The sequence below is a fragment of the Ptychodera flava genome, chromosome 12, assembly GCF_041260155.1.
Source record: "Ptychodera flava strain L36383 chromosome 12, AS_Pfla_20210202, whole genome shotgun sequence".
Lineage (NCBI taxonomy): Eukaryota > Metazoa > Hemichordata > Enteropneusta > Ptychoderidae > Ptychodera > Ptychodera flava.
Genome location: NC_091939.1, coordinates 537,016 through 597,963, shown reverse-complemented (window position 1 = coordinate 597,963; position 60,948 = coordinate 537,016). Strand labels below are relative to the sequence as shown.

Genomic DNA, 60,948 nt, shown 5'->3' with positions numbered 1-60,948 from the left:
AGGTGGTACAAATATGATAAAACACCATCGTGATGGTGAGCTGCTTTTTCAAGGCTCAGTCATGACATCATTGCATTAATGCATATTTAATAACAACAGAATTCATATCCACCAGAAACTTCTGTGGTGTTTGGCCAATAGCATGCACATTCCGGTATATCCCAATGTCACAACTGCGCCAGTGTAGATGTATGCCGATAAATTAAGCACGCAAAGTTGCCTTGATGTAAAGAAAACTTTTTAGAGTCAATGACACACCACATTAAACTACAGGGTAGGCAGAAAGGTATAGTGTATGACTTTGTTCACAGGGATTTCGGAGTTTGAAAAATACGAGCTAAAAGTGTGGAAAAACAAACAAACAAAAGTCTGCATCTACTGCTGGTCCAATTGCACTTTGTACTTTATATCGATGCATGTATCCTTGGAGTGCGCTCATTAAGATACATTGAAACACATTTTCTTATTCCTTTTTCAAACATTTTTTTAAATTAAGGTGACACTATTCAAATTGAGTTTTCATGTTTTTGGTCGTAAGTTCATTTTGTTCAATAGGTTTTGAAATGTGAATGGTTTTGACAAATTTCCTTTATCAAAATATCTTCAATTTGTGAAAAAAATCTTGTGCAGCTGTTTTGAAACTTTCTGGCGGGTTCATTGCAAAGAACTCAGTCAAATTTCTCCTTATCAAAATTGGCCTATGCAGATTTTTGGGCAAATTTCTCAATTTTGTTGAAAGTATTTTCTTCTCTGAAATAACCCAGTCAATTGCTGCTGAGTTTGGTTTTGGTGAGGACTACCTTATTTAATTTTTTTCAAATGATATTGTAATTTTTATGCATCAAACTTTGATGTAGCTTTTCTCAGTATTTAGCTGCCTACAGCTATCTTGCAAAGTTATATCTGTTCTGTGATGCTGTCAATTTTCATTACAAAATACATAAATCATGTAGCCTATCATGGAATGTATTCTGATAAGTAACAGGTCAGCAGAACATCTACGTTGGAACAGTTTATCAAATAGCTTTCAAACTAGGAATTTTAGACAGATCAGTTATGACAAACCGGTAGCGTAGTGTCATCGGTATTTGAGACAGATCAGAGATCAAATGGTATATCCTGTGTCATGGTCTCTACATTAACTTGAACAGTCCACTCATTGTGACAGTTTTCGGACAGGGTAGTGAATTTCACCCAGAGCCATTTCTTAAATGACGAGCACCACAAAATCTTATTACCATACCTTTTGAAACTTTATTGTGCTTATCCTCAAACTGTTAACACGACGGAAGTGGCATTTAGGGGGTCAAAGTTGCCAAATTGTTGACCCCATGTTCAGTGCGTATAAATCGGACTGCTATCGCAGAAATCGGAGGTCATATTTGGAATGTGATTATAGGGGCTAAATATTGATATTTTGAAACTTCAAACCACCGATTTCCAATTTCGATGTGTTTAGAGAACTGTTTGTAAAGATTTTGTGATAAATTGTCATTCAATCCATGGATGACACAACTATATTTTGATGTGTATGGTGCTTACATATCGGACATTGGCTGTCTCCGTGTGTTGCTTTCGACACCTTGTATTGTACGGTATGGCTAAACTTTACCAAGTCTGTAGCCCAAAATAGCTTCTACCGAAAAATAAGCTATCCATAATGTGACAGCAGCGTCATCTGACTTAATATGCTGTCACATGACTTGTAAAACGCTATCAATACAGAGCGAAGTGAGTACAAAAAACAGCATGTTATTAAATGTCTTAAAACTGAGGTCGTCCGAAAACTGTCACACTGAGTGTCTTGTTTCTCTTATCATTCTGAATCTGATCTTCATCTTTTGTAGTTGTACTGTTGAACTCGTCAAATAAACATTTGAGATTCATTACATTTCATTCATTACTTTATTTGTAGTCATTAGTCACTCAGGTATTAGCTTTGGTAATGATTGACATCAAAACTCTAGGGGATGTTTCCCTTGATTCCTATTATTTACATCAATGAAACAAGGTTGCTGGCCTGCATAGATTTCAGCATGTGTTTCATGACAACATGTCTTTTTGAATTCTCTCACTCTAATCTGAGTCAACAATCTGATAAAGTCATAAATAACATGTTTCACGTTTGAAATACAGTGGTATGAAAACTCTAATCATTTTATGAAATGCCCAGTGTAGTTTACAAGGATGCTGTATATTGCATTCACTAGCAGCATAGAGATTTGGTACATGACATCATGACATGATGACATGATGATTTTCAACCCTGCCTCTTTCCATTCCCAATAACTAAAAGTGAACAATATATAAATAATCCTTAAATTAAAACCATAAACAATTGTAATCATTTGATTTTTATCTGTGTGAATCCTGTCAGTTCAAATCATTTGATTTTGATCTGTTTAACCCTTTGAGCACCAAAGTCAATTTTTGTTGCCTTTATAAAATGTACTCCAGTCAGATTTTTTCAGATTTTGCCAAAATTTTGATGTAAAACTAGCCAATGAAATGTGATGTCCGTTTGGTCCAAAATTTTCAAAAAAATTACAGAATCATTCATAGAACTGGTAAAATGTGGCACTAAAATTTTGCTGGGAAAAATTACAGCACTCAAAGGGATTAATCCTGTCAAGTTGAACTAATTTGATTTAGATGTTTAAATTGTGTAAATTCCAATCATTTGATTTTGAACTCTATGATTCCTGTCAATTGTAGTCAAAGTCTAGTAATGCCAAAGTTGTGAGCATATATCATATCAAATGCACAGATTCATGTTTAAATGCTAACACAAACCTTCCCCTTTATAGTATGACCTTGGTGAAGGCTTCAATACCTTCATGTGGTATTATCATCCAGAAATATACCAGCTGACATAGCAGTGTCTGTAAATATCAAAATTGATTTAACAGGGTACTCTGAGCAGAGCTGGGATGTTGCTTAGTACTTCTGCAGTTCAGCTGTCAGTATTGTAATCTGCACTTCAGGATTCGAGTCTCACTGCAGTGGTTGACATCATTCAACCCTTTGAGGGCCAAAGTAAATTTTTGCTGCCTTTATAAACTTTAACCCAAACAATTTTTTTTCAGATAAAAATTTTCCCAAAATTTAGATCAAAAACTGTAGCCAATGAAATGTCATTTTGTTTCAAAATTGCCAAAAACATTACTAAAAATTCATAAAACGTTTGTAAAATTTTGCACAAAAATTTTGGTGGGAAAATTTACAGCACTCAAAGGGTTAACGGAATGTCATTTTTGAGCATAAACAGAGTAAACTTCATGTATTAACACTGTAAATTGAAGTGAAAGGTTTGGTTAAAACGCAAAAAGATTTCCTATTCAAGGATAAACTAAATATCAACAAAACTGATGAGAGATGAAAAGGTGAACCTCAGAGTTTTACCAATGATAATTCACACCTCTCAAGCGTTAAGAATTTTAAATCCCTGAAATAATTTTGTGATTCCTGTTTAATCTTATCAGGAACATAACTCTTTCAGCTTTCGTAACTGTGATATAACACACACATTAACCTTACAATGTCAGGTGCTTACAAAGCCAGTAGCTGTAACTTTTTGTGATCTTTTCACTATTTTTGTGTTTAATGTCTACTAGTACCACTGTCAGTTTCTGGTTCTACTTTGCAAAGCATGTTGAGATACAGTATTCAGTTTTTCAACTCACTCGGCACATGTGTGGACTGCATTGTTATTGTTGACAACTGAATTCTAGTCTGGACAAGTATTTAAATGTTGAAAAAATTGTACATTTTACATGTTTACACACTGTGCAGACAGCATGCAGTGGAAAGCAGAACATAAAATTGACATGAAAAACAAAAACCGTCAAAAAAGTATCAGCTACTGGCCCTTTAAGAGGTACCATTTACATCTGAGAATGGATGTTGAAAGAAGAATTGTGCTATTGAGTGTTTTGTTTGACATTGACTTCAAGTTGGTTGGCTAAAACATTTTCCCCAAATGTACCTTATGATGAACATTTTGAACAAATATTCCTCCGTGCGCTCTCTGATGGAGGGATTTTGTGTGTTCTCTAATAGAGGCACACACAGTAATCAATACCTGAGGAGAAAACTTCCGACATTCCATTTATGGAATACACACTAAGCAAGTTGAGATGGCTGTTTAATTTTCTTCGTCACAAGTGTTAAATTCTGCTTCCTGTGCAAGAACACTGTATATGAGATTTGTACCAGTCTTCTTGTAGTTGAGAACAGGTGTTGCTCCCAGTTGAAACTTGTGGTCACGTTCTGCACTTTCCATAAAACACTTGATGATAAAACGATTTGTACTTGTGACATTCGGATGATTGGCATAGTCTTCCAACTGAAAAATGAAATGTGAAATATGAATATAACTCTATGAAATTTTTTATCTCAAATTGTCAGTATTTTTTGTCTAATCATACCAGTTTAATGATACTGCCTTTCACCATGTCGTGACAATATTAATTTGTAGTAGAACAGCCAAGACATTCAAATTAATTATGAATGTCCTGCCATATTGAAAACATGTTGGAACAAAAACAAAATATGGCACAGAGGATATTGAGTTCCTTGTATTCAAGTGGATTATACCATGTTTGTGACAAATATATTTAGTTCTGCGTAATCCTTTGACTTTCATTTATAATTTATCCTGTTAAAACCTACACATGCCCTCCCATCCAATAGCTTACTGTACTGTAGTTTTATTTAAATGTATCCATATTTTAGTTTAAATTACCGTCAAGAAAAATGTACCAAAAGTGGCAGTTCATGGTCCTTCAAGGAGTATACAAACTACTCTTGAATGTGTTTCACTTCAACATGGTTATAATGTTGTCAGACAAATTGTATTCAGAAGACTTTAGTGATTGACTATTTGCACAAAATGAAAGTTTATGTAGCTCATACCTTATCGAGAAAATTGCTTTTGTAACCAAGATATATAAATACAACTATCAAATTAACAATTTCTATTGTCTATACATGAAGTGAGCTATCGAAACATGTAAAATGATGTTGTACCTTCATCCACTGACAAGCCCTTATTTCCTGGGGACATGCCTTGATTTCAGATGTCTTTGGTTTCATGTAACAAATAAAGTAAATATCTGACTGGCCAAATTTGAAATTGTGTTGCTGTCTAAAACACAGCAATGATATAAATTCAGTCTCTATTCCAGTTTCTTCAAAAACTTCTCTCTTTGCCGTCTCTGGTATGTCTTCACCTGAAAAGAACCAAATTGTATTGTTTGACTGTGCCTTTTTTCCCTTGTAATGGTCAATGATCAATCTAAATCTCATTTTAAAGGTTTGAGTTTTGCTCTGAAGTACAAAAGGACTGGGGAAGCTGCTAGTCTGTCCTGTTACACTATACTTCCATAATTTGAGCTGTCATCCATTTATTTCTGTCCACAGTTCAAAGGTCATAAAATATAGCACACCACCCAACTCTATAGTTATCATGCAAGGTATAGGGTATTGATCTGTTGTCTGTGAGCTGATAAGCTTAGTGATAATGTATATCATCCAATCATACATCTTAAAAGCATTCGTTGGCGCCAGATTGTCTCATCAGAAAATTTACCAACCAGATTATAATTTCAATGGAAACAAAAGGCTATCACACCTCCATAATCCTCTTACAGACTAGAACAAAGGCGATCCAGGGATCGCCAGAAATGGCTCTTAACACACACTTGGAGCAAACATTTGGTCTGCGATATAGGGTACATGGGGGAATGGGATTCAAATTTGAAAGTACATTTTTCACAAGTGTTCCTCTCAAGATGTTTGGAGCAAAGCACATTTTTGAAAAGCAAAATTTTATGTTGTTACATTGCACAGAATTTTGGCTACAATACAGTTCTGTGGACCCAATGTCTTGAATATGTTGGTCTGTTGATGATACATACACCATAGTACTGTATGTATTAAATGCACAAAGGAAAACCCTAGCCTCTAGGGTTGGATGATTATTCAGTACTGTATATTCCATTTATGCATTCCCCTGGTCCAAGTCTAGCCTTTATCAAGGTACAGATTTGTAAAGACATAGACAAGGAGTAAAGACTGACCTGTATTAGCCAGTCCCCCTGGTAGTTTCCATGCTGGCTTGCCGTCGACAGACACTCCATACTTCTCTTGTATAACCAGTACTTCATTTTTATCATTGATAACAAATCCTGCAACACCTAAAAACAATCTTTTGAATAAATTATACAGCCAGATATTTAAAGTGAAAATAAATTGGAGTTTCAATTTCCTCAAAAAGCGTGTACTGTATAATTGAAAAGTAACTGTAAGATTATAAAATATGACATACTGCTTTTGATGGAAAATTTTATTTTCACTTCTCCAGTCAGGAATATTTTACAAAAGAAGTCTCTCTGTCAGCATTGACTTACCGATATAATGATTCGCAAATGCAGGTAATAGATTTGGAACATCTGTTGGAAGCCATCGTGTCATCAACACATACGAGGGTTGGGAATGGTGAAAGACAAATCCATGCTGAAATGCAATGAAACAATATGTTTTGATGTTTCATTTACTTTTGAAAACACAACTTTTAATTCACTGAGAGATTACTATGTAACAAGCCATAGTTCACCAAGTACAGACATAATATGTTCTTCCAAACAGTGGCAAGTAATAAGAACAGTTGACAAGCAGAAAGTTGGCCAAATCATAATTCACATATGTAGTCAGTCCAGGTTATTGAAATGTCAGCAAGAGAATACCGCGTACGCGTAAGTAGACATTGCCATACTCTACATCTGATTTTAATCAGATTGCCTAAAATACATGCTTTACTTTAACACGGCATTCTTTCATTTTGCTTTCGAAGAAAATTATTTTCACACAAAAAATGCTTCAATATTTTGAATGAAGTTGTATACTATTGGGGTGTATATTTTATATTAGGTTCTCATTGACTTATTACCCAAAAACTAGGAAACAAATATACATGCATGTTTCTCATAAAGTATATCAACAATGTGGTAAAAATTGCCAATATATGCAAATTAATGTCTGTATTTAGCCCTCTTTCTCCAAATCAAGAAAATCTCTCACAGAGGCATATATACTTGCACTTTCTATGATATCAGCAACCAGGACTTAGAAACTATGCATGTATACAGTATGTGCAGAGAACACACAACATACAGCCTGGAAGATACCACTTCTCTGTACAACTTCAACAACATTTAAAATATAAACAAAGTTGATTGAGACAGCAGCACACTGCCAAATTTTATTTCTTAATTATTCATCAATATCATCCCTATAATATGAAACTGGAATGAAAATATCTGATTGTCAAGCGATGAAAATTTATTTTAGCTTTATGTTCCTACTCAGACAATTTAAACTGTTTATGGAAGAAGGTACCAAACCAGCGAACAAACTTCAAAACAACTTAGTTCCAATTCACTGTGTTGAAATAGGTTTTAATGACAAACAAAGTTTAGTGGATACCTCTCAACATGATTAATTTAGTTTTATGAATTTTGCATGAGTTGTTGAAAAGAGTAAATAAATGACAAACAAACCTTGGCAGCAATAGGCACAAATGATGATTGACGAAGAGAAATCTTAAGTCCTATTCCTCTAAGACCCTGTTGTTGCCAGGCAACAAGAGATGCTGAAAAAAGATTAAAAGTAAGACATAATGACATATTGGGTTACAGCTTACTAAAATATTAATTAATGTTCATGGCAGTAGAAACATGATGTTTACAATGCTCATCTGTCTTTCCTCTTATCATTTCATTCTTTTCTGATGTCAGTAACTTAAAAACCTGGAACTAAAAACAATAAAAAAATTTGGAAAGAAATTAAGGCATGAAAAAGTTAGGTATTACAACACCTCAGAAAATTGTCAACCTACTGTAACCTTGGACTCTATAATACTAGAAATTATCACCGACATATGAATTATTTCTACTCCAACATTTCTCTCTCAAAACTTCTTGAGCATTTGAAGTCAGCAATCAACTCATCATATGTTTAGAATCAAACATCAGTCTCAATCCAACTTTCTTCCATTTTTTTCCACAACATTCTGTGACTACATTTATTACAGTGCATCTATGGTGCTAAACTTGATAATATGTATAATAAGGAAATTTAATCTCTGCTGATGATGGAATTGTCAAAGGCATTTCATTGACTAAATCACTGTCAACTGTCCTTTTTTACTGCTTTGGTTTTATTTGTTTTATTGTATCTTTATGTACTTATTCAATTCATCAAAATTCATTAAGGGATGCATTGATTTAGAGCTGCAAAATTCAAAACTATTTACAAAAGAAGGTATAGTTCAAAGAAATCTCACATTTCAACATCTTTTCAAAATTATCATCATCTTTGCACTCTTCTTCTTCAGTTATCACTGTCACTCCTCCGTATCTATCCTTGTTACCATGGAAACACTGTCTTTCATCACTTGCCATCTTCTATGAAAGTAAAATTGTGCAATTAAAAAGACCATCTTCTGATAGGTATGGAATCTCACTCATGTTCACCTCGGCTATGTGTATTTGCATAACATAAACAACAGTTATGCAAATACACACAGCTTGGTCTGAACGTGAATGACAATGCCATACCCATCAGAAGATGGGTCCCTGCCGTATCATGTGATGAAAACGCCAAGCTTGGTGCTTTTTTCCACATGATTTGAAATACATTAAGTTGATGAAGCCCAAAAATGCAACTTCCTCCACTATTTTTATCCGTTTTTGTAAAAAATTGTGGGAGTTATAAATGGTGAAAACGGCATTTCCAGAATAAGTGACCAAAAAGCGAGCGCATATGTAATAATTAGCCTTGGTGAACTTCCCCTTTAAAGCTCCATAAGCTGTATCTTTTGGCTATTTTTTCAGAACGTTTACTTTGTGGTTTTTCTACACTTTCTGCATTAAATCTCTAAACTGTAATTTAATGCCAAGTATTTAGCATATCAAAACAACCTATACGAGTATAATCTACATTGTTATTGTTAAAAATTGTATTCAAGTCTAGACTAGAATTCATTTGTACACAATAAACAATGATCACTACACACATACAAGCTGTGTTGACATAAAGAATACTCAAAATTTAAGCATGACAAACAGCGAGATTAGGGTCAGACCTGGTAGTTGATATATAGAAGCAGAGAATACTGAAAAACTTGCTTAAGTTACAGCTTATGTCCCTTTAAAGGTACTTCCTATGATTGGAAATTCTGTGAAAGTTGTTTTAGATCTTTTTGATCATTTGATTGTTCCCATTATGACCTATTGATGTGAAATTTGGCAGAGAAATCAATGATAAGACAAATTTTTCAACAGATGTTAGCCTTTTCTTTTATAGCCTTTTCTTTCATAGATATCTGCTGGGAGTTTTCAAACATTGCTCCTCAGGTATTGTTGGTGAACTTGGTAGGTATAAATATTGTCATAGTCCAACATATGTTACAATATGATTTAGCAATTGCTGAAGATATTCTTTTATATTTAACATATGTATATCTGCAAGATGTCATTTAAAGTTGCTTGAATTCATTCATAGTAAATACCGATAGTGAGAGATAATATTTGGCCAACTATTTGCAACATAAATCTCACTGTTAAAAACAGTCAAGAACAACTCATTAAGTTTCTTGATACAGTGACTTCGGTACACTGATAATACATGTAATTGGAAAGAAATGAATAAAGCTAAGAAAACAGGCAATTTAAAACAAGGTTTGTTTTTGAAAATTACTTCTTGGATCTCAAGAACTTACACTACAGAAAATTGGTCACTAAACTTAGTATTTCTGACTTCTGATCACTACTTGCAAGTAGAGTTGGGCTGAAGTTTGTCTTTTGACATTTAGAACAGCTGATCAGGTCTGCACTATCATCTGAACAGCTTTCTGGCCAGAAGGGCTTCAAGAGTCCCATGCTGGTTTACAACCATCACTGGCATCAGGTAACGAGTCGGTGACTTCGGAATGTGATGTTGTGCCCAAACTACGGGTGTGTATTGTTTGTTGGACATGAAACCACAGGTGGCCCAATCACTATTAATAAGCTTATTATTGAGTTTTTCTCAGTTTTCTCTGTCACTGTCAGTCCCTCTCCTTTTCTTCATGCTCTGACTGATCGTAGTAAATAAAATAAATGACTTTATAGCCTAACCTAGCCTCTTGACTCTTTATTTATTTTACATCCCATTACAAGGGCGTTTATCTCTCATATACACATCTTGTAACTAATTATGCTACTCCGTGGACTTATCAGGGATTTTACGGGTTAGTCAACATCGCGAAAGATAGGAAAGGTTATCTTTGCAATGTTGAACAACCCTGGATAAGTCCACAGATTAGCATAATTAGTTGTGTTGACTAATTTATTACAAGATGTGTATATGAGAGATTAAAGCATCCTTGTAATGGGGTGTAAAATAAATAAAGGAGTCAAGAGGCTATAGGTTAGGCTATTTAAGGTGGGTTTACACGTGTATTTTCTTAACCCTGAGGCTACCTGATTAGTCGCTCTGTAAATATTCCTTATCAGCGATCTAAGCGATCTCACGGTTACACGTCATACACAAGGTATAAATTAGTTTGGGTCAAGCGAAAGAAATAACGCCACCAACAACACAGTAGTCTTCATAACAACGTATAGCCCGTACATCGAACCGACAAAAATCAAGCAAGCCCTGTCAGAAAACTGGAGTGAACTTGAATAAGACGAAACATTAAAAAAACTGTTCCAAAACAAACCAATAATCGCATATAGAAGGAACAGAAATATAGGCGACACACTTATAAGCGCCAGACTTCACAAAAACTACAATAGCTCAAACTCAGGTTCACATGAACCTAAACAAACACAACAAGACCAAACAGTAGACATTCTAGCTTCCCTACCAAATGTAAGAGGAACAACATATTATAAAATAAAAACAATCAACCATTCAACAGGTCTCACCAATCAAAAATTAATTTAAAGCCACTGATGAAGAAAACTCTGTTTTCGAAACATAGCGCCAAAGGATCACAGTGTCAGTAGTCTCTGCGCTCCAGTGCAGATTAACACAAGACACGCAGATTACGGGTAAGTCTCGCCATGGCTAAGCAACATTTTAGATAAAACAGTTAAAGCCGCACTTTTCAATCCCTGGTTCTCGCATTAGTGGAGTTCTCCTCCCAGTCAAACACATGGCCAGTACAATGTTTGATTTCTATTACATTAATTACACAAAGTGATTTCAATCTTTTGTCACCTTTTGCTAATCCTGCAAATAGAGCTTATATAACCGTTTGATTGACGGTCGGTTCAAATTGCCAATGCTCATTTATTCCCCAGCACCACACTCGAATTTCCTTAAAAAACGTCTTCCAGTCACGTTAGAATTTGAATATAACCACAGGGTTCGATCGGCAGCAGCTTCGTGCTGACCGCTTGGCAGTCTGTCAGCGTTTTTGCGGTCCGAAAAACTAAAAAGTGGCATTTTCTGGAGCATGTGCCCTCATGTTGCCGGTTGGTGTCCACTTACACAATGAATGCCGCCATGGGTTGGCGCCCTTTTAAAGGGAGGCTCCGCCTTTAAACATGATATACACTTATATTATACACAATATCATACACAAAACGCAAACAACCCAAATATAAATGATGTGTGGAGTTGCTTTCCCACCGTTAAATGGCATCGTTTTTCTAGCTCTGCCACTACGACGGTTGTTGTCGGACACAGACTTGAACTAAGCTCGCAACCTTTTGATTTTGTTGTGGCATTGTTCCGCTGTCCTCTCGAGTCCCTTCTCCCTGGCCTTGGCAGCGACGAACTCATACACTTGCCAATCCCTCTACGTGCCGTCCATCATACGGATGACATTATTGTCTCTCCAGATTGACATTAGTAGCCTGATCTCTTCCTGCGGCCAATTGTTGCCGCGATCGCGAGAGCTTACTTGAACACCGTCCATTGTGGTAATGACTGCAAGCCCGAAGACAGGATATAGTTCGGCGTTTAGTTCGGTGTTCTGGTCACACGTGTAAATAGGCCATTGTTTAGTACGGAGCACCGAACCTGGACCAGCCCTCCGACACCGAATTAATTTATTTCTTTGTTAGTTCGGTGTTGTCTGTTCACACGTCCAACTGACACAGGCAGGGATCACTTTGGGGCGCGATAACGCGATATTACGCTCAAAAATCAGAAAAATCGCATTCAGAAAAATCAATTGGGCAAAAAAGTCGCGCCGATAATTCTAATGGCGCGTACGTGATACCTTTACGCAATCTAAATTCATCGGTAACATTTGGCCGGTTTTCAGTACAGAACCACACATTGTGTCGCCGTAGAGAGCGCTATAATTACGCTAGAAAAAAGCTGTTGCAGAGTTACCCGTTTCAACAGCGTTTGTGATTGGTTGCCAACAGGTAGTTTTGCGTTCATTGACAAATCATTGGAGTCGATACAGCAAGTGTTCATTGCTGATGTACAGTGTGTTGTCGTAGCTCAAAATGGCGCTTTCGAAGGAATATTCGTGTCCAGTACGAGTGGTAGTGCGAAGAAAAAACGAAAATGCACTATTCTGGACTACTGTACTTCCGTTACTCCCGCAGTGGAAAGTATGGATTCGACCGCCTCCGATTACAACTACACTCAGAATGACAGTTTTCGGACAGGGTAGTGAATTTCGCCCAAAGCCGTTTCATAAATGACGAGCACAACGAAATCTTATTACCATACCCTTCGAAATTTATTGTGTTTATCCTCAACTGTTAACACCGACAGAAGTGGCATTTAGGGGGGTCAAAGTTGCCAAATTTTTGCCCCATGTTGAGCGTGTGTAATAGGACTACTATCGCAGTAATCGGACGTCGTATTTTGTATGTGATAAGGGGCTAAATATTGATATTTTGAAACTTCGAACCCCGATTTTCAATTTCCATGTGTTTAGAAAACTATATGGAAATATTTCGTGATAATTAGTTACGATTAATCCACGGATGACGCAACTATATTTCAACGTGTATAGCGCTTCTAGATATTGGACACGGGCTGTCCCTGTGTGTTGCGTTCTACACCTCGTATTGTACGGTGTGGCTAACTTCACCAAGTTTGTAGCGCCCGAAATAGCTTTTACCCCCAAAAAAATCCAAAACGGGACGGCAGCGTCACCTGACTTAATATGCTGTAGCATGACTTGTAAAACGCTATCAAAACGGAGCGAAGGGCGTATAACGAACAGCATGTCATTAAATGTCTGAAAACTGAGGTCGTCTGAAAACTGTCTCACTGAGTGTATTGTTATGCAAATTAACCAATATGCAGAAAATCAGGGAAAGTTAGGTCCGGTTCCCACAGACTTTGAAATTCTCCCACTGTTTTTTTTCATGTGCGATTTTATCTCATGCCGTTCTTGAGCCAGGGTAATCCCTGCACAGGTTTAAATTTATTCCGGTGTCAACTCCGGACTTAACTCACACGTGTAAACCCGGTAGAGTTGACTTTTCAGATCCTAAGATTCAGATCCTCAGATCCTCAGATTCAGATCCTCAGATCTCAGACCTCAGATCCTATAATTTCAGACGCAGATTCATAACTAAAATTTCACAATTTTCAAAGTTTGATGTAATATACTGATAAATAAATAAAATATAATTTAGATTTGAAAAGGCTTTAAATTATTTTATTTCTATCTTGAATCTTTATCTTAAAAACTTCGATCTCAGAATCAGAACGTCATCTGTCGAAGACAGGGTGCGCAATGATTCAACTTGTTATGTCATCACGTGAACGTTCCCTCATAGAGATAAACACACCCACGCGCGATCACCGGTTATCGTAACGTTGCTTGGATAGTCGTTCGAGGCGGGCGGCCGCAGGTCTTTTTCAAGTTTTTTTCCAAGTAAACAGCGACCTGCAGCCGCCCGCCTCAAACGACTATCCAAGCAACGTTACGATAACCTGTGTGCGCGATCGAACGATCAAGACCGCGATGATCATGTAAATGCTGGCTATTGACAGTCCGTATTTAACCATCGTTCGTAATATGTATGGAGAGGGAATATAACTGGAGGCCAGTGACCCCGGGCTAAATCAGAATTCAGGGGTCGGAAGAAGCAAGTTAGCTAATCTGTAATTGTAGATCCGTGTTCGTTGAAACTTGTTGAGCGTAAACGTTTATGTAGACTTTTTTTGTTTTAAAAGCTGCCTTGTACATGTCATATTCAAATTATTATTTAAATATTGCAATCATACTGTTAATACGGGTATTGTAAAAGGCTTAAATTCGAATCTGCATCTGAAGTTATAGGATCTGAAGTCTGAGATCTGAGGATCTGAATCTGAGGACGATCTGAAAAGTCAACTCTACCGTGTAAACCCCCCTACAGTCATTTATTTTATTTACTTCAATCAGTCAGAGCATGAAGAAAAGGAGAGGGACTGACAGTGACAGAGAAAACTGAGAAAAACTCAATAATAAGCTTGTTACAGTACAGTTTATGGTGTCCAATCCATGCCAAAATTACTACTTTGATTTTACAACACAACATGCCATTCCGAATTCTATTTTACAATTCAACATGCTATTTCACAACACAACATGCCATTCCGAATTCTATTTTACAATTCAACATGCTATATATTTCACAACACAACATGCCATTCCGAATTCTCTTTTACAATTCAACATTCGGAATGGCATGTTGTGTTGTGAAATAGCATGTTGAATTGTAAAATAGAATTCAGAATGGCATGTTGTGTTGTAAAATCAAAGTAGTAATTTTGGCATGGATTGGACACCATATACAGTTACCAATGATTTTGACGATGAGATACAGCTGGATATTGATACACTACCTAATTAGGTTTGTCAGTTTGCTCTCGAATTTACCCTTTTAGTGGTCAACTTTTACAACTTTGCGCCAACATCAGACAGACTAAAACAGCAGGTGACGCAGCAAGATGTCTGTAAACTAATTTACTATGTAGTATGTTTATATCTTTACAGCAGCTATCAGTTTCAATGGTGACACACACAGAGACTGGTTGCCAAGTTTTACAAGCAGTTCAAATTCACGGAGAGGTACTAGGTGGTAAAAGAACGACATTACTGCAAATTTAGACTCAGAGGACAGTGTTCTTTGTAGTTGAATATCAATAAAGTTCATGACTTAAAAAATAATAGAGTGATGTGTAAAATGAACAAACTTTACTTTGGTTATAAACAAATGAATGACACCACATTTCTCAATGAGCTGACCTACTTCAGTACGAAGTGAACTTGGGGGTTTCAGGCTATTTCGCTATTTGTTTTCTATATTGACAAGATTGTAGCGACAAGCGATAAAAACATTGCAACATTGTAAGAGTGTTTATCATTTCTAGTTGATCCGACGTTTTTATTAAACACAAAAAAATCTAAAACTAACAACCCAAGGTCTTTGTGTCAGCAACTTTCTAGCCTAAAAAAACTCAGACAACAGTTTTCTATATTGACAAGATTGTAGCGATATCAATATCCAGCTGTATCTCATCGTCAAAATCATTGGTAACTGTACTGTAATAGTGATTGAGCCGCCTGTGATGAAACCTGTTTGTCTCACACTGGGAATTGCCGACGTAAAATAAAATGCACTGTCATGGTCTCTCCACCCGCTGTGAGTAGGGGGATTGTGTAACAACTGTAAACCTGTTCTTCAGTTTTTGTTTTTATATTATACTTTCTCAACAAGTTGCCAAAGATTATGATTCTCCCTAGGGCGCCGCTTAACTTTCGCTGGTCCAGAACTCATTGAACGGCGTGGCCTCGTCACCAATCGTCCCACAGGAATAGCTCAACGTTTGCTATCGAAAAATGTTCAGTTATGGCGCAAAAAGAGGTCGAAATACAGCCTTGGAGCTAAAGCATTCACAAGTGAATAAGGGTAAGTGCAAACTGAACATTGACTGGATAACCCAAGACTTCCGGACCTCCTATCTTGCTATGTGCACTCAGATGTATTTGAATCTTGTTTTCATCGTAATACACTGTCTGCAGTTTCTCAACGGACGTGCACAACAATAGTTTCCTGCTGTTCTTCTACGGTCAACTTTGGATGACGCCTTTGACACTTCGTAAAATGTATTTTGTTAAACACTTCAGGAAGCGCCATCGTAGATAATTACCTTCTTTCCTCCCATAAATCATGTCAAATCAACTACTAATGGTAACATGGTATGTTCTCATCGTAGGTGACCAATCACTGCTGACTAAGAGAAGTAGAAATTTGATAGTCAAATTAGTATCATCGGAAGTGTAACGTTCACAACTTACCAACGAATTCCTCGTTCACACTTCAAATAGAGGTGTCAATAATTCGGCAATCGCCTTGTCATTTACTGTGTACGAGCGCCACAGCTGTACTATGTATGCACCCCTGCAGCACCTGCGTTGGTGGCACAGTGCTCGGAAGCCCTGTAAAGTCCTTTGACCCGCGCGTTGACTTAACTTGTTGACCTTTGAACCGGAAATGTAACTTTGAGTGATGCATTGTGGGCTACTACAACATTGGAAAGTTCCTTCGCCATTTCCGCTTTGTTCTCACCTCTCATCGCTCAAGTGACGTTATTGCTTATTTTTCGAGCGCTGTTGTTCATTTCTCAATGGATCCATCGACTTCGACGTTTAATCGCTCAAGCGGTAAGTTATCGAGTTCACAAAGCAAACCAGAAACTGAGCAGAAATGAAGATCCATTAGAGAAAACACGCCGCCGGGCGGCGCGGTACATGATGAGAACGTTCAGTGCGATGAGACCTAGTGAATATTAGCTGCAAAATTGTAGCTCTACGGTGAGGCAGTCGGTGAGTTTTGGTTTTTGCGACCTCGCTCACCAATAGAGCTACAATGCCGAAGGCCCTGAAGCATACAAAATAAGCACGCTGCACATGGCACGGCATTTTGATGTAAAATCCCATATATTTACTGCATTTGGTCGTACTGATTTATCACTACTGAAGATTAAACACTATACTACACTAACCTTGTCGTGTATGGGGTTTGGTATTTGTTCAAATACGTCGATCGCGTTCCAAAAACATTTCTTGGAGCCGCCATTACCAACTTCCGGTAATGGCGGCTCCCATAAACACGCTCAATGTTTATGGAACGCAATCGATGTGTTTGCGCTAATACCAAACCCCATAAACGACAAGGTTAGTGTAGTATAGTGTTTAGTATTCAGTAGTGATAAATCGGTACGACCAAATGCAGTAAATATGTGGGATTTTACATCAAAATGCCGCGCAATGTGTGGCGCGCTTATTTTGTATGCTACAGGGCCTTCGGCATTGTAGCTCTACTGGTGAGCAAGGTCGCAAAAACCAAAACTCACCAACCGCCTCACTGTAGAGCTACAATTTTGCAGCTAAGTGAATATAAGACCTAGTAGTAGACCTCTACTGGCCTGCGATCGTAACATTGTACCCGGCCCGTCTCCATTTATGTAATATAATAATAGGTAATAATGAGAAGTTAGATTTCATGATGTAGGGTATCAACACCATTATCTCTTCTGTGCCATTGTTTTATCACATAGAGCTAGTAGAGGGACTGTTGTTTTATGTACGGGTATGGCTAGCTGTGGGTCCATAGCTGTGGTGTTTTCAGACGGGATTCCTGCCTATTAAGGACTGGTTTTGACTTTTATGATTTTAGCCCCGCCACCACAGCTATGGGAAAATGCGTAGAATAGCGTCCACGTTACGCCCGACAGCACCCTTGTCGCAACTTTGTTCGGCGATATTTCGAAAAGTTTCCATCCAAATTACAAATTGCCAACACTCATCGACAACTTGGTTATTAGGGACTCAGCACGACCAGAAATTCGCTTAAAATTCACTGAAATATCGCCGTTTTTCTAGCTTCAACCGACATGACTACCCGAAGACCGCCATTTTGCTGGCGTAAAACTGTTGTTCGAGGCTCTCTGCAGAACGTCACTACAACGACGTAGGGGTGACCTCTCAACTTATAAAAATCAAACTGAGTATTTATCGTGTGATATCGATGACCATCGTTTGTCCTATGGACATTGCCAGTCTCACATAACTGAAATCAAACTTTAACTTGGGGAAAAAATAGTTCAGTCCTGGGATCTGTGATTGTTCATGCGGCGCAGATGCCGGCTGTAATCTCTCAGTTTGTTTTTATAAGTTGAGAGGTCACCGCTACGTCACTGTAGTTGATGTCTATTTTTGTACATCCATGGTTGAAACATTCTCTGCTATGCGTGTTGCTAAAGTTGACCTCCAGTACCTAAAGTTTCAGACCTTATTTACTTTTTTAATTCTTGTTTTTCTGGTTTAAATATTTCTTGTTGTTTTTCTGGTTGTACTGTGCAGAAATCATTGTCATAACATCAATGTAGAATTTTCCTGCACTGAACAGATAGAAACAACCCTTATTGTTGATATTTGGTATGTACCGATTCTGATCAAATTTGAGCGACACCGTATAATTGCGGTATTTTTTTAAAATATCGTCATGAAAACAATATAAACAGTTATATAGGTAGGCCATATGGTGAATGCTTACTAGTATTACGTAGATTGTACTTATCATATATTCTTTCTGATTATAATTTTAGCATTTTTTGAATGAGTCCGAGGTTCTGATTTAGTTATTTGTACATTTCTCTCAAACATCAGATGACGCAGTTCTATCAAGCACTAAAGAGCCTGATCCCTCCTCTAATGTACAATCTAAGTGCAATGAGAAATGAGTAATAAAATGAGCAGACTGCAGGTGACTTAAGATTAAATGTTAAATCTTTACTGCAAATAAAACCATAAGTGTGTCATAAATAATACAAACAAAACAAAATCATCTTTGCCACGTCTAAGACACACAACAAAAGTGCTGTTTCAGTCTCAGCTAAATGTTCAATGAATTAGTCAAATGTCACCCCAGATGCCACCAGAGAACACCATTTCCACTCCAAAATTTCATTTTTCGCTTTGCGAGAGGGGGGACACCCCCTCTCGCGTGCTCCCCCACTCATCCGCTACACTCTCTCCCTCGCAGTCTACCCGTCTACTTTCTTAAAATACCTGGCACTGAATAAGTAGCTGTATTTGTAAAATTTACAAAAATACAGCAGTAATAAAGACCTTTCAAATGTCGGTTTACCCAGCTACATTATCAGCAGTTCTCTCATAATGGTTGAAAAAGGTGAACCAAACAAAATGAAATTCGAAGTAAAAACAAAATATAAATGTAACAGCTCAGGCTGTAACCAGTATCCAACCATACAGTATGACAGTTGCACTAGGATATCTGACAGGGAAGAATTTGAAAGAACAGGGGGAGAACATACAAGATGCTTAGTGGAAGAATGCCAGAGGGGGTTTCACCTCTTGCGTGGAAGATTTTGAGAAATTTATGTGTGTAATAGTGCAGTCTGGTACAATCTGAGAGGTGTGTTCACTTTGTTTTTAGCATGTGAAACTGTTAGAGAATGACATACGACACCCCAAGGGGTAGAGCATGAGAGAGGGGGTGTCCCCACTCTCACATCAAAAATTTTGGGAAATTGATGTTTGCTTGAGTCACAATATTCAACAATCAAGCATTGACATTACATTTTGTAAATATATCTGGTTAAAACAGTTCTAAGTTTGCATTGAACTTGCAGATCAGAGAATACAGAGGATTGGCAAATCTGTGATTTCATTGTGTCATTTGCAAAATCTTACATTTCTTTAAATGGTATGAATGGACCAACAGTCAACGTCTGTATTTTTCTTAATCCATTTATTGTGTTTTTGCAACTTTGATATTATACAGCCGGAGAAATACTGGCTGACATTTTTTTTTATGTCAAGAGCTCAATGAAGTCTTTCCCCAGGATACCCCCAGTTTTCAGTAAATGGAATCGAGGACTTGTAGATGTACTTGAACAAATAGCGTTGTTGAAAATATTTCCATAGTGTGAAAAGTGTTGTTATTGTTGACAATTAAATTTCATTTTTGATAGTGATATACATGCAATTGCCATCCCATAGTCAACCCTCTTATTGTCAGTTTCATCTGTCACGGTCAGGTCCAGTCACAGAGTGCGTGTCAGCAGTGTGTTTGTGCCACAGTAGCGTGTCTATGTATGTATATTATGTATGTATGTATGTGCAACAGCTGTATTTGTGTTCCACCAGTGTATTTGTGTGTGTGCATCACAGGCTTGCAGTGTATATGTATGTACCACCGCAGAGTATATAGCACAGCTGAGTTTGTGTTATAGCAGTGTGTGTGTGTGTGTGTCACAGTTGTGACACACACACACACAGTGATCTTCCTAATGCTGACTTTGATGACTTATTGTCAGTGTATTCACAGTGATCTTCCTAATGCTGACTTTGATGACTTGCCGTGAAAAAGGTCATAGTACATTGCAGGAATGCTAATTATTTTGATCTCTGTCCCATGTTGCCATTGTAATTGAACATGTAGAATTTCTATTTCTAAATAAATAAACTCTTTGGAACAAATATTTTTCTATTGTAATGAAGATAAAAGATCTATGGATGGAGGCATGGCTGTGGAGTGAGTGTTGGCGTGTCGTGTCATGATTCACATTTTTATCTAATAGTAATGGTACATGTTATTTTCTGTTTTACTGGTAGGGGGTGCACCAATAACGTTTCCATCGCTCACAGCACAACAACTTCAAAATTTACAGAGTATTCATTCAAGACAAGCCCATCCACAGAGCAAATATGCTGAACTCTTAGCTGTTATTGAGGACATGGGCAGAGATATGAGACCAACTTATGCCGGCAGTAAAAGTTCAACAGAGAGACTCAAAAGAGGTATGTGTACAAAATGTACATGTGTTGGCTTGGATGTCATCCATAGTTCTATAGATATTCCATCATTCATTATGATTTGTATCCTCAGAGATTCCTCAGTGAAGTCTGGCATGTCTGTTATGTGTACACAAATTTATTTTTTATATTACTTTGTCAAGAGCTCTCATAAAATTACTCTTCTGATTAACTTAGTTGCTTATAGAAAGTGTAAACCAATAAATAGATTAATTAAAAAAAGTGGACTAGTTTTAAAAATTCCAAGAACACACTTTATAGTGCACATTTTCACAGTTCATATTTTGAAGGATTTGAAAAAAGGTAAGAGTCAGAGGAGATTGCATGTGTCAGAAATTTTCAAACCATTTTGTCCTTCATACATGTAGCTTTCAATAGAGAATGACACTTTAGTTGGATATAACTTGCTTCCAGATGCATTTGTAGTATCTGCAGACCATTTTTGTGGATATTGTGAAAATTATACTGAAATAGCTAAACACACATTGGATATTATTAAAATAATTATTTGGATGCTTTGCATTGCTACATATATGTAGAACAGATAATGTTAGACTGGCAACCTTCAATGGTACAAATCAAAGAGAATTTTGGGTATTGTGAGGTATTTTGTGAAGTCTTGTGCATCAAACCATGGAGGTAAAATGAGTAGAAGTAACAATGACTATTGTTTTCACTGAGAACCTTTATCCCTTTTCCTGCCAGACAGTATCACTTCTCCATCAGCCAAGTCAGTAAACTGCCAGACAGTATCACTTCCCCATCAGCCAAGTCAGTAAACTGCCAGACAGTATCACTTCCCCATCAGCCAAGTCAGTAAACTGCCAGACAGTATCACTTCCCCATCAGCCAAGTCAGTAAACTGCCAGACAGTTACTTCGTTCATACAGGCAAAAATTGAAACGTTTCAGCGACTTTATTTGTGATTTGTAAACACAGGGATTAATAGTTTGGGTCCGCTCGTGTCCATACTCACAAAATTAAGCCATTGCTTTGATATTTAAGACGTCTTAATGCGCCCTCTCGAGTTCAAAAGGTGTGTATGGCCAAGCATACTGCATAACAAGATGGCTGAAACGAACGACGTCGTACTGGCTGTAAAGAATGTGAAAGAGGCTCCCCACCGAACTATCCAAATGTTTTTGTGTCGAGTTTGTGTTTTATTCGTTTCTAAATTGTGTTCCTACATTCTTATCCGATTGTTTGTGTTAATAAAAATGTTTGTTTCGCCTCGCCATAAGCTTTCCTCACACAACAAAACATTACCGTCCACACTAATCCAAACTTCCCTACAAATATCCGAGGCGAAACAAACATTTTTATTAACACAAACAATCGGATAAGAATGTAGGAACACATTTTAAAACGAATCAAACACAAACTTAATGACTCAATCGAATATTTCTGTTCCCAATTAATAAATCATATAGACAATCTCAATTCTCGGTTTATGGCAATTTTTGTCGACTGATAAAAGTCTTTTCATCTTCAACATTCCATTCTAATTTCACCTACGGTATATAATATCCTAACCTCCTGTGACTTTCCTTCTAAACGTTGATTTGCCTTGTGCACCAAAGAGATGCTGTATTTATGCCAAACGATGAAAAAATATGTGAAGAAATAACCATGTATCAGTCAGTACGGCAGGCGAAACCCGGACGGCCATACCGATTGGAGACAGAGCAGAGTAGATCGAAACGCAAACGGGGTGTTATTATAGGAAAGGCGGTGACTTATTTTACAGCTGAATAAAATGCTGTCTCTGGTTGTGTAAGTCTGTTGATCGAAATATATATTTTGTTCCCAGTTGATTAATCATGGGGGATGGCAGTCTCGATCTCCCTTTATGGTTCGATATTTACTGACTCGTTCCCTCTCATTTTTGTCAATCAATGAAAGCATTTTCGTCTTCCATATTCAATATTACTTTGACCGATGTTACATCCTGACCTATACTGTCATTAGTTTTGACCAACGTACAAAGATATTGCCCATGCGTCCGGCTGATGAGATGTTTTGCAAAACGGTGAAGAATGGGGGCCCGGGAGACATCGATGTCAGTCTTTCCGGACTGTTTACATGTAGCTAATAGGGATATCAAAGGAGATGAATCAGTTAGTTGAATAAAACATAACTTTTCGGACTTATTTTATGTCAATTTTGTCAATGTCGGACTTTTGATTCAAGAGAAACCAGAATCACCTACAGAGATGTCTGTATTAAACACGACGAACAATTGGGAATAGTTTGTTATGCTACTGTCGGCCTCAGTCGTGGTGTCTCTCCCATAAAATTTCGAAGCTATAGGTCTACACTTGTCGTTTCGATTCACAGGTAGCGGTACACCGATGACCAGATATTGTACTGTTCTTAAAACTAGTCTAAGCAATTTTACGACACTGCACTATTTGCCATCGTGTCTCCCGTGAACGTCCTTGAATCTATGGACGTGACCATTGTTTTACTGCGCCCATTAGAGTGTAAACCCCTGTTCGTTACCAGCAGAATACTTTTTAAAGTTCTGTACATCAGTGTACACTGTGTGTATAAGCCCTAAACCTAGTTTAATTCAATTATGGAAAGGTATTAAAGAATAAAGGGTCGTTACAGTTGCTAAAATTGCGAGAAAAACGGCACTTTTTACTCAAATAGTCCTATTCACAAGCTCTATTTTTTTAAATCACGTCCATGGTGTGCTGTTGATTTTCATTCTTTCGTGCAATTTCATTCGCTTGAAGCAATTATCCTTTCATTTGACTGCTCTGTGGGACTCTTCTGAATATGTGTTTTGGATAAAAAGAACTCTACAGTGAAAGACATAAACTTCGACGGTGATAGGTATACAATATCGGTTCTCGACGGTGATAGATATACAATATCGGTTCGATGTGTGAAGATATACAGATTACCAGTTATTTTAGAAGTTCTCATGACTAGTAAAAATAATTCTGCGCGCCACTTATTGATAATTTCTTCTTGTGAACGTCCTTGAATCCGTGACCACGACCATTGTTTTCGAAGTGTTCGACGGTGGATGATCGGTAGATTAATGAAGATATATGTTACTGAACTATCGTGTGATTGTTTAATAGCATGGTTAGGTAATAGACGGTGTAGTCTGTAGAGGCGATACGGCGAAATTCCACGGCCCAAGGGAGCGTACATCGCATGGTTTCTTACAACGAACCATAGACAGAGCCGTCGGTTTCCATAGCTACTACGTGAAATCCGGCCTCACCGATGTCCCGGGCCGATGTCCCTGTCCTGATTCGGAGAACAACTTTCAAGCTGCGTGTTGAGGTTCAGATGTCCGATTTTTTCATATTCAAAAGGCTTATTGATTTACAGAGAACGCCCGTCTTGTTTTTAGCTTTAACTTAGCGCAAGATGGCAATTGAAAATTCAAAGCCAAATAGCCAGTGGAAAAAAATAGACGACTCGCTCTCACCAGCGGTCGAGGTCGCAATGAAAAAAAAATCGAAGTCTCTGAAATCGGTATCATTGCTCCGCCATGTTTATTGTTGGTTGTACGGCCAGTTTAAAGTCACAGACTTTCTTCAAGGTAAAGTTCATATAATTGCCATACCGCGAAGTTCCCTGTGCATTTCAATATGTCTATTTGGAAGCAAAAGCGCCACGGACATTCGATCGATGGTGATGAACTTTCTCCAGGGCGTGACATGTCATCAGTTACGAACTTTACCGGTTTTCGATACGAAATATGCAATATATTATCAGCGTTGTTCACGTTGTGTTTTGAGTTTGATATGGAATATAACAGGAAAACACTAACAATTAGAGTGACGATAGAGACCATGCCCGATACGGAAAAATTGACATCAACTACTTGCAATGAGCAGTGACCTGAAACTTCAGACTGATATATAAATGTCGACAATATAAAACATTGAAATGCCGGAGAGAGAGAGGTTTACGCGGTCGCGAACTGATTATACTCTTTCGGATATGACTTCGGTGTAGACGATACACAGACATCGAAAATGTACACCTACTTTCCAGAAATTCGACTAATCTTATAATAAAGAGTGGAACAAATCCAAAAGTGTTGGTGGAAGTAAATCTTCAGATGTTGGTTTTCTAAAGTTAGATAATACTTACAGAAATATGGTCGTCATAGTCTTCTTTTAAAAACTATTTTATCTTCAACACCACGTTTCTTATGATCGGTGATGTCATTTTTTATTATTTTTACAAACTTTCAATGCATCAAACGCTATAAGACTATCTCATCTGCCTGTCAAGGAGTTACAATATATTTCCAAGGGCTGGCACACGATGTCAACTTACGTGTCGTCCGTCGAGCGGCCGGTGGCAGTCTCACAGATTGTTCCGTTTGTAATCGCGGCCACTTTGATTTTGATGTGACACCAACGTGCGTTTGAGGTTTTTTTGTTACGAAATTTGTCGACCTCACAAAATTTCACAGTCCATGCTTTGAAGCAGTCTCAACATGGCAAAAATGTCTCGCTTAAATTTCATCCTCGTCGTTCCAAATTAAATTCGACCACTAAATTATTTCGGCAGTTTTAATTTCCTATTAATTCGACGTTTTTCAAATCGTAATGAATTTTTTCTGGTCGAATTGATAGGGTTTTTGGTAGCAAGCTTATCTCTTCGTCGGACCAGTATACCGCGAGATGTAGTACTGTGTTCGGCAGCCATGGCGAAAGTGAATATTGTATATTGGTTGTTGTTTGTTTTATGTTACAATACCTGTCGCGTGAGGGCGTTTGAAACGCTTCTGAAGCGGCTCAGTCTGTCCACACAGCGATTTGCGGATAGAGTTAATCCCTACAACGGCTCTGGTCGGGCCGACTAAACCGTCTCAAATCTGAAACGCTTCAGAACCATTTCGGAGTGTCCACACATAACTTTCTGTGTCAGTATTGGCCCAGAACCGTTTCAGAGACGTTTCAATGGCCTGTGTATGAACGGCATAAGTATCACTTCCCCATCAGCCAAGTCAGTAAACTGCCAGACAGTATCACTTCCCCATCAGCCAAGTCAGTAAAAAGTGGTATTGAGCCAAAACATGACATATTTTCACCCACTTTGTTTGGTCTGTTTTAGCATCTTTAGTCCAAAAAAATCAAGTTTACAGTATTTATGTTTTCAACAGCTGTCAAATGTACAGTATTCTTAAAATACACCATATGGAATATGTTGTGTTTCATTAATTTTAACCATCTTAACCTGATGGTGAAATATGGACTTGGCAGGAAAAGGGTTATAGTTTGTGCAGCTGAGCACTCTTTTTCAGTTTTCAAAAATAGACAAGAGATGTTGATTTTTGCAGTCTTTTGCGGAACACTAAAAAATTACATACAAAATCATACCTTACATTCTACAAAATGAAGATCAAACATCACAATCATTCAAGACATTGTGTGTATTACTTGCTGTATGCATGATTCTATCCAGGCTGAAGATACATTGTAAGCATCACTAAGATGTGAAAGTCACCTCATCCAAGATATGCGCATTTTGCTTTATTAAGATAGTATGTACCTCAAAAGTGAAAGAAACTTTTGCCCAAACTTTCCTTAAGGAATCTTTGAACCATTCTCTTTCAAAATCAAGAATAAAAGTTTGAGAGTGGTAATATCTGTCCCCGAGGCGCATTCTACCTTAACCTGTAAACTTGAAACATGAGCATGCTGTCTTATTAACTATATTTCAGTTTGTGGATTAGTTTTAGGATCTATTTCAAGAGGTATACAAAAACACAAAAAGGAATATTTGATACACTTTGATACACAATGCACAATATGTGAAATGACAATTTCTTACGGTAAAAATATCTTCTTTTTTTTATCAGGAATCGTGCATGCAAGGGCGCTTGTAAGGGAATGCCTAGCAGAGGCTGAGAGAAGTGCCAGAATGTGAAGTCAAGAAACTGAAATAAACTCATCAATTCTATCTTCCTTGATCTTACTTTACAATGCTTACATAAAACTTTATTTTTTGGCATTATTTATAGAGAAATCACTGCCAAATTATTTATGACACAGAAGCTGATGACAGAATCTTTTCAGCATCGTTTGAATAAACTTTCCTTTGAATCACAAAACTTACAATTTCTGTCAATACAGCATCTACAGTATTTGTGAAAGATAGCAGAAGTACATGGATCAATGCTGAATGCAATGATAAACTTACTGTGCATGATGATGTCATTAGATTCCAACCACTGTTGGATGTCATTGATCCTTGGATTAAGTGTTTATCTTGCAAGTCAGGTTGCTCCAAGTAGTCTGCACAAGAAATATAATTTCATAGTGAAGATTTCTCATATATTGCTCATGGCCAGTGATTTTTCTCTCCAGTTATATTTAATCCCAGACATATTTGATAGGTGTGACATGGATGCTTTTATCTCTGTAGTTGGTACAAGTAATATTTGTTATTTTAAATTTTTCATCGTCAAGAATTCCTTTTGGCATTTTTTATTTCATTACAATGTATATCAGCAAAACCGGAGACAACTAATTTACAGATGATTTTTCACAGAATTTAAATAAAGGCGTCCACTCTCATGCAATGTAAAACAACTTACACAAAAAATATATGAAAATCTTAGATTGTTGAAGTGGTTACAGTATCATCAGTTCATATGTTTTTAATTATTACATTGTGTTATCAACTTCATACTTAGTAAATTTCTTTCAGTCCTTACTAATTGTTTAATTTTTCACATTGATCATGTAATGAGAATATTACTTTCCACACCAATTTGGTCAATGTACCCATATCACGCAGCCAACAGATATGATCTTGGCTGTGATATTGATTTTTGCGTCCAGGTATCAAAATGTTTGTGCAGCAGTATGCCATAATTTGAGGTATTACCAAATATCACCTGTTCCTGTAGCAGCTTGAGTATCGTTGATACTGCATCGGACACTTGACTTTGTCTCGTGTCTGATGCAGTTTGAGAGTGGGGGAACACACACAGGCACACACACACACAGACACAGACACATACTCATATTTATGTAGTTCCATAATATTTCAATCTTCTTCCCTAATGAATTGGAATCAAGATGTTTACAGTGATATCAATCTGCTGCAACATAACATTGTGATGTAGTTTTTCAGATTCAAAATGCTTCGGAATTCCATACCTTTTTATAAATTTCTGTAAAGTATAGTGCATCGTCAATGTAACTTTGTACGTTGTGAGTTCAAACCCAATTGAAACCATTGTATTTCATATTCCTTTGAACTTTGCACTGACACAGTTCCACTTCATGGTGAAAAGTTTTCAAGACTGCTGAAAAGACGTTGTATGTGGTGGGTCAGAGGAGCCACTGTCCAAACATAGCAGAGAAAGAACAATCTGTAATAGTTCAATTTTTGGAGTGTCATGAAACCAAGAATCTGTGTAGCTCAGGAAACTCATTGATAACAAACCTTGTCGCCATGTATCCCTACATCTTGCTTGTTATTGTATTGATATTAAAATTTGAAATGTTCCTCTGATAGCTACTATTTCTGTTTGAATGTTTTCATTTTATAGTTTCCATTTAAACAACAGATTAATGAATACATTCTTTTTCTGTTACATTTGTTACTTTCATAGATTGTCTTTTCAATAGCCTCTTCTCAAACCATTTTCGAATTCATGATTGTGTTTTGCAACCTTCATAATGACAGAGGAGCGACCAAAATCACATTTGTGAAACTGCACTACTTTTATATTAATTTGAATAGGTATGGGGATAGGCAATTAATTAAATTAACATTCCTACTGAAGTATTTTCTCATGAATATTATTTTAATTTCATTGCCGAGCCCTATACCTATTCAAATTAATATAAAAGTTCTGCAGTTTCAAAAATTGTGAGGTATTGTCCTCTGGAGGAATGTAGCCTTTATTTTGTGATTTTGCCAACAAACAAACATACCCCTAAGAATGTATGCAAATTGACACTTTGATAGATCAGTATGTACAGGTCAACAGTCTTGAAAACAAGAATCTGGTAGTATTCTTCCTGAACTTAACCTTCACATCAGAAAATGCCTTATCAATTGACAAAAAGTCAAGACTAGTTAGGTTAAGATTTCGCTTTCTAGAATAGCTGCCTATATTTGAAATAAACCCAGGGTGACCTATCTGTATCAGTCACCAGCAGGTTTTTCCAGAAAATATTGCTGGCTTTGGCTTTTCCACATACAATGGCGATGTATACATGTACATCTTGAACCATACAACATCTGTTTAAACTCTTCCCTTGTGTGTCATCATCTGTTGTCACGGATTTGAATTTCTATTTGTGTTTCCATTCTGCTTCCCCCATGGCTTCAAATTCATCAGACTGGAAGAGATTGTCTGTCATAGCTTGATGACGTACTGGACAAATTTGTGAGCAAAGGTGACTAGATCAAACGAGAAGATGATTTAAAAAGCAAATGAGGTGACTTCATAAAATAGCCAAGATAACGTAAATACTCTAACTTGTAGTACATGTACTTATGTTTTATGACATTAAATCATATCAAAAAGAATACTTGAATGATAAATATAATTTTTGTGATTTTATAATGTATTAATCCTGGTGAAACCATGAAATACGAGTTATTATTTTCATTGCAGTAAGTTTGAAACGTAATCCAGTCCTTGAATTATAACCTACTTCACAAATAAAATATATGTGAACTGTTCAGCACTAAGTTGATTTCTTCGTAACCATTTTGATGAAATATCTGTGCACATTATACTTATTGTTTTAATAAGATCAGCTTTATTTCTTCAGACATTAGACATACAACTGATCGTAAGTGATTTACAGATGATTTATAAACTCTGAAATAATTCTGTTTCTCTTGACATAATGTAATATAATTCCTCAATCAATAATCTTATCACATTGTTTTGTTTTAAAATTTTTGCCTTGTATACTGAAAAAGTGCCACCATAATTATCATATTCAAAGCTTCAAACTTAGGCATACCTAGAAAATAACCGTATATAGCATGTTTCCATCACATGTTTAACTGGATATCGTATGTTTTGTTAAGGGCCTGAAAAACAGTCACCTGACATTGCTTTACTCCTGCACATTCAAAAAGAAAATGTTCACAGTCTTCAAGAGAAACTCATTGCTCACACATTGGAGAAGGCTCCTTCTCCCATCTAAATAAATTTGATCTGTGAGGTAATTTGTCATGCAAAAGAAACATAAACAGCGATTTTCTTGATTGTCATGTTTTTTACCTTACTTTACCATATCGGATGCCAACTGACACACTGACCAATTCTGTTTTCCCACACTGTTTTTGCATACAATATCCCTACACATCTCATCACAAGATTCCAGTAAAATCTTTACAAGAGAACATATAAACGTCCACATATTTTACTTTGTGGTTCTGTTTCAAAATAGTTTTTCTTTGTCAATTTACCACCAAGATAATTCTTAGAGTTCTCATACATTGCATCCATTGATATGGAATAGCGTTCTTTAGCGTTATATACTGTATAATCCAATACTCCTTTTGTCTGCAATCTATTCAAAAGATCACATTGCTGTTACAAATGACCATTGGTAAATAAATCAGAAATATGCATAAAACCAGCATCCATCCAATCAGTGAAAAATAATGGCTGGTTATTTACTGTAATGTTATGGTTGCCCCATTTTTTTTGCTCGCCCTCTGTGTTTGGCATTAACTCTATTTTACGCTCATTTATAACAATTTCATACTAACTATCAAAGATTCTTGCATAGAAATTTGGTAATTTTTTGGCAGCATATTTCAAGCATTTTTATGAAGATTATATGTAAAAACATTGCTGAAACCACCACATTTTTAAAAATAATAATCAATGACTACTTTCCATGTCTGATTTCCAATATTCACAAGCCTCTTCACCCATCTGCACTTCCATGCTTTTATAGTTGAACTTACATCCATCATTTGTATACCTCCTTGTTCAAATTTATTTTAATTTTAACCCTTTTCCCACTGCATAAAAAAATTATAAAATATATTGTTTAATCTCACCACTACATCTTTTGGTATTTCAATCATAGAGGCAATATAGGGGATTTTGGAAAAAGCAAGCCTCTTCAAAATTGTTATTTGCCCACATAAAGACAAGTATCTTTTCTTCAAACCGTTCAGTAACGCCCCTATTTTTTCCACCTTATTATCCCAATTTCGTGATCTCACTCTTTTTTGTCATGACCAAATATAATTCCCAAAGCTTTTATTGGCTTTTAGGCCATGGGATAAGACCTATATTATCCTTCTTTTCCAGGGCCCTAATTTAACCCTTCCGTTTTGTCTCTATTTAGTTTTAGCCCAGAGTACTTTCCATATTGATCAATGATGTTGAGTACTCGAGCCAACGATTTTACATTTTCTATGTACACTTGAGTATCATCTGCTAACTGTGTGATTTTGATATTCTTGTTTTTCACTTTGAACCCTACATTTTCATCATTTCTAATTGCTTGTGCTAGTACTTCAGCGAGGATTAGGAACAGTAAAGCAGAGAGAGGACACCCCTGCCTTACGCCCTCTTTGTAGTGTAAAGAAAGGAGTGATCCACCCGTTATTAATTAAAGCACTCCTGCAATCTGTGTAAATTCTAAGTAGTCATAAGGGAGATAAAGACATGATAAAAACATACGAGAATAAAAAGAATGAGCTTGACCAAATTCGTGTACATCAGCTACGGGGATGTAAATACGGTCCAGGATAAAATGGTATGAAGAGGGAGAAAGAAACAGTAGATACTTTCTGGGGTTAGAGAGGAAAAGATAAAAAGCTAAACAAATAACAAATTTGAATGTCAATGGTAAAATCATAACAAAGACAGAAGACATTTTAAACGCACAGAAAGATTTCTATAAGAATCTTTAGGCGACAACAGATGTAAATGAAAATGAGGTGAGGCATTATATAAATAGTATTACATTAAATTTCAAATTAAAAGGTAATCAAGCTGAAAAAGCTGAAGGTAAGATCACAGTAGATGAATGCAAACAAGCTATTTCGCAGATGAAAAATAACAAAATACCAGGGTTGGACGGCATCCCTATTGAATTTTATAGAACTTTCCGGGATGACTTAAAGAAATTGTAACTGAGTCTTTCAATGAAGGTTTTGATAAAGGGAAGCTTACGACAATTGATACACAAAAAATATTCACGTCCAGAACTGAAGAACTGGAGGCCCATCTCACTTCTCAACCACGATTATAAAATATTATCCTGTGTGCTTGCAAATAGACTGAAAAAGGTAATCCCTTCGATTATTAACATATACCAGGTATTAAGGGTCGGTTTAGTGGCCAAAATGTCCGTTTAATTGAAGATTTAATTGACTTTGCTGAGAAAAGAACAAGGGAGGGGCCATTTTATTCCTCGACTTCTGCAAAGCCTTTGACACGTGAAGCACAAGTTCATGTTCATTCTTTAGAAAAAATGGGTTTGAATTAGCTGTTTTATTAATTGGATAAAGACAATGTGCACATTATACTTATATTTCCATTAAAATTTGTGTGTATGTAGGTATATATATATATATATATATATATATATATATATATATATCTGTATGCTAAGTTAAGAAATCATGTAAAGTGTAAGTAGTATCTTCAGTCCACATAAGGTCAGACAAATGTTTTTTGTCATTCAAATAACTTTTATTATTTATTTATTTGATACACAGATCAACGGGCAAACCCACTAACAGATCTGCGAAACAAAAAGTCACACCATCACAAGACAAATGTACAAGACAACCATAAAAGTAACACGTTACATTAAATTGAAAAAAACATACACGAATCAAAAAAGAGAACTGTTAAAATGACTGGATAAAATAGTTTTAAAACTACACAGCGTAGAAAAAATATCTATATTACATTTAAAAGATATCATTAAAACAGATGCATCTGGGCACTGTCGAGAATTTTCTGCAATTAACAGAACACAAGTCTGGTTTAAAAAGGGGTTTCTTGCGTAAATTTCTACTGGGGCATAAAAGCAGATTTTATTTAGAATATTTGGAGAATCATAATGTGAATGGATTATTTTGTATAAAAAACACATGTCAAGGGTTAGTCTTCTATTGTGTAACTTAGGAATGTTCAGAATTCTGCAATAAAATGGGTAGCTGGATTTACTGCAGTGAACATTGAGTTTGCGACAAATGTATTTCACAAACTTAATTTGTACTCGCTCAATTTTTTCTGACAGGCCCTGCTGGTGGGGTGACCACACAACAGAGCTATACTCTAGAATAGATCTTACATAAACAAAATACAGAGAAATAATTGCTGAAATGTCATTGAATGGCTGGCAGAGACGCTTAATAAAACCAAGAGATTTGAAGGCTCTAGAGACAATGTTGTTGATGTGGAAAGAATAATTAAGGTTGGAAGTAAGGTAAATGCCCAAATCCTTGACAACAGAGACCCGTTGAAGAGGAGTACCATTGATGGAGTAATCAAGAGAGGAATGCTTCTTTTCTTAAGTGTAAAACTGATAAATTTACATTTACTGATATTAGGTGACAGCTTCCAGTTGTTACACCATTGAGCAAATTTGTCAAGATCTTGCTGTAACATGACACAGTCAGCAAGGGATGTGATGGTGCGATAGATCTTGGCATCGTCGGCATACAAGCTGAGTTTTGCAGAAATGTCTAACAGTGAAATATCGTTAATAAACATAACAAAAAGTAGTGGCCCCAAGAGTGAACCCTGGGGCACACCTGACGAAGCAGTGTACCATTTTGACGAGCAACTACCAAACACTACCCTCTGTCGTCTAAGATGAAGATAAGAAGTTTGTGCAACAGAAAATGTTTACAAAATTTTTTGCCCTACTTTCTTATTTCTTCTTGCAAACTACTAAAACATTCAGATATTGTCAGTTTTTTCCAAAATACTTAAAGCCATATACGTTTTTTACCTCTAGCAATAGCAAGGCCGCTGCGCTGACTGCAGTTGTTTTCTTTCCTGCCTTTTGAAGACCGTGATTTTCTCATTGGGGACATTTAAATCAAGGAAACTTGCATTTATTAACATTATAGTCTAAAACACGGTAAAATGTTTGAACAGATCCATTGAGTTTTCAGACTTGGGCTATTGCATTTTTGCTGTATATAATGCCATTATGTGTACCAAAACCAGTTCAGCTGAAAAGCGTTGAAAACCGCCTTCTTCGGTGACAGCTGGGTGCCATGCATTACTGATGTTGGTCCCGATTAATTTGGGGAAAATATTACGAACTGATGTTCCGATTGTTCGTAGCCAAATGTCTTCTAGAAAGAATGTAACACTCTTAGTTTTTTGCATTAAAGTTTATGCACATGTGGAGGCCTTTCATTAATGAAATGACCTGCGAGGTGGCTGTATGTTGAGAAGGGTCATTTACGTGCGTTAGGATAAGCTAAATATGCACAACAAGTTTATTTATTTGAATTTCAAGAAAAAAAATTGGGAAAATTCGGCCAATTCGGGAACTTTGTGCATTCCGGCGGACTTTTTGTTGTCGAGGGTACTGTTTTCGCCAGTTGCCCTTAAATGCATTCAAACCTAGATAAGTTTTTATAACAACATATGTTGTATCTAGAAAACCAAAGAATTTTGTATATCCACTGTGATCAACATAATAAAGTCCAGTATTGACACTGCAGGTCGCCTACTAATATGTGTCAATAGAAAATCGGCCCTGATTTTGCTAATTGCAAAGATTCACTCAAAAAATGACACATTGATAAGTATATTCCATGAATGATTCTCAGGCCGAAAAAAATTGTGCTGTTCATATAACCCGACCTACCCTATTTTTTACCCGCCGACCCTAAACTTTTTAAGAGCTACGTAAACATGGAAGTAATAAAAAGAAAGAAAACACCTTAAAATCACGCGTTCGTTACTTTGCATTGATTTTTGCTTGAACGAGGATGTCATTTATGTTTTTTCCTTATAATACTTTTTTCACGAAATGTTGTCAGTGTTTGACCGCCCTGAACCCTTGAAAATTGCATATTAAAAATAAAATATTTTCGAAAAAATCCTGCAGACCTACTTACCCTATTTTTGAAAACCATGTTATCGGAACAGCAAAATTTTTTTTGTTTGGCCTCAAGAAAAGCAGTCAAGAGCTTAGAGTGTTTCATTCCTTTTAGAAGATATTTAGCTACAAACCACAGGGCATCTCGCCCTGATTAATGGGGACCAAAAGGGCGAAGAATTGCATGTATTAAACTGCTTTACTCCAGTGTACATGTATTGTCAATGGCCCCGAGTGACCCTAGATGTCAATCCAAAGTGTAAAACATTGTCTGCATTGTTGCTTATTTTTGTGCCCATCAGTGTGAATTTTTTTCCAGTATGGTTGGATCCTTTGTATTGATGAGGGAGTTGACTGTCTAGCGGAGTGCTTTGATTACCCACGAAGGTACTCCGTAAAGAAGTAGTGCCCGAAATGATTGTCAAACTGTGATTAACATGCGAAAGACACATGATAAAAAGCCGCTTCATTCTCCTAGGCATGTGTAAAGTGAGTTGAGGAGTTAGTGTCAGAAACTGTTGTGCTTCTCATGAAAGGAGAGGCGAGTACACGCCGTGTGAGGGCGTTTTGGGTCCCCTGGGCAAAAAAATAAGGGTCCGTCACAAGAAGCTTGGCCAAAACGTTCAACTTAAGTGATGGAAAATGCCACATTTGTAGCCATGAGGAAACTCTTGGCACATCTTATTTGAGTGTAAATTTGTAAAAGAAATCTGGCAGAAATGTATTTCTTTCTTTGTCAGAAAACACAACTTTGATAACAACATCAATATCAAAAGATTAGCAATTGCAGGAATCGAAAATGATAATAATGCAACATCTGACATTATTTACTGTATTACTTCCTTTGTAAAATACACAGTTTGGAATATTCGAAATTCGGTTACTCTTGATGGGATTAAAGTTTCCGTTCAATCCTATGTTATGCAATTAAAATGTTATCTTTCCTCATGGATGAATACATTATATTTCACTTATAAGATGATGAACAAAGCTGAGGATTTTATCGCAAAGTTTTCAAGCCTTGTAAGACTTGAAGGAGAAGAATGCATCCTGAATGCATTCATATGATGATCTTTGTAATTAAACAGCTAATTATTTGTTTTTTCAGACAAGTTGCATTGTAATTTTAATGCATTCACAGTTATGTAGATTTGTTTTGTTTGCGACTATGTTGAAATAAATTTATCTTTTTCAAAAAAAAAAAAAATTTAAGGGTCCGCCGGAGTGTGTTTGCGGATCTGCCCTTCCTACAGCATTGCGGTCACCCCATGTAATTACAATGCTGCGCCGTATGTAACATGTTGACATCGCAAACGCTTACCGATTCACAACTGTAGCGCGCTTGAAGACCTTTGTTATGGCCGCTTGCCACGCTAGTTGAAGACAAAGAGAAATACCTTCATCGATCAAATCAGCTTTATTTATGCTCAAATCATAAAATTTTATCGATACATTCAATCACTAGACATTCATAGTTTGGTATATGTGCATGGATGTCGAAGTTTCTTCGACTGTGACCATTTTAGCATGGTTTTTATGGGGCTATCGAGCTTGACGCTACCCAAGCCACGTTACCCAAGCCACGCTTTGCATGAACTAACTCCAACAGGGGCAGCTAGCTACTTACACCTGTGCAAACAATAGATTACTAGATGATCTACGCTTTCTTCTTTTTATGCATGTATATATGCAATGGAGCAACTGAAAGTGTGGTTACATGCATCAGGTTACACACCTGTATGTTGAATTATTCAATTATTCTAACTGATGGCGTACTTCGCTTCATCTTTCCAGGATTACTTTTGTGTGTTCTCTAATGTTGTATCAATCAACTGCACTACAAGATGTTTTTCACCCAGCCACGGATTAAAGTATGTCGAAATGACTTACTCTACTGGCCATTTATTAGAGTGCTTTTAGAAAGGTTTCATATGATTTCCTTGTGTGAAGCATCGCAAATCTCTACTGAAAATTACATCCATCCCCTCAAAGGTTTCATTGGCCATCGCTACTGTGATTAGCAATCCAATCTTGTATAGCGTTGTCCTCGGTCTGAATAGTTAGTTCTACATGTCGCACAGGATAGTTCGTAGTTTATCGACAAACATGGACATTTTCAACTAACTGATTCAATAGATACTTTTAGAACTCCGAGTGGGATGACTACATCAGTAGTTATTCTACTCAACCCGTGCTGACTTTTTTGTAAATGTCACATACGCATGCGAACCGTTTGAAAGTAATCCATCGGTGTTATTGAAAAGATTCATGACATATTTCCGCACAAGATCCATTAAGAACTTCAACAACAATATAAAATATGGACCAAATACATTATAAGCCAACACACATGGTTAACACAACCGTGTAATGTAACATACACAACATACACTTACATATGTGCACGTGTATGTATGTATGTATGTATGTATGTATGTATGCTATAAGCTTATGGTGCTTGGAGTCCTGAGAACTGATTCAGAATCAAGTTGTGATTCTCTTCTCCATATCACTGTCATTTTGAACCAACTATGTGACGAGAGGCGGTGTGTTTACAGCAATTTTTTCCAGGGACTTTGTAATTTACCAATCTACCCAGGGACTTTGTAATTTACCAATCTACCCAGAGACCCGAAAGTGTGATGATTTTGTACTCATAAGGGATCAGTGACCTATAGACTTCAACGTTGCAGATTTGACAGTGTATCACACATAATACGATTACGTCAATTCAAAGGTTTAATGAATGAAGCACAAGGAATTAACTTGGATGCAAATGTCGCCTTTTCTTACATGAGATTGATTTAGTTCCTATTAGTGATCGAAGATTATCAGCTCATTGACCTTTGACACCGAACGCAAACAAGATGGAATACCATTTAGATTAAACATCGTAAATTTCATGGATAAATGTGGTACGATATCTAATATCGACAGAACGAAAATCAGTGCGGCTTCCGTCGATGATTTGTGATTAAATTATACCTTTTGGCAGCCTCATTTGTTCACTCCATGAGATTTGTTCCCTAGAGGCAAATTGTCAGACCTGGGTAGCGATTAATATTCATTTGCATCCTCTCTAGCTTCATTAACCAGTCAGTCGACTCAGAGAAGTGTCTACTTCTCTTAGGATTTATGAACATGCCGTCGGTTAACAGTTGTTGCAACATTTCAAAACATTCCTGACAAGTCTCTGTAGATAACGTCCATGATTTTTTCCGATTGATTTCTCGTTTCAGTCTTGAAATATTCATGAATGTAGGCACGTCGATATGATTGACATTTATGAATTGTTTAATTTCATGCCGGAAAACTTGCCATGGCCATCGTTTTCTGATCCGAAATGACCCAAAATGACCTCGTATACATACGAGAAGAAACAGAGAACAAGCAAACTTGACCTCTTCGAAACGATTTTTCTAAGTTTGCGTGATTTGTGGATTGCATACGTAACAGTGTTGTTAACTACGCCGTGATTAAATATGAATGCAATCTTCTTACTCCATGCTCAGCTCATGGGAATTGTATTCATCGATTTTTTTCGAGAGTTTCAATGGACTTAAGGGGCGTCTGTCGAAATAAGTTCCCAAGGCCTATGGCTTTCTTCCCTTGAGGCAGACATCATGTGGAATGAAAAGTTAATTATTCCCTTCGTTTGAAGTGTCACATTATCCGATGGATAAAATGCCATACTATCAATTTTTTGTAATAAAACAATATTTTGCCTGAGATTAGTATGCAATTAGTATTAGTATTAGTATGCACCATGCAACACATCTCTATTGTCCGTAGATGCAAAGCGTTCTTGACATAGAAAATAAACGCACGCGGATTTTTGTAATTCTGTTTACACAGTACCCGGATGCATTGTCATTTTTGCGGTTTTTTCGTACTTACTTGATGCCGAGTTATAATCTACTTATCAATAAAGCGATGTCTAGAAGTCACAATGTACATTTCATCAAGTAAACTGGTCTTATTTTGCACAGTGACGTCTCATGGTCGTAGTCGTTATGTAAGTTAACTGTCCCTTGTGACTTGGCAATAATACTTTGAACTTAAACTAATGTAAATCGAGTGCCATTAATTTGCGTACGTCAGAAGATTATTCAAGACTTCCACTTGACACCAGTCACATTACACAATGAATCAATTGACCTCAAAAGATGATTTTTTATTGTTTTGGCGATGCAAATAATCAACACTTTTGTCTTTTACGTTGATTAAAAGAAAAACAAACAAACCCCGAGTTCAAATCCAAGCCAGGCTAATCCATATACTGTGGTGACCAACATCGCTGGAAATAAAACAACTATTTCTCATAAATTTAGTTTTGTCATAGTCTTTCCACCACGGATGGCCTATGGTTCTCTCAGTCTTTCCATCAAGGAGTGACTATGGTTGTGTCACAGTCTTTCCACCATGGAGTGACTTTGGTTGTGTCACAGTCTTTCCACCACGGATGGCCTATGGTTCTCTCAGTCTCTTTCCATCAAGGAGTGATTATGTCTCTGTCACAGTCTTTCCACCAAGGAGTGATTATGTCTCTGTCACAGTCTTTCCACCACGGATGGCCTATGGTTGTGTCACAGTCTTTCCACCAAGGAGTGATTATGTCTCTGTCACAGTCTTTCCACCACGGAGTGACTATGGTTGTGTCACAGTCTTTCCACCACGGATGGCCTATGGTTCAGTCACAGTCTTTCCATCAAGAGCGACTGTGTCTCTGTCACAGTCTTTCCACCACGGAGTGACTATGGTTGTGTCACAGTCTTTCCACCACGGATGGCCTATGGTTGTGTCACAGTCTTTCCATCAAGGAGTGATTATGTCTCTGTCACAGTCTTTCCACCACGGAGTGACTATGGTTGTGTCACAGTCTTTCCACCACGGAGTGACTATGGTTGTGTCACAGTCTTTCCACCACGGATGGCCTTTGGTTCTATCACAGTCTTTCCACCACGGAGTGACTATGGTTGTGTCACAGTCTTTCCACCACGGATGGCCTATGGTTGTGTCACAGTCTTTCCATCAAGGAGTGATTATGTCTCTGTCATAATCTTTCCACCAAGAAGTGACTTTTGTTGTGTCACAGTCTTTCCACCACGGATGGCCTATGGTTCTGTCACAGTCTTTCCATCAAGGAGTGATTATGTCTCTGTCATAATCTTTCCACCACGGAGTGACTATGGTTTCACAGTCTGTCCATCAAGGAGGGACTATGGTTCTGTAGACTGGGTTAAGCGAAATAACAGTGAGATAGGATTAAAAACACACTGGCAGTATTTATGACGTCATTGCAGCACCACTTACTTTCACATTAATGCGTGTAACGGTTGCCAGTATTTCAAATACATTGGTTTGAGTGATCCATTTCGTACTATTGACCTGAGGATCACAATTTACCAGCAAATACGAAAGTTACCCGGGGGATGATGAACATTTTGAGGAGACATTTAGACGCGTGCAGTTTTGTGGAGCATCAGCTTTGCCAGTGTCAATTGTACACGAAGATCATTGTCATGATAAAGATTAATACAATTTTGTAAACGGCAGTATGATGGTCCACAAAATAATTGTTGAATAAAATGTTTACGATGATTTTTCATCACCGCACGTTACAGATAGAAGGGCGCCACCGGGTGTCCAGCAAATATTTAAATTTACGTTGATGATCTGCACATCATTGTCACAGTTTAAACTAAACATTCCAATTAAAATTGTGCAAACTTGAGTGTGACCTTGAGAATGTCCTCGTTGTTGATCTTGGTACTTCTATCAGGAGTCCCAGAATTAATGGGTTCTGTAAAACCAACTTTGTAATTATAGCATAATCAGAAAACCGGACATCCAATCTCGATGACTTGATGACGCACATTAGCATATTTGATATAGAAAATTACTTTCATAATATAACATCCCCAAAATTTTCAAAAACATGTACACAAATTGTGCATATAAACTATAAAGCCGCCTTGTGGTATGGAGCTTGCGCAATTCTCACATTTGTCTGATCATGTGAGATTAAACTAATCCGCTGACGGATATTGAAACCGTCAGTGTGGACTAATCCGCTGACAGATATTGAAACCGTCAGTGTGGGATTAAACTAATCCGCTGACGGATATTGAAACCGTCAGTGTGGACTAATCCGCTGACAGATATTGGAAACGTCAGGACTGCTGACTCGGAATAAACCTTAATTATAGGAATATTCGTCAGATACCGGCAGAAAATATTTTACCTCAGATTACAATAATTTTATCCTCGGTTGCCTAAGCTTTGTGGCTGCTAGCCAGTGAGTAAAATAACGTACCGATACCTTCAAAATAAATGTTTCGTAGGCGGGATTTAAACGACACTGACGTGTTGTCAAATTAATTTGCCTTAACAAGCATCATTTAATCTGTACTGAGTCTCACTATATTTCGCTATCTTCTCTTAGTCAACGTAGCGGTCTCTCCTAAGACGATTAACGTTGTACGTTATTGAAGCAATTGTTCGTTTCAGTAAACCTCTGCTTGTGTTACATTCAGGAGACAGTGACAAACTTATCATGCGTCACGGACCTCAAAAATAACGAAGGGCTGGGCAGTGGGCTTGAGTTTTCTTCCAAACAACAGTTTGTCATGGATATGTCAGACTTTGAAATCTCTTTTATCCGCCGTCCCACTCTCTAACGTGAGTTTAGGGAGCCTTCAGTAATTACAGGGGGGTGGGCCGGGGGAATTGGGGGGAGGGTCACTTTTTAGAAAACAGTTCAAGGGGGAGGGTCACTTTTTATAAACCTATCTTGGGGGAAGGGTCACTTTTGACAGAAGCTGATATTATGGCCAAAACTTTGATTGTCCGTGTGATATTTCCTAAATAGGAAATCACCAACAAAATACGCACACACTTATAGACCGCCATGCATAGTGAATTGACATTTGGTGAGATTCCAAAATCAAATTTCTTACACAACCATAGACTTGTAACCACTCTAGTCTAATCAAGAACAATAATCTTAATAATCAAGCATGCATAAATGCACAGATTTATCTAATTTTGTACTGAAAAAAAATTATTCATAGTTTCATCATAGACCCGAATGCATAGTGTATTGAATGACATTTGGTGAAATTCCAAAATCAAATTTCTTACACAACCATAGACTTGTAACCACTCTAGTCTAATCAAGAAAATTAATATCAATAATCAAGAGTACACAAATGCAAAGATTTACCTATTTTTGTATTGGAAAAAACTATTCATAATTTCATCATAAACACCATGGATAGTGAACCAACTTTTTAGATGAAATTCAGAAATCAATTTCTTGTACACAAATGTTCATTTTACTTCCCTATTCAAGCAAAGTACATTTAAATACATTCTCAAACATATATAAAATACAGATATAGCATGTTTTGTGGAGGTAAATTGTCAATAATTTGCCTGATAGACTCCCATGTATTATGATTTGATATTTTTGGATGAAGCACTAAATCAGCTACATCTTGCCTTCTTATAGTTGCACAAAATATGGTGACCCTCCCTAAACTGTATGAAATACCATATCTCTTCAAAAATTCTTGCGTGATAAATTGCGACTGTCCCTCCAAAAACACCAGCCCTCCCCTCTGTAATTTGTCCCTTACATAACAATTGAACCAATTGTTATGTAAATTAGCTGATACTGTTTTAGTTATTCCCGGGGAGAATACCGCAGTGGTTGGGGGGGGGGGTCAAGTTTTAGAATGTCGGACAAGGGGGAGGGTCACATTTTAGACAGGAGGATTGGGGGGAGGGTCACATTTTACGGCACAGGTGTTCGCGAAATTCCCCCGTCCCACCCCCCTGTAATTACTGAAGGCTCCCTTATAGCTTTAGGCATGGACAATGCCTCTGCCAATTAAAACGATTTCTACGATTATAAAATACAGCACAAGCCTACAAACACGGTGAACTAACAAATCAGAAAATTTGGGAAAACATTTATGACATGAAAATTTGCCGTCAGGATTTGTAAGTGAGCTTAATAGAACGCGTATGAATCAATTGTGCTGGAGGCCATCTGTGTTCCTTTATCGTATTAAGCACGAACTCACGCCCTATAAAGTCACAAATAACATGTAACGTTTGCCTGTTTTCAGAAGATGCCGAGATTTTGGTCTACGATGTAAATTACATTGCCCTGGAATAATGGATAATTGGACAGTGCCGATGCTTTGCAGCAGAGAAAGACAATTCCGGATAGGTATAACATAACAGCCGCATACTCGTTCATTCACCGGCTGTATGCTATGTAGCACGCATGAAGACTCGGTGGCATTCATGTTTTCGGTCGGGTAATAGTTTTCCGTATTTGGTAGATATTTACAGAATGAATGACGGAATATTTTGCGCAAAATTAGAATAAATTGATAAAACCAGGTTTCGTTTTGATCGAGGTCTTAATTTTTCGACACAAGCGAGGAAAATTTGTTAGATCGTTACATTTCTGTCTCCATAAAATCTTCGTCTGCTGAGGACACGATTGGAACTAATGTGGTCACCATAAAATCTTCGTCTGCTGAGGAACACGATTGGAACTAATTTGGGATAATTGGCTGGTGAAGTAATACCGATTTAATCTACAAATGTAGTCTCATCTGCTTTTCTTTTTACATTAAACTCTTGTTGTTATGAGTAATTTGTATTATTGCAACATTCAACTATTTTGCACCGAACACTTTTGAGAAATTTAAAAAATATGAAAATCCAATTATCCCAAATTAGTTTCAATCGTGTTGGGGCAGATTTCTTGTAAAGTAATTAATATAGCCATCGGAAAGATTTCTGAACTAATCCATGTCTGTGAATTTAAAGGTATTTATTTCAATTCAGTAAGATACACTTGATATTAAAGAGAAAATATATGATATTGCTAATATCTAAATCGCGTTTCAATTCTTTTCTACTTTGCACGCCTATGTGTTCATGATCAGTGCCTTAAAACTTATAGTGAAGGTGACATATTGAGACATTCTCTTCTTTTAATGAAGGTGGAGGTATAAAATTTATCATTTTACATTATCACGTCATATCTGATTAAACTAACCGTTATATATTTAAATAACGGTACGCAAACTACGCGGGAAGTTCTATGCAGTGCGGTGCTATAACATCAATTCCACGCAGTAGGGTGAGATTTCAACGGTATTATTGTGATTGGAAATACACCATTAGCAGATGAATTCATAGAAACCTAAATGAATTGAAAGCAGGCGTGTTTGTACATATAGACCAAACGTTGATTTCAGAATAAATTACGTAGTTCGTAATGCGAAAGAAGCATACATGTTCCGCACTGGCGTTTAATCGGAAACTGCTCTCACGTATGTTCCAGAACACCGAGACACACTCCAGTACACTGATATGGGTTATTATCAAACCCGGATTATCAGCTACCTGGGATCCAAGGTCATCGCTCCGCTTGCAGATACCTGGATATTGTATCTAGTGTTTATGCACTCTTATACAAAACCGACAGTGTCTTTCAACTCATTACCAGTGCACTGCACAGTTTCAGCTGTGTTTACCCTACTTGACGATCCCAGGAATCACTTCATTGTCTGTGTGAAATGTAAAAATTCCAGTCTGAGCACACAGAGTATAAACCGACACGAAATGACATTGTTGACACAGTTAAGGAACGCAAATTAAAAACTGAAACAAAATGGTTTGTGGGTAATATTCAAATACATTTTTAAAATACCAGATATAATCTAGACACAGTTACCTTTGTGGGAAGCCATATTTATCTTCTATCCCAAAGTCATGTTTGTTTTCCCTCCATCACAAAATATGAATTAATTTGGAATGAAAATCGGCCGATGAGATTTGTTGAGTGTGTACAATATGGCTGATCTCATACAAACAAAATTGTACAAACATAATCACCCCAGAATATTGTGCTGTCTGCCTTTCTATAGTCTTGAATTACAGTAACCATGGAATTAACTTTAAATATGGAGCAAATTGAACACATTACAGTAATTATGACTTTTTGCAAATCGTTGAATCCAGGGAATTATCAAAGCAGGCTAATAAATGTTAATGACAAAAGCATCTATTTTCAAAATAAATGGTTCATATTGTGTATAAAGTAACCGTGCGGCCCACTTACTGTAATTTGTTAGTACATGGTTGAGATGGAGCTAATATTTACAAGTTTAATATGTTTAAGACAGCTTTCTTACCGTAGGGCAAGAATACATTTTCACAACCAGACTTCACTGGTGTGAATTTGAAATGATTAGGTGGTATGTATCAATGTCGGGTGAGAGTCAAGTTTGTGTCGATGTCAAGGGCATACAGTCGGAAGCAAGGCCTCCCTAAAATGGCCTAAACGAGACTTAAGTGGTCGGCAAATGAAAAGCGGACGCAATTGGCGTTTTGCCACTTCTAAACTAAACAAACATGATTCAGTGAGCGCGATCGTTCGTAAAAGACAGCAAGCAGGCAAAGCAGCTTGCACACCATACGGTGTAATTTAGTGGAAGTCTAAAACCTTGAAAGCATCGTAAATTTTAGTAATAGCGGCGCTTTTACCAACAGTGCAGTCATTATACAGCTTGTAATATCCATTCATGTGCCGACATGTTTCAAGGTTAATATCCGAAAATTAGAAAGTATCGAGGGGAAATGGTGAGTTGATTGACATGTGTTTATCAGATACTGAGATTTTGCCTGACTCCGTGTACGAACTATTTCAAAACGTACAAAACAGCAGACATACTGTGTCAATCAGGGATCTATTCTCTACAAACGACAGGTGGATAATTGCAAAAGTTTGAAAATTTCATTAATTGACAAAAATTCGCACAGTTTCCAGCTGAGAGGGTTTTGATGACAATTTGTACAAGGTGGATGAATTAAAATCGATATTGACAAGATAAAAATACAGATGAGTGTAACCTAGGTTACTGTTCTGTGACTCAACACGATTCACTCTACCTGCCATTTTGGCTAGTTCTGTTGACATGGTGACCCCCGTCAGCAATATACACAGTATGACTAGCGCGTTTCCGATATTCCGATAAGCTTCCTGTCACAACAAGCGGAAGTTGTGTCGACGTTCGATCGTGAAATGTCAGCCATATTACAGTCTTAGTTTGAGGGATAAACACGTTTAGCCGAAGAGGAAAACTGAATTCAGCCTCTGAATCATAACTGATATTTCATGTTGAAGACTGCTTCGACGTGCTCTTGTGGCGGTACCTCACATCACTGTTAGGTAAAACAACAAAATTAAAGTTCACGCTCTATCTGTCAACGTAAAATTATGTTGAAATTATTTCCTTTTTCGTATTCGAATCAGATAATTAGGGTGGATTTTATCGGCTCGGTATTTTGAAAGAACCTTTGGTAGTACAAAAACGTGTTCTTAAAATAAACTCCCTGTGTTGTTTACAGTTATTCTAGTCAAACTAAAATGGCTAACACATTTAAAGATATCACTAAAAGACATCAAATTATACCCTGAGAGTGGACTAATGCTTCACAGTTGTTGATAATATTTTATAAGAAGATCACGTTGCTATGGTATCATAGCGCTCAGAGCGGAGTGTCCTTAAATGTGTTAAAGCACCTTATATCAAGCTTTGCCCATTGATATAATTTTCAATCATATTACTTCATAGATATGATCTTACATCATATTGCTGAATTGTAGCGAGTTAACAGATGTCCAAATGGAAAGCGTCATAATTATGCTACCATATGACTGCAATTTAGCTGATATCACTGTTACTACAGTTCTTTGTTTGTTGTCAAAGTTAGCTTCTCCATTCGACGGTTCGAAGATTAGATTGTCTGCAGCCTGGAGTTGTCTGCAGCTTGGAGTTGTCTGCAGCTTGGAGTTGTCTGCAGCCTTAAGTTGTCCGACTTGATTGTCTGCAGCCTGGAGTTGTCTGCAGCTTGGAGTTGTATGCAGCCTGGAGTTGTCTGCAGCCTGGAGTTGTCTGCAGCTTGGAGTTGCCTGCAGCCTGGAGTTGTCTGCAGCCTGGAGTTGTCTGCAGCCTGGAGTTGTAAGCTTGGAGTTGTCTGCAGCCTGGAGTTGTCTGCAGCCTGGAGTTGTCTGCAGCTTGGAGTTGTCTGCAGCCTGGAGTTGTCTGCAGCTTGGAGTTGTCTGCAGCCTGGAGTTGTCTGCAGCCTGGAGTTGTCTGCAGCTTGGAGTTGTCTGCAGTTTGGAGTTGTCTGCAGCCTGGAGTTGTCTGCAGCTTGGAGTTGTATGCAGCCTGGAGTTGTCCGGCAGCTTTTCATCATAGATCAGGAAAATGTGAAAGAATGTTCCGTGATAGATATGGCATAGAAAAAATTGCAAGATATTACATCCCATGGTGAAATCATTGAATGAAGGAACTTAACAAGGAGCACTTAGAAAATGCCGAGCTCATCTCGCTATTACAGCGATAGCACGCAACAAAATTCTGCCAATATGCTTTGATCAAACCCATTAATATTTTGTTTCACTGATCAGCCATCTTATGTGGTCAATGAGATCAGTGTACGCGTTTCAAAATCGCTAAGTAGATACCTACAGACATAAGTGGAAATATTTTGCGATAAAATCATGATAATTGGCCAATTATTTAAGACCTTTTTAACTACTCACTGTTGAAATAAAAAATTATACTAGTAAATGACTCATCATGTTTTTTGTCAAGATATAAAAACTTTGTAAGGAAAAAAGGTGGAGGTCCTTCACTTTTCATCGCCACAAAATGAAACAAAAGCAGCTCTGATATTGATTGCAACACATCTTGTCCTCTTACCTAATTTGCATACTAAATAAATAATTGAGCAACATGTCCCATATTTCATTCGCCAACTTAAATTTTAAAGAAAATCAATAAATCTGATAATAAAATGAATAGTTTGATTGTCATACAATTCTTTGAATAAGCCTCATAACACGGTATTCCATTTGGAGTTATTCATACAAAATTAAACCGTTGAGTCTTTGCTGTCCTGGGACTTAATCTGTAAAACGTTTCATAACAACAATCACTGTATGTTTTCTTGATGAACGAATTAAAGGCCATATTACTGTACCTTTCCACATTTTTATCCAGGTTTGTATTGCATGTATCAGCAACAGTTTTTAAATATATTTGCCATAGTGTGATGAAATACTCAGTACTCCACTTGTCAACATTGACTGTACACGAGTGTCCTGCATTGGTAGTGTTGATTATCTAATTTAGCTCTATACTTGTCAACAATAATAATGCGCGTCACACGCTTAGATTCCGCTTTGAGAAACAACAGAGTTACCGAGTTTTTCAAAATGCTGTGTGAAGTAGAACAAGAACTTATGTAATACTGCATGGAACAAAAGACACCTGAAAAAATGTAAAAAGTTACAGTTACTGTACGTCCATTATTGGAAGATTTTTGAAGACAATTGATGATAAAGAAATTCATTCCCCCAATTGTAATCATAGAAATGTGTTTGTTAGTGCAATTAAAGCCCCGTAGCTGTAACTCTTGAACTTTGTTGACCTGAAAAAGGCTTACTATTTTTTCTGGTTTTCTTTAAATTCTACAAATTTAAAGGATAGAGTCTTTTACTTCAGAAAAATAGGACAAGTAAATTTAAATTTTAACCGCTATTTTGATTTCCCGCCGTTTTTAAAAACTGGTAATATTACAAAGAAAACAAAGCATATGATGTCTTAGTGGAAAAAATTCAGGACTATGCATTATATCGGACTACTCTGTTGTTTCTGTGAAGATTCCGATGCATATATATGCATGACGTACAGTGTTTTTCCTTTATTTGCACGAGGGCGCCATTTTATGTTTGGGCAAACGTTTATTATTTATCTTGCTCAAAATTGCACATGCAGTCCCAGTGGACAGCTTGTATAAACACCCCTCAATGAGTACATTCCCACGAACTTGTTTTAGTTTGGAAGTAAAATCACAAAAATAATGCTAAAAGATACAGCTATTGGGCCTTTAATGTCACAAGCAACTTTCTAATACCCTGGCGTATATTTCTTTTGCTCACCAACCTCACAAGTGTACAGTGAAACTGTGTTTGTATTTTTTGTTTGTTTTGACAAAATAGCGACATTTTATCCTATCTAGTGTGCACAGATTTATCCATATTAATCAGCCTTAATGTGTTGTTCCCTCCGAGAAATTACACTGGTCCATTAGCATACTCTTGTAGCGCAAGACAGAGAAAAGCCCGTGGTTTTCTTGTAATGAATACTACACCTCGAGCATCTTGTGTTTTGAAGCTCTTCACAAAGATGTTTTTTAAGTGACAATCTTTACAAAGCACATATCTCGAAAATGGGTCTGAAAATTATTCTTGGTTGTCAATACAAGTTTCCACTTCAGAAAGCAATATAACAGCCAAACTTCCATAGACTCGGAAAAACAACTTCTCATTTTGCCGACAGATATATCGGTATACAATGGCGTATTTTCGATGTGTTAGAAAACGCCTTAGTAACGTATGCAGTGAATATAAACTTGACTATAACATAGAAAATCCCCTTAAATATAAACTTGTCGACGAAATCGTAAACCTTTGAAACACAGAGTTGATATTGAAGGTAAGAAGAGAACTCCAACTTTCTTAGAAACCAGTTTTTCGGTAAACTCCTAATAATGACTTAAAATTGACCACGGGTCGGATAAAACACCTTGCAAAATCCAGTCTCCGGAAAAAAGCGAATTTTGTTGAGAATCAGAGATAGACATTTTGATGGGATTGTAGCATTATAACAATAGACTCAAACATTTTTGCAGGAATCTTTAGAATCAGAAGGTTGTTGTGAAAGTGAAAGGTGAAAGCACACCATTGGATGTAAAGGTAAACATATAAACTTTTCATTTTGGGAAGATTTAATCTGTTTGCTATTCAAAGCGACGACAACAACCTTGCAGCGGGTGGAAATTTTCACAAAGTGTCCGCCGATTGATTTCCTCAGAAAGTGGTTGACGCTATATAAATGTAATAACAGTATTGAATCCTGACTATAGTCTGTTAAATTTCTGATTAAATTGACCAGGTAGTTACCAGGCAAGTCCAGCCTAGATAATCAACAAAAGGTGGTATAAATTGGAAAGACCCTAAGGCGTCTAAGGTTTATTGTACAACAGCGTAAAACCATACATCCTTGCTGTAGAAAGTGAGTAATTACATTGATATGCCCGGAGGAATGACTTCATTGCATTTTCCTTGTACAATCGTGTACCCTGTTAGCGTTTTACTGAACGAATCTTAAGTTTTCCTCTGACGTTTCTCTACCGCACGCGTGACATAGAGCCATATGGACCAACAACCGTGACATAAAGCCATCACTGTGACATAGGACCATGAAGGCCAACTACCGCGACATAGAGGCATGAGGGCCAACTACCATGACATAGAGCCATGAGGGCCAACCACCGTAATATAGAGTCATGGCAGAAAACCACTGCAACATAGAGCCATGAGGGCCAACCACTGCGATATAGAGCCATGAAGGCCAACTACCGCGACATAGAGGCATGAGGGCCAACTACCATGACATAGAACCATGAGGGCCAACCACCGTAATAAAGAGCCATGAGGGCCAGCCAAAGTGACATAGAGCCATGAGGGCCAACTACAGCAACATAAAGTCATGAAGGTCAACTACCATGACATAGAGCCATGAGGGCCAACCACCGTGACATAGAGCCATGAGGGCCAGCAAAAGCGATATAGAGCCATGAAGGCCAACTACCGCGACATAGAGGCATGAGGGCCAACTACCATGACATAGAGCCATGAGGGCCAACCACAGTGACATAGAGCCATGGCAGAAAACCACTGCAACATAGAGCCATGAGGGCCAACCACTGCGATATAGAACCATTGAAGGCCAACACCGTGACATACAGCCATGAGGCCAGCCAAAGTGATATAGAACCATTGAAGGCCAACACCGTGACATGGAGCCATGACGACCAACCGCGATGTAGAGCAATGAGGGCCAATCCCTGTAACATAGAGCCATGAGGGCCAATGACCTTGACATAGAGTCATGACGTCCAACCACTGTGACATAGAGCAATGAGGGCTAACAACCTTGACGAAGAGCCACTAGGGCAAACCAAGGCGATATAGAACAATGTGGGCCAACCATCGCGACAAAAAGCAATGAGGGCCAACTATCGCGACATAAAGCAATGGAACCAACAACCGCAACATAGAGCCATGAGGGCCAACCTAAGCGACATAGAGCAATGGGGCCAACCACCATGACGTAGAGCCATAAGGATAGCCAAGTGGCAGTAGGCTTGTAATGATAGTAGTCAAGATTCCGCAGAAATTTTGCCCTTTGAGGTCACGAGTACATCATGTAGGCCTATATTTGTAAGATCACCATGATCCGTAACTAATATTGTAGGCTGGAGTTAAAGGATAGACAACCTGCTCAGTATAGAGGCAGAGGCAGTCACATTTTATGATAGAGGTAAGAGTTAACACTTTCGGTAGAAGTAGAGGTAGGGTAGGAGGTCGGGTAGGACACACTGTCTCCTGTACAAGGGGGGGTGTGACGACACTTACCTGGAGAGAGTGGACTGCTTTGGTTACAGGCGAGGAGCACATTGTCTTTATGTCATTTGCTGAATTTGCAGGACTTCACGATTTACATCATCTATGGTCCTGTTTTCACAGGTATACGAAGATTTTGATTGAAAAGTACACCATCTGAAATGTGATTCTGTGAAATGAGAAGCAAATATACAGTAGGCAGATGGAGTTGATCATGTCCGCAGGATGATTTTCATAAATGTATTACATGTCAAAAACTGGTTGCAAGATAGATTGGGGTTTGACGCTAACGGCATAAACATGGTCGGTCTCCCTTGATTAAACACAATGTCCATTGCAAACGTTATCTCCAAGAGCTACATGTATGTTTAATAACCTTTCACATTTATTCTCAGTTCAAAATTCCAGCTATTGGAGGTTTGACCATCTGCTCTAAATGTTTAAAGATTAGGGACCGTTCAGTTTTTACGGCCGGGGGGGGGGCGGCAAAATCCGGGGGGGGTCATCGTAATTTGGAATCCGCAAAGGGGGGTCATCGCTTTTTCACTGGTAGGAAAGGGGGGTCACCACATTTTCAAAAACATAATACCGACAATAAAGTTCACTTTATGCCATGGCCATGATCGACCCTCTTTACCGGCGGGCCGCCTTTGGCGGCCACTACAATAAATATACATAATGTATTACCCATGACCCTCTTAACGGGCAGATGACTTTGGCGGCCCACTCCAATTAGGTTTACTTCATGCAATGGCCATGATCCGACCCTCTTTACTGGCGGGCCGCCTGCGGCGGCCCACTACAATAAATTGACTTTATGTAATACCCCACGGCAATCTTACTGTAAAATTCCCAATTGAAGCCGCGGCTTGTATTAGAAACATTTTGAGGGACCCCTGGGATGGGAATGAAGTTAAAAATTGCCTTACAGTCGTCCTAATTAACAGACGTTTCAATGGATGTGGCTGAGAAGTTTGTGCACTGGCATCTCTGCTACACGAATAAAGTGCGCTGCGTACCGGAGTTCAAATCCAAACCATGCGGGTAAATTTGACATATGGGTTTTGGTTATTTTTCAGGGGGGGTCACATTTTTTTTCGTCTGACAAAGGGGGGGGTCATCTTTTTTTCACAAAAATTGCAGGGGGGGTCTATATTTTTTTGAACACCGGCGACAAGATTTTGCCGCCCCCCCGCAGGCCGTAAAAACTGAACGCTCCCTTAAGTACATTCTTGGAATGACGTCAACTTTCCTACAGGGTCGCATTGCTAGATTGAACATCTCACCACAGCTTTCCAGCAATCTGGTAACGCCCTAAGTAAAAGTTAAGATAGCGTATCAAACATCAAGAACTCTGTAACTACATCGTAACTTTCCCGCCATTTTGGAACAAGAAAGAAATATCGTCAATATCCTAACCTGATACCGATTATGTTAACGTCAATGACTTCCATAATAAACTATATTGTTTTCCCATCATGCTTTGAGGACGAGTGCTACCAGTCCTTCGTCAAGGGATTTTTGAACATGTAAATAGCAAATCACAGAAAACATATCATGGATCTTTGTAACGATAAGAGCTAGGGGCTATTAGTGCAGAGTGCAAGGCCGTAGTTTGACCAAATTGCCAAGTGATGCAGAACCCAGCTTAGCTAGGATTGGGTAATTTACATAAATTTACATATTTTGCATATTATTTGCATTTAATTAGCAAACAACACTGAATGTAGCGATTATTATGTCTACGCATCCGCTAGATATACGTCCTAGCCATTGCGAAAACTAAGCTATCATAACAATGATATAGTTTATCTGTGTGATATAAAGTAGACGCCTAATACCAAATGAAAAAAAACATTTCGAGTTCAATGTATTTTTGGCCAAAGTTTATAAAAATCACACTTCAATGACTTTAATCTGGCATCTTTATCTACGGCTCTCATGATTATAAACATGTTCATTATGATTTTTGTTTATTTCTTCAATTCTGATTAGGACTTAGTGATAAGTAAATTTCAAGTTTCTCGCCAAACGTACACTATCTACCCATAAGTATAGGAAGAGAGTGTACGTTGGGAGAGAGTTGCATTGGGTCAAATAATTATTGTGTCCGTGTAGTGTTTCTCAGAACATCTGCATTACGTTTGAACCAACAACGACACAATAGTTATGTTTGTTGAATTTAATTGGTCAACAACAACAAGAACATGACCAATATAAACATAAAAACAATACAAACAGCAACAACAACAAAATAAAACAACAACAACCAGACAACAACGACTTTTTTTCTTTGATCTGCTACAAAATGGTATGCTTACCCTGCCTGCAATGTATTTGTGCATGCACGATATCCAGATGCACCTCATCATCATAGCTGTGACATTTAAATTATACGATTTAGATTATGAAAGACATGTTTTAACTTTGATCAATCACCATGGTACCTTGGATTCAGTGTTTACATTGGTCGTATGGGTCCCATACGACCTTTGAGCACAGTTCCAACGACTGTATCCCTTTAACCCAGCGTACAATAAATCATAGCAACAATAGAAATAATAGCGAAGAGTCAGTGTAAGTATAGAAACATCAATTCAAAGCACACGTCCTAGAATCGCCCCGGAAATATAAGCGATTTTATCAGCGTCTCTGTGTATTCGAAAAATTTACACTTTCCCCCAAAATTCCAGGGGCAGGCCTCCCCCGGCTACGGCCATGCAGTGCTTTAAGTAAATCGACTGGTCTAATGGTAGGAAATAACACTTCAAAACGGGAAGTAATGCTGTTTTTTTCGTATATTGTATAATATATGGTTGCCTAGGGCATAAACAATTTTGAATTTGACACCGAGCAAGAAATTAACCTGTTGCTAAATCATCTTAGATGTACTGTTGCCATGGTAAGGCGTTAGGTGGGCGGATTGATATTAGTCACTGTAGAGGACGCTGCCAATTTTACTCTGGATGAATCAAGAGCGTTGTCAGGCATTTTGTCGAACAGAAATAACATTCTCATATTCGCTTTCTTACATATACATATATATATATATATATATATATATATATATATATATATATATATATATATATATATATATAATATATATATATATATATATATATATATATATATACATAGCTTTTCTGAGTACAAAGGAGTCATTAGCATGATACTTGCAAAACGTTCATTGTGATACAAACATTGAAATTCAAATCATACGTCTGTATTGTTAAGAAAAATCTCGAATAACAATTGCCTTTATCCTGGCATCACGGCCCAACACCAATAAATGGCGCCCTTTTCCATCACCAGACGACAGAAAGACGAGACCCACATAAAACGTAGGTTTTCATATTTCTAAACTACAAACCTGCAGATAAAAAGATTTATGCCGCGTTTGATTGGGAGACTTGAGTACATATTCTCGATCTAGTCCAACCTGTATATATAACAACGTGCATTAAGGTATAAACCCCAGGATTACTTTGTAATGAAGGGTATAAATAATACTGATTACAATTGCCGATAGAACCGCTTGAATATCTCTGATGTCGCCGATAACCACTCCGATATTCAACTGTGAGTCATTAATTCTTATTTATGTACATATATATCAATTCCATTATCAGAGATAGGTGTTTGTAAGTTGCGGGTTTAAAACATCTGAATATGAATTTATCGTCATCATTAAACGCTGCGCTTTGAATACTGGGTTCATAGTACGAATACTATCAGTATTGGCACCGAAGGTCGTTGAAATAATGAGTGCCAGAAAAATCCCCATTCCTTGAACGTAGTATGTTGTCGATTTAACAGCATTGATGAACAATACTTATTACCGACTGTCTGCCAAAATGATTAGGTTTTCCCTGTTCCTGCCGTTCAGGGATTCCTTGAACCGTGTCAGTGCAAACGGTGAACTTTGGTCATTGGCAGACTGCAGAGACAGTAACGTTTAATTGCTCGAGGAGTGTGACGTACCTAAATACCATTTTATCATCGTCTGCTCACTGATAGGGATGCATGTCTTGTGAAAGTCATTTGATTACAGTACAGTTTAAAACGTATACTGGATCAATTTGGACAGACCATACGTATGGTGTACTTAGTGTCATCTGGCAGTTTGTTATTAAACAATAAAATAAAACAATCCTGTCACGTCTACTGTGTTCGACCTGGTACCTTCACTTCATTTATGTGTGTCAGCGTGACCGTGCACAATAATTGATATTCCTTGTACACGATGCCTGCGTTGAAGAAGAATTTTTATTTCGGCCATCAGTCTCGCACCAGCTTAAAGTCACTGATAAGTTTTGCAATTTAAAGTTAACATTCATCAATTTTAATTAAAAATTGTAATTCCACCAAGTTGTCTAAATGGTAAGCCGCGATAATTTCTGTACTGGCTCTAATAGGGATCACACAAGACGCCACTCTACGCATGACTTTTACATACAGAGTAGTTCATTAAAACACTTTGATCATCCACTAAATTGCTGTTCTTATCAATGTCCATGCTCTATCTTGGTTATTATTGTCCTGATGATGAAAATAATTGATGAGTTGTGCAAAAGTGACGATCAAGGCATACAGTTTGAGTGACTGTAATTTTAGACAACGTTTTCAGCAGTTTTATTCTACGTATCATCTACAGTTTCTTTGTCTACTTGCTACGGCGTTTTGAAATGCCCAGTATTTGTGTTTTCAGTGCAGTGTCTTATTGTTGACAATATTGAATTCAAGTCCAGATCTGATCATTATCGCTAACAAAGTATTAAACTAGATTTCTTGAACACTGACGTCCAAGTTCAACAGCATCTGAGGTTTCCTAACATATCTACACTGAATCACCAGACCACTTTGTGAACTTGGAAAATAGAAATTCTTGATAGGGATCCCCGATACTTCGAAAGAGGTGTCAAGGAGGCGATATACATCCGTTTAACCAACCATCTCTTAATATTCAGTGGAAGGTATAAATTACAAAAAGTCTATGACCCGATTTTGATGTCACGTGTCCGAAAGGTCACGACATTGAGATCGGGTTATTCTGCTGACGAAGGTTATAGTGCTGCAACCGAAAATTTCAGTGACTAGAATTTAACGTGTTGAGATCAAAAGTTCAATTGACAGTTATCAGCTAGCTATCAGCAGTGAATTTCCATGCAACAAAGTATGAAACACATATATAATATGCATTTATTTCAACACACTGTCAGAAGTAGACCGAGAAACCGTTGTTGACACATGCGACAAAAACCTAAAAACGCTGAACAGTTAAAGTTACTGTTACAAAGTGTTTCTCCGATTACCGAGATGAATGAATATGCTGCATGTACCGCCGTATGTATTGCTTTGTAATTTGCTTGTATGTGTACAGTGTTTGGTTTCAATTGCCGATATCAATTCAGCAAACTATGGCATGAATGTACTAAATAAGTGAAAAAATAGGTTATAATTCTAAAATTGAATGCTGGCCATTATGATAAGACCGGAATAGCATGCCGCCGTATGGTACTCATTACGGTATTCTGATAAACGGCGGGTATTTTTTTCAACGCAGGAGACTGTATAATCTACACTCAGTGACATCATTGACTGCGGTCTATAACAAAAATCCAATTTCTGATCTCAAATTTGTAGCCATGACGAGGAAGAATATTGTCCAACAAAAGTTGAAACCTTTGGAGAGATAAAATTTAACTTTGAAGTTTGACTTTTCATCAAATTTCTTACTTGATCTCTTTCAAGAAAATAAGGAAAATTGTGTCATAAATTGATTTTGATATGATTTAATGCATATCTCTAGATTTATTTCAATCGAAAACCAAACGACACTGGACTATTTTTTTCTTAGGACCAGTATTCTGATGGCGCAAAGTCAGAAATCTGATTGGTCGAGACGTGAGAATAATGTTGCTATATTTGCGACATAGCAGGGTCCAAAATCGCGAGAACTCAGCCGGAGAAAAACTTATTTTTTGACATCCCAGGCCAGAATATCAATTTACGTTTATGAAATGGCAATAAACTACCCCTGCAACGGGTATACCACCAGCACGGTAGATTTGGACCTATTTACTCAAGCTATGCACTCGCCATCGCTCGTGCATGTTTCAGACAGAGGTGATAATTATTTGACTTATATTCACTTTGGAGATAGAGAAAGCAAATGTGTCGCAAAAAATTGAAACTTAAGGAACAAAGGAAAGTAAAAACAATAGTATGTACAAACACGATTGGAACTAATCTGGGATAATTGGATGGTGATGTAATGTCGTTTTAATCTGCAAATGTTATCTCATCTGCTTTTATTTTTATATTACACACTTGTTTTATGAGTAATTTGTAATATTGCAACATTCAGCTATATTGCACCTAATTCTTTTGAGAAATTTAAAAAATATGAAGATGCAATAATCCCAAATTAGTTCCAATCGTGTTTACAACTCAGTAAATAGTGGATAATCTCATCATTTTGCCTTCAGCGCTGCCAGGAATAAACCGAGAGATCGATAAATAAGTCTTAAAATAATCGGACATCAATCACCTGCACCGAATCACTCGGATGTCCTCCGCTGCGATTCTGTTAATACTTTTTGAAAGATTTTGCCAATACATCAATTACGCCTACATGGTTTGGCAATATGACTCACACCTCTTTGATGTGCCAGATATTTCTAATCTTGAGATTACCGCTTCGGAATCCAGGACGACGGTGTCCAGTTTGAGCGGAAAAGCTCCTAACTTATCATAAAGCAGAGGGATATTGATAACTTTGCAAAAACGTTTTTACTAAAGTAGTCGACGTATATTGTCGAAATGTAGTTGATTTCACCATACTTTGACGTGTATATTAATTTTGTCAATCAAATCTCTGAAGTGTCACACGATATTAACAATTCACAAAAGTATGTTATGCATAAAGGAAGAAAGATAGAATGTGCATCAATGCAAACTTTATTTCAAATCCACAGATGCAAATCTTTATTTAGTCAAATACTATTTATTTATCACTTTTGTATATCTTTCGTTGATACAGGAAGAAAATCATAATTTGGAGTGAAACGTATCTTCTTTATGTCGACAGTATTTAGAAATCTTCACTTCAGACAGGTAATCTTACTTTGCCTTTCTCGTGTTTTCTGGTTCAAATCATTACTTGACACCATTACTTCAACATCCATTTTCGCTGCAACGAAAAACATGTTCGACCAAGTTTGACAATTTCTCACGACATTTTATCTAAAGGAATATATCATCTTAGGGTGATCACGTTTTCTCTGTGCTTGCTAGTCATTATGTCTCACTCATTTCACTTTTAGACGAGATAAAAATAGTTGACAATGAGAGAGAGAGAGAGAGAGAGAGAGAGAGAGAGAGAGAGAGAGAGAGAGAGAGAGAGAGAGAGTGTGTGTGTGTGTGTGTGTGTGTGTGTGTGCGTTGGTCTGAGCTTGTGCCCGATGCTTTTCTTCATTCTCAGACGCATTTTGCACAAGCAGCCTTCAAAAATTTCCATAATGAAACATCATGACTTGAATCTTGAGCAGAGGTGTGTTAAGGATGAAAGGTTTCTGCAAACTCATTCGATATTTGAATTGACTTCTCTGAAAGCCTGCCACACTACAGCGATAAAGATCATCTCTTCATATCCATTGTTTGCAAGACTAGCGACTCAACTACGTGTTAAGATCAACTCAAGAATATATGAATATTTAACGATCCCTCGTCCATGACCACGGTTGGCTAGATTGGATGTCAATGCCAGAATGTCAGGGATCACCTACGTACTGGCATGCTTTACTATGTCAATTGTAAACACCAGTTACAAAAGTTCTAGAGACAAGACAATTTAAAAGGGATTGCAAACTAAAAAAGCTTAATGTATGTTTTTAGCATTATAAATATTCAATAAGTATATATACTGCAGTTTTGCTGTTAAATAGTGTGTCAGACTCATTACTTGACAGAGATTGTCACTCAATCGCATACTGGGACTGTCACCCCAACACATGGAGGGACTGTCACCCCAACACATGGAGGGACAGTCACCCCAACACATGGAGGGACAGTCACCCCAACAATGGAGGGACTGTCACAAAAACACATGGAGGGACTGTCACCCCAACACATGCAGGAACTGTCGCCCAAACACATGGAGGGACTGTCACCCCAACACATGGAGGGACTGTCACCCCAACACATGGAGGGACAGTCACCCCAACACATGGAGGGACAGTCACCCCAACAATGGAGGGACTGTCACAAAAACACATGGAGGGACTGTCACTCGATCACGTAGATGGCCTAACTCCATCCAATTGAAGGACTGACACCCAAACACATATAGAGACTTTTACCCAAATACTTGGAGGAATGGACTGTCACTCCATCACATGGAGTGACTGTCACCAAACGACATAGAGGAATGGACTGTCACTCCATCACATGGAGTGACTATCATCCTAATACATTTATGAACTATTACTCTATCTCTTATAGGGAATGTCGTCCCAATACTTTGAAGGACTATCGCTCGCCCAATCACATTAAATGACCGTCACCCAAACACATGGGGGATTGTTACTCATTTACATGGAGGTACTATTTCTACTCATGGATGGACTGTCACTCCATCACATGGATGGACTGTCACCCCAACACATATAGAAACTGTCACCCAAACACATGGAGTGACTATTATCCCAACACATGGAGAGACTGTCACTCCGTCACATGGAGTGAAAGTTATTTTCACATAAAGTGACTGTCACTCCGACATATTGAGGGACTGTCACCCCATCACATTTAGGGAATACACTGTCTTTCTGCTCTGAATGCACTAGTTTTATGTTAAAATGCACTGTACATACTGAACCAGTCACTTAAGGGAGTATGCGCCTCGAAAGTGAAAGATTTAAACTTTTGCTCAAACTTTCCACAAGGAATCAAAATTTTAACCTTTTTCTTTCAAAATCAAGAATAAAAATTGGGGGTCACAGTGCAAAGTTTGGAACTAGAGAAACAAATAACCCAAGATTTACATATGTGTAATATTCAAAATGGCCACCATCCCTATGATAACCATATGAAAAAAAATCGAATTAAGAAAACTAAGGTGGTGAAAAGTTTTCTTTCACCAAGAGTTTTAAACTGAACCCCACAAGTGGTAGATCAGAAAGAATTGGAAAAGTTTGAGAGTCTGAATATCTGTCCCCGAGGTGCACTTTATCTTAATTTAGGCCTATACACGATCTGTCTACAGCTCGCTCTCACCGTACGACATTTGCCTTCTAGTGGAGTACAATTACCGAGAACATTTTCCTAGGAATGGTAATCACGATTTTATCACCATGAACTGAGACTGTTAGCGATGAATGTATTTGCCACACAACAGACAGCAATCAGTTAGCAACGGTTCATCAGTTACAGGCTATTCTCAACGGAGGCGTGTT

General features: G+C 37.6%; 2 protein-coding genes across 5 annotated transcripts; one reads left to right on the top strand and one right to left on the bottom strand.

Annotated features, from left to right (window-relative positions):
- Positions 1-1,886: 1,886 nt before the first annotated feature.
- Positions 1,887-16,480, bottom strand: LOC139144640 (nucleoside diphosphate-linked moiety X motif 6-like). Of its 4 annotated transcripts, none has more exons than XM_070715346.1 (7): positions 16,316-16,480; positions 8,345-8,465; positions 7,560-7,651; positions 6,411-6,516; positions 6,081-6,197; positions 5,029-5,231; positions 1,887-4,345 (listed from the first exon to the last, which is right to left on the bottom strand). In XM_070715346.1, exons 2-7 carry the CDS (start codon positions 8,460-8,462, stop codon positions 4,145-4,147), a joined length of 837 nt encoding a protein of 278 aa, XP_070571447.1. In that variant the 5' UTR covers positions 8,463-8,465; positions 16,316-16,480; the 3' UTR covers positions 1,887-4,144. The 4 variants fall into 4 exon arrangements, with proteins under 4 accessions (XP_070571447.1, XP_070571448.1, XP_070571446.1 ...); XM_070715347.1 differs by having other exon boundaries at positions 8,345-8,462; positions 16,316-16,456; XM_070715345.1 differs by lacking the exon at positions 16,316-16,480 and adding an exon at positions 16,168-16,291.
- A 37-nt stretch (positions 16,481-16,517) lies between these two features.
- LOC139144641 (cyclin-dependent kinase 2-associated protein 1-like) lies at positions 16,518-28,368 on the top strand. Its single transcript, XM_070715348.1, has 3 exons — positions 16,518-16,681; positions 20,660-20,845; positions 26,703-28,368. Exons 1-3 carry the CDS (start codon positions 16,645-16,647, stop codon positions 26,768-26,770), a joined length of 291 nt encoding a protein of 96 aa, XP_070571449.1. The 5' UTR covers positions 16,518-16,644; the 3' UTR covers positions 26,771-28,368.
- The last annotated feature ends 32,580 nt before the right edge of the window (positions 28,369-60,948 follow it).

Coding starts and splice junctions, on each gene's coding strand:
- LOC139144640 (XM_070715344.1), bottom strand. CDS start 11,835: ATGAGTTCGTCGCTGCCAAGGCCAGGGAGAAGGGACTCGAGAGGACAG. Junction 8,466..11,682: donor AAAAACGATGCCATTTAACG/GTGGGAAAGCAA, acceptor TTACTTTCATAG/AAGATGGCAAGTGATGAAAG. Junction 4,346..5,028: donor GGGCTTGTCAGTGGATGAAG/GTACAACATCAT, acceptor TTCATTTTTCAG/TTGGAAGACTATGCCAATCA.
- LOC139144641 (XM_070715348.1), top strand. CDS start 16,645: ATGGATCCATCGACTTCGACGTTTAATCGCTCAAGCG. Junction 16,682..20,659: donor GACGTTTAATCGCTCAAGCG/GTAAGTTATCGA, acceptor TTTTACTGGTAG/GGGGTGCACCAATAACGTTT. Junction 20,846..26,702: donor AACAGAGAGACTCAAAAGAG/GTATGTGTACAA, acceptor TTTTTTTATCAG/GAATCGTGCATGCAAGGGCG.